Raw genomic sequence first — 72089 nt, 5'->3', positions numbered from 1 at the left:
AATCCCTTCGTTAACCTGAACCCAACAGACCCTAACCCTCTAGGGCTACCTGGTATTTGATATAACATTAACCGACCTGGCTTAAAGTGATAATCACAAATTTAAAAATCAAACTACCCTCTCCCATATTTTCATTTATTCAAAATAAGTAGGAAGGGGGGGGGGGTATTAGGGAACTTAGTGTAATTATTTCGATTTTTTTTTAATTTGAAGTTTCTATATAATTAAGATATGTTTATTACGCACATGGTATTGATATGACAAATTAGATATTTGTCCGTCCGTGTCGTTCAATATATTTTTAAAAAGACTTCATAAATAATTTTTTTCACACTTAGTTTATGTCCAAAAAAGTTGGTCTAATCATAGATTTAATAACCAACTTTGTACAATCTATATATTATAATTCAATTTTCATTTTGATATTTGTAATAGTGATGTCTAGGACGATTGAGTAAATGTACTCTCAACATCAAACACCTTCTCTCATTTTTTATGTGATAATATGGGGAAATGAAGGAACACAAAGTTTTAAGTAGCAACACTACTCTATAGTTAAAACTGTCCGCTAGTCCGTAACGAAATGGGAGAAGGGATTTTCTCAGCTGCAATTAAAGATAGATAGTTAAATTGTTGTTGAGAAGTTTCCCAATATTTATGACCATCCATTAGGTCATTTACTTGGTCCACCGGTCTGTACGTATAAAGTTACATGTAAAAGGTCTTGTGATACCCCTTCTCCCCTCTCAAAAACATTACATTTGCTCTTTTAATCATATTGTGCTTCGCTACTTAAATATAGATGTTGTCATCCTTGTTTTTTATATTTGATAGTAGAAGGGTGCTTTTAATAGTTTTTGGGATGCACACCAGGGATATACAGATAAGGGTTCATTTAAAAGAGCTCCTACATGATAAAGTTCAATACTATTCCATTTTTCTACATTTATCGGAATTTTTTATTTAACTCGTAGCAAAAAGTCCCACAAAACGACCTTAAACTTAACTTACTAACTGAATATGTATGTTTATATACAAAAACATTTATTATGCACTTACTTTTAACGTAACGAGCCTGACATAGCAGCGTTATGAAGCATTTTAGTTTTAGTAAAGACTCGAACTAATAACCTACTCAACGAATTTAACTGAGAGGGACGAATGTTCGATGGTCTCCATACCTTTTCCTAGATCCTAAGGTCCAGGGGCAACATTTGATATTTTGACGTATTTTAGGTATCATGCAGCGCTAAGTGTTATTCACGGATGGAGGGGTACGACAATGGATTATAAATTTATATTCCCCAAATACTAAGATGTATATTTAGGTTTAGTTGCTTGTAATTTTTGAGGGGGTTGGGGGTTGTAGATTAATTTTCTGATTGTTTTCTATTTATATAGAGGTTATTGTATGCATAGATAGGTAGAAATATAAAAATTGTAAATTGAAGCAAAGCTACAATATGACTAAACTAAATGTCAAAAAGTAAGTTATTAATATTATCTGCTTAAAATTGACCTAACTAAATATTATCTTGATATTGATGCGATATTGTTGTCTTTGTTTATTAATAGATCGAATTTTTGGGTTAGAAATTAAAATTGAATAAGTTAGTTAGATGAAAATAAAGGGTTATACAAAATAAATTTAGATAGATAGATTTTGTGATGAATTTTAGGCATCATGCCGGGCTAAATATTTAATATCACATAAAGGTGTTTTTAAAAAACTAGATTGATCAAATTCTCCAATAAAACTGGGCCAGAATAAAGACATTAAATGATACCTGCAAATAGCCCAAAATTGGATGATCAGTCCATTTTATTGCCATTAAAATTGCAATTCACTAGTCTATTAGGCCTTAGCTATCAGATGCTGCGTGTGTAAATGTCGCCCCCCCCCCCCCCACCTATATATAAAATCTCAAGTAAAATTTATCCAATGAACTAATATTCTTCGGAGCGGTAATACCCTATCCCCCCTCCCCCAACCAAAAAAACTCGCCAACAACCATAAGCTTCCCTGTGATGAATCATAACCAAACTTACCAGTGCAGCGGTTAGCAAGATCTTTTATATACAGACATAAACAAACTGACTGACATCCAACTTCTTTTGCGTAACAACATATTTTGATAAATTTTTCTCAACACCCCAAAAAAGAGCTCCTTACTATTATTATAAATTCTTTACTTAAAAAATTCAAGGGTTGTCCATTTATTGTCTCAAAAGAGGGGAGGAAACTAAGGGAAGTGGTAATAGGTGTTTCTAAAATACGATCAAAATATTATTAATTTAAAATAGCAATAGTTTTAGTGTCACAAATAAACATATATATTTAATAACTTTTGAAATACCTGTCAAAAGTTGATTTTTGTCTTCAAAGATGGGGTTTGTTTGTTAATGCTAATTCATTTTTTTATATAAATCTACTTTTGAACATAAAAAATATAATTCCTGTTTTGTATAAGCACTTATAGTAATACATAAAAAGGTAATATTTACATTTTTCTGGAAGTAAAATTTATATTCTTCTATCAAAATTGATTTCATTATGAGGGTTAGACATGATCATACATACTGCTACCAGGGAGGGGGGGGGGGGGGGGGAGGACATTGGTTGAAAATAATATTGGTCCCCCAAAAAAATCCTTGTTCGTTGACTTTAAAGCTTTCTGGTCTTTTATTAAATATTGATTGGGCGGTACAAAATAGCAATTTAGAAACTTTGCCAACAATAAATTTAATCTAAGAAGGGAAAGTTATATTTTTCGTAATTAGGAATGCAATTTATCGTCCATTGTCTCTCCCTTATGATACCTGTAAACTTGTAAGTAATATAGGTCACGCCATCAATTTTTCAAACAGTTTCAAATTATTTAATATAATTCAGAACAAAATGAATTATTTAACGTTTACTAAATTTCAATTTATTATAAAACAAGGATGACTACATCCATAAGTAGCGAAGCACAAAAAATCGTCGATGGGAATACGTACAGGTAGATTTAAAAGGTTTTTACTAAAATCAAGAATAGATTTATTGGATAAAATAAACATGAAACCTTGTTATTTTTTTGCATGATGACGATGGTCAAAGTAAATTATATTAAAGATGCTCATAACATTAACAATGGGAAAAATTATTTTGATACTGATATCCCATAAAAGTTTGAAAATTGCATCAAAATAAACAAAGATATGGGGAAATATGTAAAACATATAAAAATAGCCAAAAACCTGATAAAAGGCAGTCTGGCCGTCATGGTTGTCTTATTAAAACGACAAAAAATTTAATTTTTAAATTCTTAACTTAAAAAATTGGGAAAATCGGACCATATACACTGAAGATATGGAAAAAGGTGTTAAATATATAAAAATAGCCTAAAACCTGCCAAAAAGGCAGTCTGGCCGTCATGATTGTTTTCTTTAAAAGACGGGAAATTTAATTTTGATATCTATAACTGAAAAAATTTTGAAAATCGGACCATAAACACTGAAGATATGGAGAAAAATGTGAAAAATATAAAAATAGCCTAAAACCTGCTAAAAAGGCAGTCTGGCCTTCATGGTTGTTCCTTTAAACGACGGGAAATTTAATTTTGATATCTATAACTGAAAAAATTTTGAAAATCGGACCATAAACACTGAAGATATGGAGAAAAATGTGAAAAATATAAAAATACCCTAAAACCGGCTAAAAATCGGTCCGAACGCCAATGATGTTTTATAGTCAATTGTGCTCCTTAATGATGGGAATGTTGTCAAAAAATTTCAGCATTCTATCTTATATAGGAGCTGAGTAAATCCCATTTCCCCCATAGCGTTACGGACTGACTGACGGACTGACTGACGGACTGACTGACGGACTGACTGACGGACTGACTGACGGACGGACAAAGTGAATTATAGAGTAGCTTCGCTACTAAAAAGGGGACTTAGATGCGCAGCTAATTCCAACCCACAATGAATATAAATCATACTTTGTCTGTTTCTCTTTCATTGTAATTGGAAAAAAATGATTTTCTTAGCTAATATCAAAGTTAGATGGCTAAAATGATTTATAAAGATTCTTTTATTTTTATGAGATAAATTCTCCATTGTTTTTGTATAGATGTATTTGACTAAAAGAAACCTGCTCTATAACTTACCTTGTATTATATATGTCCTTGTCTAGGTATTTTAATGTTATAATTCTAAAAAATGTTTTGTCGGCTGATAATTGATATTTGCTCCTGAAATTTAATGATATAATTACCCTGTCATCTACAAATTATTTTGTTTTTATATGTTTTCAAGATATGCGCTTTCTTTTATTGATGTTTTCATCCTTGTTTTTAGTTTGAAAAAGAAGCTATTTTTTTACTTTGTTTAAACAAAGAAAGAAGGGCAAACATACAAATATCATATGTTATTCAAAATATGATTTGCTTATTTCATTGCTATTAATGCAGTTATCCTTGTTATTTAATGTAAAATCTTTGGTCTTGACCATGTTTAATGTTAACACTTTTTAGTACAGATAAAAGTAGCTTTGATTAAAACAAGCAAAAAATCATGTATTCCTGTATAACATCCAATACATTGTTCAATTTTAGCAAACCTGCTACAACACAAACATTTATTTCAAGTGATTTTTTACATTATTTAGATTGTTTAAATGTAATCATTGTAATTAAATTTTTATAGCACAAAATTCTTTGATAATTTGGTTCTTCTTTTTCTAATATTTTCAATTAAGTTCATATAGTTTTAGATTAGAGTAAAACACTAGAGGGGAAAAAGGGTTAAATAACTGTATATCCCCATGTTGCCTTGTGCAACCTTTCTATTGGGTCATTGAAAATACCAAATGGTGTCGCTTATATTAACGTACAGCTAAGTAGCAGAAAATAATTTAGAAGCAGACGAAAGAAGTCTTTGAAAAAGGAGAACACATTTTCTCGTAATCATTCGAATCCGGTGGATAGGAACCGGTTCTCATCCATACGAAAAAACTATGTCTAGCATCGTATTATATCCAGCTTTCTACGAATATAGAAATGTACAATCATAAGATTAAAACCAGTTTTTTTGGCCGGTGCCTTCGGCACCTCGGGGCTAAAAAAACTAGTTGTAATCTTATAATTGTACATTCTATATCCGCGGAAAGCCATTTATAATACGATACGAGAAATAACTATTCTCGTATTCATCCGGTGGATAGGAACCGGTTCTCATACATGTTTTCTACGAATATAGAAATGTACAATCATAAGATTAAAACTAGTTTTTTTAGCCCGTGCCTTCGGCACCTCGGGGCTTAAAAAACCGGTTTTAATCTTATAATTATACATTCTATATCCGCGGAAAGCGGTTTATAATACGACGAAAGAAATAACTATTATTATTTTCTAAACAAAGGTTACGTGTTATCTGATTAGAAAAAATTGTTATTGCGACGTTAATTTTTTACTTGCCGTTTTGTATGAACTAAATTAAAACCATCAACAATTTTAATCTGAAGAAAATATTTAAATCTTGAATAAAACTAGATTTTAACTATTTTCATGGCCAGGCACTGTGTGATTCTTTGACATTGAATTTAAATTTTTAAATAAAATTAGTTTTCATGAAATCTTGCGCCTTTTAAATTCCATAGAACGACAGTAAATAATATTTGAACTTTTCTAAAATTCAGAAGAAAGCGCCTAGAAATGATTTGTTATTATTTTCTAGTGTCACAGCAATTGGACAAACTACTGTTTGAGAGGTCTTGTAGATTATAAAAATTTTTGAAAATTTTTATCTGACATCAGAACGTCTAAAATCAACTGCTTTAATTACCACTTGAGTTTTAATTTGATAGAAGCTTTTTAACATTCCCAAACACAATCATAAAAGGATGAAATACTATTTTATTTTCATATTGAGGACAAAATTACAAGCGAAAGAAAATTTAGAAGGGCACCCTTAACATAGGAATTGGAGATGCATGCCTTCCAGTTTTTCATTCCTCTTTTGAATTTAAGTGCACGCCACTGGTTATCAGTATGAAAATGTAATTCATATAAATGAGGGGGCAAGTAAACCATTTCTGCATTCTTTCTAATTATAATATGTTTTTAAACTTGAAAATATATTTTACGGCCAATACCAAGTTTTGTCAGTTTCCTGTAAAGTGGAGACAGTCTAAAAATAAAAGCCTCCTTAAATCAGGGATCTTAAGGGATAAAACAATGAACGAAAGATTGAATTACATCCCCAACGAGAAATTTCGCAAAATTCACCCATATATGCAGATTAAAATTATTGGATGAAAAGTTTGGACTCTTCTAGTTTGTGACCAACAATAAGATACCATCGTTTTAAATTTTGGGTACCAAGTAATTTAAATCAAATTTCCTATAACCTAACACAATTTACATCAATTCAAATAATTTAAATCAGCACTTCATATCTGTGTAATTTTTGTTGTTTTTAAACTATTTTTTCATGTTAAAATCTACACTTATATAGAATTAGGAAAAGGACACTAATGTCCTCCAGCAAAAACCTGTCAATAATCTTTTAGATGGAAAAGAATAGTAAAATATAATTCAGAACTATCTGCTTTTTAACTTGGTCGTGCATTTGTGTGTCTTGGGGAAAGGTTTTGAGTGTGTTCAACTCTTAACCATGGACGGTTAGTTAGTCAGAATGGAGGATGATATACATAACAGCATGTCGACAGTATAGAGTAGCTGCACTTTATAAAAGGGGTTCATGCTTCCTATCCAAGGCAATGCTCTAAGTTTGTTGAAAACACGAAGTTTTAAAGCAAGTTTGGAAACTTTAAACAGAGTTAGATGTAGTCATAAAATAAGAATAATAGGTAGGAGGAAAATCTTTTCAAATTCAAATATTACAAAGAACCAATTTTACTCAACTAATGTATCACATTTTATTAGAGAGTTCTGAAACAAAAGATACATATTTTCATTTTCTCAGATAGAGAAAGCAAGAGACGAATAGTTTTAAGATTCAATAAGTAGTTTTTTTACCAAAATTTATACATAATATTTTATTCAGTTTTACGATTATCATAATTTAAAAAAAAGTATCTTTAATTTCTATTATGTCGATGTAAGCCACTATTCCAGTTTCGTCTCTCTTGAAAGTGGAACGGTAGATTACAAAAATCATATCGACCATGATGATATTATTATCAAAAGAGGGGAAAATGGAATCAAACATTACATTTTTTAGAGGGTCAAAATCGTAATAATAGATTATACGTATTTCTGCTTTTATAAAAATGGTTTAAACCACCTAAACTATTATAATTTTAAAACGATCATTCTAGCCCTGAAATAATTCTTATTGGACGTCCAAATCTTTTTACCGCTATATAAAGTTATATGATTTTTTTCTGTGTGTCTTGCAAGATCTCGTAAACTGCTGAGAAGTGTATATTTTAGGTAATGGATACCTAATATATTACGGGTATAGCCATCAGGGTTAAATTCCTCTCCATCCTTTATAAGAATCAAAGAATTTGATCTGGGGAGGGGGAGGGGGGGGGGGCGGGGGGTCCCACCACCTACCTCTTTGAGTAAATCAGATACTAGAAGCTAGCAGATGGAGGCGTTTCCACTAGAGTTAGATTAAAGTAAGGAAAAAAGGAATGGAGCTTAAATTTAAATACAAAAACGTAGATTTGACTTCGAACGAACGTAATACTATGTTTAATTCAGAGCAAAAACTTTACGTTGGAATGTATTTTTCATATTAACAGCAAGGGAAGATGGAAAAAAATACTCTAAAATTTTTATCATTATTAAAATTGTGTTTCTATGCTTTACCATATAACATAGAAACTCTTTAATTTCAATGTGACTACTTTAAAAAAAGTTTTTATGGCTGGCACAATCTATCTGACATTTACGGCGACAATAATATTACAAACCTTGTTTTATTAAGTACATACGCCTACAGATAATCAACCCTTGATTGAAAAGCAAATGTTAAAAATTGTAATGAAATGCTACTGTTTGTGGGCTGTTGCATTCCTCCTAGCTACTTGTTATTATAGTCATAATTACCATTTTTATAACATGATTTGGACGAAGCTAACTTTTTTTTTAACTTCTTGGTTATTTTTTCCCTCTTCCCAACTAATTGATAACTCCATATACCAATATTTGATATTGGGGCAAAATTTGAATTAAATAAAAACTTACATCTAAACCATTTGGTTAAGCATCACATCCGCAAAAAGTCTAACTTTTTAAAAAAGTGTATTTTATTAATATCAAGGAGGGAAAGGATATTGGACCGTAGATTAAACAGGTACAAAAATAAATAAAAACACGTTTATTTTATTTATTTATTGGCTTCAAACTTTTATCTTGATTAGTTTCTTTAAGCTAGCAGTGTCTCTAAAATTTTCCACTAATAATTACACATCAATTTATCGTTAATTCTCTTATCCCTTAATATCCCTGTATAATATGAAAATTTTGCTTCACGTAATTGATGCGGATGTAATAGCACACCAAACCATTACTGCATAGTTAACCATCTTTTTTTTGTGTAGTGTTTATGCAATAATGATAATACTATTTGTTTTTAATAGCTGCTTTTCTTTTAATTGCAGCTTTTCTATAATTAGAGTACGCCCCACTAACTCTATGCTTCGGTTTATGTCCGACTGTCTCAATACTCAGCTGTGGTAGAACCAGTAGAGAGGTATATTATTCTTTGATGTGGTCTTCAGCTATAGTCTGACAGACCTATATATTTATTTCAAATGTTTCTTTACTGTTTTCATTTCTCATATAAATTGTAGTTATTTTGGTTATTGCTAGGTTACTTAGGGTAACAAACATTTTAGTTTTCAATGAATACTTTTGTTACTACTTGACTCGGTTAGTAAGTGATTATTAAACGGCCAGATACCGGACAAAAAATATGATAAAAAGTGATTTCCAAAGTCATACAATATAAAGGTCGGGGATAAAGGGATTTTTGGGCAAGTTGGAATTGTCTTATCGACTTCAAACCTGGCATTAAAAAAACCGTAAAGTTTGGTTAATAAATAGGAAATATATAAAAATTGTTGTCCATTAATTACCAGAAGGAAATATGTTGATATGGTAAAACAAAACTTATAAAGAAGGCGTCTTAACTTTTTTGCTTTTTATTTAGAATAGCTAGTCGGTGTTTTTGGTAAGTAATAGATGTAAAATGTTCAATAGAATTCAAATATGCAATCGTTTTTTTTTGTAGACCTCCTATTTTTGAAGTAATTTAAGTTTAAAAAAAATAATTAAGTCGGTTTTAAGGTACTAAAACGCAACATGAACAAAATAAAAGAAGAAAATTGCCAGTATGAACAAAAATAGTAAGATCTTTAATTTGACACCTTACTTTTTAAATTTTGTTGAGTAATTATTGAAAAAATCTATTTTTTAACCTCGGTTTAATCAAAACTTTGAACTAAAATATTTTCTCACACAGGCATAAAAAATATTTGTTAATATATGACTTTAGAATGAGAAAAATATTACGAATCCATTCTAAAAACAATTGCATATCTAAATTCTATGGACCATTTTACATCTATTACTTACTAAAAACACCGACTAGCTATTTTAAATAAAAAAGCAAAAAAGTTAAGACACCTTTTTTCTAGGACGAAAAAACAATAAAATTTGGAAGTAAGGTAACGGGACACATTCAAATGACAACATCTATAATACAAAGTAGAACGATGTCTGTCTGTTTGTCTGTCTGTTTGTTTGTAGTGAAGAATCTCGCTAACTGCTGAACCGATCGGGTTCTCCTTTATAGGGTAGCTTCTCATAGGTCCCGGGAAGGTTTACAACTATTTTTGAAAATTTGTTTTTCTTTTTAAAACTAAAATTAAAATAGTGGGGTCGATTACCCCCAACCCTCAAAAAAAAATTCTCCCCCCCCCCTAACATTTTTTAAAAAAATTTTCCTTTAAATCTAAAATACGAAAAATTGGTTTGATCGAACCTCTTAGGGCAAAGCCCATAGAGGCTAGGGGCGAAGCCGTTATTATACAATAAAGTATCATTAAATTGAGCACTATTAACCTACCCACTTAATTTTTATAAATTGAAAAAAGAGGCAGTGGGAGGTTCCTTGTGATTAATTCCTTTGGAAAGGCCCTAACCCGTCGGGGCTACCAAGCACCAAATACCTATCCTAACCTGACCTAATGTAATAAACAAAGAAATGTAAAACTACCCACTCTCCCTTAATTTCCAAATTAATTTTAAAATAAGGGTACGTGGGATGTGAGTTATCAGTGCATTAGAAAGTGTGAAAACGCCTGATAGGTTACTGTTCCGCTTATCTTTGATAAAAACCTATACCAACCCATCTCATTCAATTGTTGCTTCTTGTGTACTTTATCTCTTTCATTCAAATATTTAAATTATATTCATGGGGTTTTTGTTTCAACTCGATTTCATATTTCAAAGTAGCGCAGCAGTTCTATATCATAGGGAATGAAATCATTTTTTATATACTGTCAACTGTCATAGTTTTCAACTTGGTTTAATTATTATCTAAAGAGAAAACAAACAATTAAAATCTAAAAGTTAATTACTGAACTTTATGATTTTATTCAAATGTTGCGTAATTGACAAATTTGTCCTTGTTTTTTTTATATAAAATATGAACTACAAATGGGCAAATCTGTTGATGAATAATTTTAGTAGCTCCATCAAGTTATTTATCACGAAAGCTGTCAATAACTGCTATGGTGCCAGTTACAGTTTACTTCGGCTCTAACGTCTTTTGATATTGCTGCGAGTACTAAGTGGCACACGACTTGGTAGAAATTAAACCATTTCTTGAATATTCACAAAAGTCATGTAGAATGAAAAACCTTGATATATACCTAAAGAAAGAAAGTTGGCTCAAAATAATCGAAATAAGAAAAGAAACATACAATTAGATACATTTAGCTTCTAACTCCTTTTACACTTAAAAAATATTTATTACAGTTAGACTAAATCATCCTTATTTGATCTAAATATTCCTGAAATCATAAAAAATGCTTAAATACGGACAACAAATAAAATGCCTTAAAAGTGAGCTATAGATCATAAAATAATATAAAAATGTCCTCATTCCACGTTTACAAAAAAGATTTTTACAACGTCTAACTTAACCCGTTCTGTAAATTGATTACTAAAAATGGAGACACTTTTTTAGTTTGCGTTGCTACTGTATAATAAGTCATATGAAAGTTATTGATTGTCATACGCTCGGGTTGGATTTGCAAGTTTAAATTAAACGATAATTTCCCCCAAAGAACCTTGTAGAGCAGTAACCTCCATGCCACTTATTCTGATTTTGTTCTTCTTCAGATATTGGGTGTTGATGGGGGGAGTTTTGCTTTTGTCTGTAAATTACTTTAGGTTAGGTTAGGTTAGATTGGGTACTGGGTAGGTCTGCATGGTTAGTCTAGCACTAACCTCTACTTGTTTATGTATTTAGGACGACTGGTCGATAGCATTTTGACGCATTCTATAGCCTCTCAATTTAATCACATTTCATTCATTTTTTCTAATCATGGATGTTGTCATCCTTGTTATATTAAAGTAAAGATACCCCTATATTTTAAGGCACTAAAAATCTATGGCTTTGGAATGCTGAAAAAGTAGTAAATTCCTAACTATCTATCTCTCTACTTGTGGAGTTTCTTTGTTGTAACCAAAACTGCAAATAGATTATACCGTGCTTTTAGTTTTGTAAATTTATTTTGCAATTTTAGATTTTTAAAACTTATTATTTTTTTTATAAATCAATTTACTAGTCGTTTTTATAATACTATTTATCATTTTGTTCATATAAATATTAGCTGTTTTGAAAAATAAACCAACTACTTTTTTCTCTCTAAAAATCTAACCATTTACCCTTTTCCCTTAGGCCTATATCTGAAGCCATGAATGGATGTATACAAAAAAGCTGAAAAAAATATTTCATTAAAATTAAATGGAATACAATTTGTTGTATGTTTTACTTTTTATTGACAAAAACAAGGACGATCCATATCATATTCACGTAAAATATGGGGTTTCAAAGGGTTTGAAGGCGGATTATAATATACTTTTCAACATTTTGAGAGGATACAATATGCAGTTTTAAGGTTTGAGAGGGGGCAAACACCTATTTACCCCCCTTGGTTTACCATAGTTTTTTTTAAAAGAGTTTATTAGTTACTTATTCACAAAAGGGAATGTAGAAATGTAAAACAAAATACAATCTCTGAAAGTACACTACTTGTAGAGTATCTCTGCAAAGATTAATCTTAAATTTATTTTAACCCTCCCTAACTATTTTGAGTAATAGGGAAAGGGTAAAGCACAGACCCAAATTACTGGCCTTTTTAGAAATTCAATAAAACTAAAAAATCTCAAAAAATTTCCCGGAAAAATAGGTAGCTATAAAGAATGATTTACATTTATGGGTTAAAAAAATCAAAATTTAGAATCTTTATGAGTATTTTGATCACATAAAGATATTTAATTTTATGAGAGAAATGATATAAAATAAAGATTTTTCTTTTAGATACACTTCGCTCCCTTTTTCAATATTATATCTACCGAAAAATCTATGAAAAAATTCAATACGTTGGGAAATATGTTAGATGAACAATGAAAGGGTTGAATATTTCTAATGCTTATCCTTATGTAAAAGTAACATGATGTGTGTCTGTCTGTAGCTTAAGATCTTGCAAACCGCTGACTGATATGGTTCTCCTTTACAGTGAAGCTTATCATACGCCTAGAAAAGTTTATAATACATTGAGGGTGGGTATTCTTGTCCTTCCAAGACAAATAACCTCATGGAAACCTCCATCCCTCACATATTTTTTCTTTTAAAAACAAAATCAAAATTAAAGGGACGGAATGACGGATGGACAGACAGACTAAGTGAATTATAAAGTAGCTTCGATTCTTCGTCGCATTATGGAAAACTTTTTGCGGATACTTAAATTATAAGATTTAATACAGTTTTGTGATTTCTATTTTAATATTCGTGAAACATTGTCTGTATTACGATGCTATACATGATTTTTCAGTATATCTGAGAACCGGTTCAAATCCAGAAATCTTTTATCAGAATAACGTGACTTTCTTTTTCTTTTTAATAACATTCATAAAATTAAAAACTAGAAATTAAGGTCAGTTTTGTAGAGCCCCATTTCCACTAATTTGATAACTCTACCTTTCAAGTATTGTGCCTTAATGGTAGCAAAAAATACATAGTTTAAGTAGCTCGGTCTAGTAGCTGAGTAATTTGGGCAAAAAATCCTTTTTGCTCGTTTTTTTTTAATATAGAACACAAGAACTGCCTCCTTATAGAGTAAAGGTACCAACACTTTGATTGCTTGAACATTTTCTTAATGTCATACTGAGCTATTTAAGAGATACGCCTACTGTATTTATGGGCAAATGCATTTATTGTAATCTTGATATTAATGTCACCTTTTTGACATAGCAGCTGTAGAAACTGTTTCAAATACCTATATAATAACCAGGGTTATTCTATGAGTCTTGCAGGCAGTTGACACGCTGCTGCCGAAACCTGGCAATGACACGATTTGGACCTAGACCCCAATTTTCCGACTAATTCGAAGTACTGCGAATTGTAAGTTTAAAGTGTAAAGTGTGGGTCAGCATCGGATTGCCGATTTACAACCAACAGCTGAAGTATAAAGTTAGGCGGCCGGCTTCGGTTTCTTTAGAACAACAAGAGATAGAATTTAGGCAAAAATAATGGACCTGGAATTAATGATTCTGGTGGTTTACGGCGCCTTGGATAATTTATGTAATGCCTCCACGTACCCTTACCACTTGCGGCCCATTCTATAATGGTGTTTTTACGTAGCAACGAAATTTAAATTATGATTATTTGGCGTTTGATTTTCTACATTTTTTTAAAAAAATTTCTCTTTATGATTAAATGCTTATTACTTAAACTTGCTTAGTTTTCCTTTGCTATAACGCAATCTTAAACCACATCGTATTAACACTTTATAACTTTTATTACAATAATTAAGGCCTGAGCTATGCTAATTATAACACATTTCACGAACAAGCTATACTTTTAAATAGGCGTGTACACCAGAATTCGTAAGGGAGGTGCGTGCAGTGCACCGAAAAAATTGATACCCCCTAAATTGTTCAATAATAATCCAAAACAAAACATCTATAAGAAGTGAAGCACAAAAAAATCACGAGTAGACATACGGACATGTTACAAATGAAACAACAGACCAACGAGTCACATAAATTATATACAGGATGGCAAAAAAGCTTTTAGAAATTTCTGTCGTCAATCAGGAATAGCAACAGAAATAAATTCTTTTCACCGTAAACGTAATGATCTGACGGACATTTCTATATATAGAGTATCATTTTATAAACTTTTTGGAGATGCGATCCTCAATTTTCAAATTCTTTGAACGTACATATGAGACTTTTACAGAAATGCTTCGCATCCACAACTATCTATCTATGCTTGATATAAAGTCAACACTTTAAAGATCATATTATGAACCTTTGATTGACACGTGCCCTGCAATTAACTAGTAGCACTCAGGGGCAAGACACAATTACTTTAGCTAGGCCCAAGGCATTATTTGTATCAATTTTTGCATTCATAGGCCTATCTTTACCTATATGACACCATATATGGGTAACGCTAGCCTATTCATGGTAATCTGTATGTGATTTGCTAATAGTATATGTTTATTAAAGATATTATGTTTATAGTTAATGTAATCATATAAACAACCAGTTCAAATATGTATGCCTACAACCATGCCTGATTTACGTCACATATTAACACACAGATATTTAATTGCACAGACAAACACTAAAATCCTGGTCCAGAGCTAATGTTATAGCATGTACCTCTTGAATTTATTCAGTTATTTATTAACTCTCCTACCATCAACTTCTCTTTCTGGCTTTAAAAGGTAATGACTTAGTTGTTTGGCATGCATTGTAGTTTAAATTTAGGCCCCTTAGTACTTAGCATGAATTGAGCTCAGGCCTTATGTTAGAACTCTAACACTTAGCACAATTCACTGCTTGGGACTTAGGGCACATTTCTGTCCTACTCTACTTATAATTTTAACACTTATCCTGTAAATATTTTCATACTTAACTTATGCACTTGTAATATAAATACACTTTATAAAAACATTTTCCTTCCTTAATACTTAATATACTTATATAATTCTGATCGAATATCAAAACCAACCATTTATTCTTAGGTTAAAGCAACATAATACTTCGCGTGGGTCTTTTGTTGAGCTTCCACCAGCTCAACCAAATTCGTATTATACTTGTGGGAATAGAGGGTTAAGCATTCTAAACAAACGAACCGACGATGAGAATGTCTATGTGTATTGCATTAAAATTAGGTTTTAGTAGTACTCATAGAAGAGCGGTCTCCATACCTAAATTTGGACAAACGCCCCATTCGCACACACATTTTCTTAATATGCTCTGTGTTACATCAAAAGTGTTTTGCCTTCAATATTTGTCAGGGGAAGTGTTTAGATCTCGCACGCCCCTTGTTTTAAATCTAGGCATCTACCACCAGTGCAGTGTATATGATAATGTTTGTTTTGCCCACAACTTCTTCAAAACTTGATTTATTGCCAAGTTTTTAGAAACTTTTTTATGTGCTTTATCTGTTTAATTTTAGACATTTAGCATAATTTCTGTTTTTATAAATACAAGGAAAATTTCATGCATTTGAAGTAAAGCATAAATAAATAAATGATTTATAGAAAAATAATTATTAAAAGAAGAATTTATTGACGGAGGGAGGGGACATTGTACTCTAAATCACTCAAGTACACAACGTAAGATAACGTGGCGAATCAACTATTATAGAAAGTAGTAAAGTTTTTTTTGTTTAGTAACCATTGAATCCTTTTAGTTCTCCATTTTAAGGAAATCTTAGTCCCGAAATGGTTCTAGACTACGTTTATACCTCTTCCCTTCCATTTGAATAAAGTAACCCTAAATGCCAGGGATGCATCCGATAGTGTACATTAATTATGTAGAAAAAACGTCTTAATGATAAGATTATTCAATTAACCGTTTATAGCGTTTTTAGGCTTATAAAAACCATGTTTTACCCTATTTATTGTTTAACATTTGAATTGTATAAAAACAAAACAAGGAATGTTTTTAATAGGTAGCGTAGCTTTACTAACTTTACTCACAAAATAAAATGAAAAAAAATTATATAGAATACGTAGATATATTGACAGGGAAAAATTTAGGCTGCTAATATGGACCTCATTTATGGTCAGATCGTTCATTCATTGGTAGGGGAGGGGATAAGGGGTGGATGTGTTGCATCGTTATTTAAGCCAATTGCGAGTATTACTTTATTAAAGTACATAAAAATCTGGTGCAACATTCTATTATATCGATTAACGAAAAACGGTAAACTTTACTACATTTCACAGAAATTGTGTGTATTTTTGCACTGGTCTATACAGGATCTACGAGTGCTTAGAAATCAATGTACTTTGTAAACAAGAAAGATCTTTTTACTTTACATACAGTCATATCCTAGTTATAGAGTAGCTGCGATACACAAAAAAGTGGCTGGTTGCCCTTAACCAAGCAGATAAACATCAAAGTCGTAAAAATAAACATTTTTATACATTTAACTGTTGAATCTTTATATTTAACAGTTGATTTTCATGTTATTCAGGAGTATCGTTAAATGTTATTCAACAAGATTAAAAAATAGAAAAGGAGCGTAGAAGCTTTTTTGATTAAAAAACTGTTCGTCAATACAAAATATTCATCATTGAGACAAAATATTTTGTTTTTATGCATGTTATTATAATTGTAAACAAATTATTAGGACCAGCACGAAAATTGATAGCAGTTCTACAGTTACTAAGTAACAATTGTATATTTAAAGCTCGAGGACGTTTCAAGTTGTACCTACTGTTGCTAAATCAGATATGTAAAAATAATAACAAATGTAGGGTAAATGCCTTTACCCATAGACAGACGCCTAGTTAGGACTGAGGACAATATTAAATTTCAATTGTTTATGTCGAAATTATATCCACATTTGCCATTTTTCCAATTACATCCTTGACTACTATTTATGAGGCTCTTATCACATTTTATAAAAGTGATCATAGCTGACATTTTATCAACAAAACATTACTACCTTACTTATATAATAAAAATATTACCTTATGTTAATAAATTAACAGCCCAAAAATTATTCATAGAGTAGCCTGGAATCAGATAAAGTATTTTTTACTACTGCAAAAAGCAACCAACTTATTTAGCCCTAGGTTAATTTACCAATGGTACAAGAATAACACAATGTCATTTTAGCGTAGCCTATATAAATGTCCTTTAATCAAAGCGAATCAGTTTGTTCAAAAAGATCTCGCTAACTGCTTTGCATATTGCTTTTTTTTATCAAAGCTTTATATCAAAAATAAAATACGATTATTAAATTGCTGATTAAGGAATCTTATTTGACATTATTTACATATACAATATATATATGGATCTAATTTTTCATTATAATAGACTCTTCTAAATGACAAACATACAAACATTCCCAATTAAAGAAATGTTTTTTTTTAAACTACTTGTAAAAATTGTATAGTTTTGCTCTGATTTTGATTAGCTCATTATCTGATATTATCTTTGGTTGTGTATCATTACTTCCTCATTTTGAAATAATCGCAGATATATATTCTTGCAAAAATACACTAAAGTAAAAATATAATGATATGATAAAAGTAAGGGGAAAGGAACAAAATGTTTTGTGGTAATGATAATTTGCAGTTTTGTTGATTTAAATTTTAATAAAGCCTGTGGAGATGATTGCACAACTTTATTTCGCCCACTTGGACTGCCCTGACCTTATTGGTTACTCAAAAATAAGAAACGAGACTTTTCAGTAATTATAATTGGATTTTAAGTACATCTGTAGGTCTTACCGATCAACTAACCAACGATATAGCTCACTTAGTGAACCACAGCACACACGAAAATCACTGTTTAATCTTCTTGAGTCTGAAATTTATAATCCTTCAGGAAATTAATTAAACAAGGAGACAACATTCATGAATTCGCAGTTACATTGATCTTATTGTTGTTTTATAAACTAATCTTCTATATGTAATTAGTAACAAGATGTCTATCTGTCTATAACTTAGGTCTCCGTTCTCGCTGGACCAATATTGTTCTCCTTCACAGTAAAGGTTTTTATATGCTGAAAAAGGTTTAAAACTATTTTACAAGATGGTACCTTCTCCCTTCTAATAGATATCAACCTTAAAAAATTCCCACTTAACAAATATTTTTATACATAAAAGTAACACAATGACTATTTGTGAATAAGTATGTAGATAATAATACATCGGCATAAACATAGGAAGTTTTTTTTTTTTTCGGCCTTTTTAATAGATAAATGGCTTTTATAACAGAATGTCAATGATATGGTTGAAAAATCAACTTTTGAAAAATGCAATAAATTTACAAAAAAACTTTAAATATGATATTGGATAGATTTAGAATCGACGGAAAATTATATTGTAAAGAAGTTTCTAACGTTGACGCAAAAAAAATTAACAAATTGTCAACTCAACAAACAATTAGTGTTTTTGTTTTACTCTTTTCTTCCTCCTTCTATTTCTATTTGTATGTTTTCACAATGAAAAGATTTATACAATATTAAATGTTGTAAAGTTACTTTTTAAATAAATAGCGGCAATGACCTTAGAAAACCCTAGGGATACATGACGAAAGGGGGTGTGGTGTATGACGACTGTCCCCTTTTTATCTTGGTTCTTTAAAATAAAAATAAAAAGGTTGTTATTTTTTGCTAGTCCAATTTCTCTTGGGAGGGTGAAGGTAGGCTCCTTCAAAATAGTTATAGCTTTTCCTTGACCCATAAGAATCTGTACTGTAAGATAAAACGAATGTTTACTAATATGCTAGATTAAAATCTTTACAGTATACCTTCTATTTATATATTCCTGACACAACAATTGTAAAATTAGCGATCGAACTCTTTCGGAGAATTCTCGTGCTCCGACAGAGAATATATAAGTCCGTCGGAGGTTTCTAGAAATGTTTACGGTGAATGAAATAACAGCATGTTAAGTGGTTTTAGAAGACTTTAATATAATGTGACATTTCATATTTAGTCCTCGTTAGAAAGCAGTCTAACGGAGGTAAATACAATATGGTTTCTCCGTCGTCGGAGTAAAACATATTTGCTCTTGAACTTGACTCCGTTCAATGCCTAGAGTATGAATGAATGGGTGGATGGGAGGGAGAAGATTAATATTTTGGAGAGGGTAGAGTTTAGTTTTTGTGTGTGTTGTGTATGTGGGTTTAAAACCAGACAAGCAATGCAGTTAAACCAATAATACCAGGTTGGTAACAGGCACCTGCTGGCTGGTTGTCTGTTAATTTACCTGGATTTTTGAAAATTTAAAAAAAAGTTAACATTTCTTTTTTTCACTGCCAAAGAACAAAAATATTTTATCACTTATATAAAATCTAAACTTTTAAGTGATAATTACACGACTTATTAATCTAATCATTTAATTTATAATTTTAATTTTACCTAATAATATTTTCGTAGTTAATCTTTACATAAAAAAACAAGAATGGCAACATTCATAAAAGCGAACTATGTCGATCGGTAGAACAAACGGACGTGAACACTAAGTGTCAAAAGCAGAATATTTATCCAAAAGTATAAACCTAATTGTAAATAAACTTGTTGCAAAATTGTGAAATTATAGGATTCTCTTTAAGGACACAATTATATGCTAGGACTTGATCATAGAGATGCTTCGCTCAAGCTATTGTATCTAGCTGTACTAGGTAATTTGTTCAAATTATGGAGAAGCTTCGCTTTTTTTAAATATCACCAAAACATCTATAATGTGCTAACAAATACAACAAAGCTTCTTATTTTGAAAATTAATTTCAATGCCAATAAATTACAAGTGGGACTTCTTTGTCCCCTAACTCTTTTCATTTTAAAGAAATTAAGATTTTTTTAGTTCTTTAATGTTTTATTGAAATGTGGCCCTTTTGAATTAAAAGGTTGCTAAAAAAGAAAAAGGGGCCAGAAGGATTAAAGTTAAAAAGTAAATTATTCAAAAATTAATTATTGTATTAGGCGAGTGAAAAGCAACAATTAGTCTAAGGAAACTAATTATCATAATTACATTGTTTTATACAATTATCAATTTATTAAAAACAACAAAATTTTCATTAAGAACCAGGACCATTATTTGTCATATATTTAAAACAACTTTTCAAATAATCTATTTTGAATTTCAAAGGTTAGAACGGTGTAGCTACTCTAAAACGGAATAAACTTAAATGTCCATTAGTTACTCCGTATTTTTAGTAGCGAAGCTACTCTATAATTCACAATGTCCGTCCGTCTGTCCGTCTGTCCGTCCGTCCGTCTTTCCGTCTGTCCGTCTGTCCGTCCGTCCGTAATTAATGAATTGGGGGAAACGTGATTTTCTCGGCTCCTATAAAAGTTAGAGAGCTGAAATTTTTTGACAACATTTCCATCATTAAGGACCACAATTAACTATAAAATATCAATGGCGTCGGACTGCTTTTTAGCAGGTTTTAGGCTATTTTTTATATTTTCCAAATTTTCCCCATATCTTTGGTGTTTATGGTCCGATTTCCAAAATTTTTTCAGTTAAAGATATCAAAATTAAATTTCCCGTCATTTGAAGAAAACAACAATGACAGTCAGACTGCCTTTTTGCAGGTTTTTGGCTATTTTTATATTTTTCACATTTTTCCTCATATCTTTGGTGTTTATGGTCCGAATTTCGAATTTTTTTCAGTTAAAGATATCAAAATTTAATTTCCTGTCGTTTGAAGAAAACAACAATGACTGTCAGACTGCCTTTTTGCAGGTTTTTGGCTATTTTTGTATATATCACATTTTTACCCATATCTTTGGTGTTTATAGTCCAATTTTCAAAAAATTTTCAGTTAAAGATATTAGCATTAAATTTTTGGTGTTTTAAGAAAAGAAACAATGGCGGCCAAACTGCCTTTTAGCAGGTTTTTGGCTATTTTTATATGTTTGACATATTTCCCCATATCTTTGGTATTTTTGGTCCAATTTTAAAACTTTTTTGCATTAACAGTTTCAAATTTTTTTCCTCCATCGTTATGTGCATCTAGTATTTAACCGTCTTCATCATACAAAATAAAACAAGGTTTTGTGTTTATTTTCTCCAATAAATCTATTCTTGATTTTAATAAATACACTTTAAATCTACTTCTACGTATTCCCATCCACAATTTTTTGTGCTTCGCTACTTATGCATGTTGTCATCCTTGTTTTATATTTAAATAAATGCATTGGAATTTTTATGTGAACATGTTATTATTCTTTCTAATTAACATGTTGATAGTATTAATAAACAACAAAAATACCTAAAACATTTATTTATTACAAATTTAACTGTGTACCTCTTTTTTCCACATCGCCCCTAGCCTCTAGATCATTAGCCCAAAATACTTTAAACTTTTCTCTAGACCTTTGAAAAGCTTTATCAAACCAAATTGGTTGAGCGGTTTTCGAGATCATTCGGTAAAAACACATATAAAGATTTGTATAAAGATTTAGAAGACTTTTTTTCTATCCATTTATTTTCCCTTAAAAAGAATAATAAAACAACCATGACTTGTCTGTTATATGAATTCTTTAATCTTAGACTCTTGGTAGATAGAATTTAAATATTGTGGTATTTTGACTTTTAAAAAGTGTTTAATGCTTTTATCTTTAATTTCTTGTTAAGTGAATCTACTTTGTCGCATTTTAGCCTTTTTTTAAATGTTTCAAATTTTAACTTCGTGTATTTGAGCAATTTCTCAAATTTGTATTGATATTTGTTATAAAAAATAATGAAAAGTCAACATTCCAAATTTTCAAGATTTGTGAGAAAAAAAATATTTTTTGTTAAAATTAAATTGGTCTTTTGATTATTACTCTTCAAATTGTCTTGGAAAAGGAAAAAATAAATTAAATTTGAATATGTAGATTAAAAATCGATCATGTAAGAATTTTATCTTTGCCTCTCTGCATATAAGTGAATAAACAATATAATGTTGAACGATACTTTAGTTTTAGTAAAATGTTAAATTTCACAGCGGAATATAATAAGGAAAAAAAGTAATTTACCAACCTTTTTGAAAAACAGACAGATGAAGGGGAGAATTCATTTACGAAATAGATTCATATTGGGCATTAAAATGCTTTAAAGAAATTTTAGACATCTATTTTCAATAGCAACCAAGCAAATTAAAATCCTAAAAAAGAATTTAAAACTATATTTATTATAAAAGATAGACCGACTTAGGAAATAAGTTTTGAATTGCTAAATCTTGAGGATTATCTTGCAAGAAAATTTTAAACTTATCATTTAATAAAAACTGAGAAAATGTTGTGACATCCAAAACAAAAATAAAAGACAGACTCTTAAGATTGTAGAGTTTCTACACCAGCTACTAATAAAACAAACTTTAACCTTGGTCCAATTTACTTTATTAATTTACTATGTAAAATATTTGTTTTAATTAATGATTAGGTAAACTGAAAGCAAGGTCATAATCAGAGCAAACATCAAGAACTATCATGTTAGTAAGTAGCGCAGCATCAACAAAATTGCTTTATTTTCTTCTACATTTATTAGTATTGATGTTTGAAGAATAAAATACGCCATGTTAAAAAAGAAATTAATGGACTAAAATTAAGGGAAATTAAAAGTATTTTTTAAGTATATGTGGATTTTCTGTTATCTATTAATGTAGCGGAATTATTTGGACTTTGTATCAGACGTTTCAGATTCTAAAGTAACTGCGCTACTTATAGAAGAGGTTCAACACCATAAAATGAAAGTTAAATATAGAAATTTACCCTTATTTTCTTGTAAACAGTAAACCGTGGAGACTTTAACCTTTTGACTCTTGCCCCTCTGGGCTATCATGATTTATATTAACCTAACCTAAAACGGGATTTCATGGTAATAAATAAAGAAATATGGTAGCGTGGTTGTTTTATAAATGAAATAAAAATTCTGATTTTTTTCCTATTAATAATTCTTAGCTAATTAAGAATTTTTGTTGAGTTTTTAATTATGCATAGATTGTGTATTTTCATTATGTATTTTTTTTGTATTTTAAGAACGTATATTTTATGTATATTAATATAAAATTGTGTTTAACATGTTGTATTAATAATTTCATGTTGGATCAAAATGAATGTTTTTATAACACATCTATTTAGTTTATACTTTTTATTTTGAAGATTGTGAAAACTTGAAAAAAAATTAGTTGTATGATTAATTTTGAAATAAAACTGCAGTATGTATAATATAAAAATGGCTTCACCTCTAGCATCTTGAAGTTTAGTCTATTAGGTATATGGGGGTTTCCCTATCCTCACATTAACAGTTTTCTTTTGATTTTTTTTTTGGTGGTGGGAATTTCTCATAGGGCAATTTCTCTAAGGATTACAACCTGCAGTACCATTAAATAGTTTAAAACCAGCCTTTTGAAAAATATTTTGCAACAGAAACGACGAAATTTTACCCTTTTGTACAAAAGGTTTTATTTATTTTGCTGATATAAGTTAATACATAGAAAATTAATATTCCTTATTATTCGTCCAATTTTTAAATTTTCAGATATATTTTCATTGAAATGATAAGAAATGATAAAAGGTCGAAACCAAGGAGTTGGATAGTAATTATCTAATAATGTAAAATTCAGGTAAAAATTCAATATTATAAAAAAACAATGAATACAGAATAAATGGATATTGTGGGAGATTCCCATATATTCTGATAAAATGTTTTTCCTAGCTGACTAATATAACGATAGCACCTTCCCATTCACCTTATAACTTTTCACCTGACCATGGATGAACGTATTGACAAATATCTGAGGACTATATTAGCAATTAAATTGACTACAAATATTCCCCTTTCACAATATCCATATTTTCTATATCATTTAATTGCAAGTTTGAACGTCATATTTTAAATTATGGGGATCCCTTCACGATAAAGATAATACTTTAAAGCATAGCAAATCTATAATCATTGCAAGACAGTCCTTTCAATGGAAGAAATTTTTGGAATTTTTTTTTAAATTAATTTTTTTCGAGTTGTCCTACAATCTTGATTTTTAGCAATGACTAGGACTATAAGACAGAAAGATATTTTATAACAATATTTATCAATATGCTTAAGAATATAATATAAATTTATATCTTGTATCGTTTGTCCTCTTATCCTACATGTTGAGTTTAGCATTTATGGATGTTTGTCATACTTGTTAAAAAAAAATGAATTTTATGCTACTTTGAAGAAGACCATTCAAGTTTTTACAATATTCATGATATTATTAAGCTATTAACGAAATCAATCAAATAATATTGAATACTGTAGCCAAATTATATAGATTATCAATAATTTTAACTTTTGGTAACTTAGACTTAAATATAGCATTTGATATATGCAAACAATTACATTTCTATTCATGTTTTAATTGAAATATAGTACATCATTTTCTATTATACTGCTAGTAATAATTTTCAGTTCCAAAGCCACAATTTTTAATAGAATTTTAGAAGCGGCGCTGCTTTATACATAATTAGGGTCAGTCCGACAAAGTCATTTAAATTCAAATAAAAAGAAAAAGTTGTCAAAAATTTATTTGTTTGATGTTTGCTGCGCTTTCCATAGATAAAAAAAGGAAGAATATAAATTTCTTAAAATGGAAAAACACATCTAACATCCTGTTACTTTTAAACAAGGATTGTTATAATTGATAATAAATATTTGTAAGACTATTATTGTTCTTGTTTCATAAATATAAAATGAAAAGATTGAAAAGTTAATAATATGAGCTAAAAGGTTTAAATGATTAATCATTTAATAAGCTCAACCATTAATTAATAGGCAACAACCCATATAGGACAATAACCTCATAACCCAACCCCCCCCCCCCTTTAAGTTCTCTGGCCCTACCCTTTTATTTTCATTAAAAGTATAGATAATGGGGGTCTTTTTCAGCAATAGTGGTAGTGCGAATGGGGCGCTTGTCCAAAATCTGGTATATGGAGATCGCTCTTCTATGAGTACTACTTAAATCCTACTTTTGCTGTAATATACATAGACATTCTCAAAGTCGGCTTGTCAGTGAAGAATGCTTTTCCTTTTATTCCCACAAGTATAATACGAATTTGGTTGAACCCATGGCAGTCCAACAAATACCCACGCACGGTATTATATTGCTTTAAATTAAGAATAAATGGCTGGTTATGATGTCCGATCTATATCATATAAGTATATCAAGTACATAAGAAGGAAGATGGTTTTATAAAGTGTATTTATATTACAAGTGAATCAATTAAGTATGAAAGATACAGGATAGGAGATAGTAAACATAAGTAGTGTAGGACAGGAGATTGCCCCAAGTCCAAAGCATCTAATTGTGCATAGTGTTAGGCCTCTAACATAAGACCTAGGCACAATTCATGCTAAGTACTAAGGAACCTAAATTTAAACTACCATGCATGCTAAATTAACTAAGATCATTACCTTTAAGCCAGGAGAGAAGAAAGAACTTAATAGTTCAAGAGTTAGTAAATAACTGACTGATTTTATAAGGTGCAAGCTATAAAGACAACTTATTACCCGGATTTAATTCTTGTCTGTTCAATAAAGTGTCTGTGTGTTAAGCTTGTGACGTAAATGTAGCAGGGGCTTTAGGTATACTTAGTTTTACATAATTGTTACATGGTTATGTTATCAATAGATACAAAGTTCACTATAAACATATAACATTAGTTAATCACATATAGATTACCATAGATAGGCTAGTATTACCCATATATGGATGTATATTGGTAATAATAGGCCTGAAAAGCATAAAAGTGCATTAAAATTGCCTAAGGGTTGACCATTTTAGCTGTTTCTTGTGCCCTGAAGCATGAGAGATAATTACTCTAAACTGTCAATCAAAAGTGGACTAATATCTCATATAGTACCAATTTATAGAGGGTATAAATAATGTGATCTAAATGCGAAGCATTTCTTTAAAAGACTTGTCTGTACGTTCAAAGTATTTTGAAATTTAGATGTCGCATCTCCAATAGTTATATGTTAAACAGTTTGATTTGATTGATATTAATTTTAGATTAGTTTATGTTGCCCTGCAGTTTTACAATACCTTGTAAAAACCTTGTAAAAAACGCATATTATAATCAATTGAATAAACATTCTTTGTTTTTTTTTCAGGTGGGGAAGGGAATTTGTGGTCCACTAATAGTTGAAGGGATTATACCAATTAAACTAATTATTATAAATGAATAGAATAGAGAGAACTTTCAATAAAAATATTTTAACATTTTTTTTGTAGAGTTTTCATGTTTTGCTAAGAAATTTTTAATTATATCTTGTTCCAGTTTTTAGAATAGAAAATATATTCTTATATGTTGTTTGTGTCTTTGGTCCTCCCCCCCCCCCTCAACTGAATAATACTAATTAATTGTTTTATTCAATTTATCGTGGGTTAACGTGGATTCTTAGAAAATATGAAAGATTTTGTACTATTACTCATTTTATTTTCAAAACTGAAATGAATTTAAGAGCAAACACCCCAACATCGTCAGATGTAAGATAATAAAATTGTTTTAGTGAGAAAGAGAGAGCTACCCAACTGCCTTCTCTGCGAGTGACTAATAATGTCTTTCCAATGCCACCAGCTAACAAAATAGTCAACTTTGTACCTCAGAGTCACAACAAAAAATATAAGGTATTTGAAATTTATCTACATATTTATAATAGAGACAGTCGATCTAAAGACATACTCTCTAAATCAACCAATAGGATAACAACGGAGGTAAATTCAAGACATGTCATTGTTTGAAATTGTGTACAGATTTTAGTAAGAAAAGACAAATTTTTTTCAATTTCAAATTAGTTATGAATAGTTAATTTCCTTAGAATAAAGTTAGATAGACCGTCTAGATATATTATGTATGTTATCCACATATATGCCCTACTATCCCTACTTTCTATCTATTCTCAGTAGCATATCGACTATAAATTGATACATGGTTGCACGTACACCAATACATTAGCTTTGGTAACATCCGTATTACAATCAACCTGTAATTCCTTTTAATTTGCCTGGAAGTCCTAACTGTGCCTAGAAATTAGTTTTGCTTATTCAAGGACCAGGCATCTACTCTAGTTATGTTTATTGCCTGACATATCAGTAGTAAATGCTATTGTATCTACTTATTGTTTCTAGTATCTTGTGCTAACCTAATCATCTATATATCTATCTATCTAGGTGTACCTATATATATAACTAGGTGATACCTATCTATCTATCTAGGTAACAACTATCAATTCATCTAGGTGATAACTATCTATCTATGATGACTGGTATCTACATCTTGTTGCTGGTAACCTGTGCTAACCTAATCAGCTGCCATCATTTCAAATCAGACCAGGTAAACATAAGAATTTTTATTATTATTTCTATTATAAAAATAACTTCAACTACGCTTCTAGAAGTTTTATAAAATGTCAAAATTAGTTCAACCTCCTTCAATAACAGCAAGTCGAAAAAAATGTGTGCAATTAATTCATATCTGACTTTCAATAAGGATCAGATAAAAGAATAAATGCTCTTTCATACCAAAAAATGTATCACTTCTAACCAATGATATGGTCGGAATGTCCAATTGTCGGATTGGTGATCTAGGCTTTCTATATTACTATATTACTTCTTTTAAAATAAATGTTACTCTAGGAACACATGGCTACATTTCGAAATTTCAGCCAAAACCCTGGACTCATGGTGTCTTTCATGCAGGTGGGTATCTATCTATCTATCTGTATGTCTATTTATCTATCTATCTAACTATCTATCTATCTATCTATTTATCTATATATCTATATATCTATCTATTTATCCATCTATTTATGTATCTAGCTGTCTATCTATCTATCTATCTATCTATCTATCTATATATCTATCTATCTATCTATTTATCTATCTATCTATCTATCTATCTATCTATCTATCTATCTATCTATCTATCTATCTATCTATCTATCTATCTATCTATCTATCTATCTATCTATCTATCTATCTATCTATCTATCTATCTATCTATCTATCTATCTATCTATCTTTCTATCTATCTATCTATCTATTTATCTATCTATCTATCTATATATTTATCTATCTATCTATCTATCTATCTATCTATCTATCTATCTATCTATCTATCTATCTATCTATCTATCTATCTATCTATCTATCTATCTATCTATCTATCTATCTATCTATCTATCTATCTATCTATCTATCTATCTATCTATCTATCTATCTATCTATCTATCTATCTATCTATCTATCTATCTATCTATCTATATATCTATCTATCTATCTATCTATCTATCTATCTATCTATCTATATATCTATCTATCTATCTATCTATCTATCTATCTATCTATCTATCTATCTATCTATCTATCTATCTATCTATCTATCTATCTATCTATCTATCTATCTATCTATCTATCTATCTATCTATCTATCTATCTATCTATCTATCTATCTATCTATCTATCTATCTATCTATCTATCTATCTATCTATCTATCTATCTATCTATCTATCTATCTATCTATCTATCTATCTATCTATCTATCTATCTATCTATCTATCTATCTATCTATCTATCTATCTATCTATCTATCTATCTATCTATCTATCTATCTATCTATCTATCTATCTATCTATCTATCTATCTATCTATCTATCTATCTATCTATCTATCTATCTATCTATCTATCTATCTATCTATCTATCTATCTATATATCTATCAATCTATCTATCTATCTATCTATCTATCTATCTATCTATCTATCTATTTATCTATCTATCTATCTATCTATCTATCTATCTATCTATTTATCTATCTATCTATCTATCTATCTATCTATCTATCTATCTATCTATCTATCTATCTATCTATCTATCTATCTATCTATCTATCTATTTATCTATCTATCTATCTATCTATCTATCTATCTATTTATCTATCTATCTATTTATCTATCTATCTATCTATCTATCTATCTATCTATCTATCTATTTATCTATCTATCTATCTATCTATCTATCTATCTATCTATCTATCTATTTATCTATCTATCTATCTATCTATCTATCTATCTATCTATCTATCTATCTATCTATCTATCTATCTATCTATCTATCTATCTATCTATCTATCTATCCGTGAATGGTTTTGGTTTCATAATGAACCTAGATTACTCTATTTGGCCTCTTTTGCATCTATATCCATGTAAAGGAAATCCTATGGGAGGAAAACTTATGAATATAGATTTTACAAAATGTACACCAAGTTATAATGGTTGTCTTCTAATACAGCAACAGTTATGTTATAAAGAAGCTGTGCTACTTATGTTCACATAGATCAATATTTTAAAGTTAGTATGTTTTTCAACCTATTTTTAAAAAAATTACACTATTCTAAGACATGAAGATATATTTTGATTTTAGCAATCATTTTCAATTCACTTTGTCTCTTGTAGAAGTGAATTATCAATATTAGCTTGGTCGCTAATACATAGATCAACAAAAATATATAGCATACCAGAGTATAAAAAATGTAGCCTTACTACAATCCAAAAAGTGAGGGATTTGATAGTCAGTTTGTCCATTTAGCTTAAGTTCTCGTTAACTTCTTGACAAATTGAGCATTGTTTATCAGGAAATTAGAGTCCCTAAAAATAGTTACGATGCCGCTAGTGACTCTATTATATAGACTAGCCTTTCAGTCCATGCAAAGGAATACACGTACGCGCATACCTTACTTGCAGATTCACTGTGCTACTATTTTTTAGTTCTTTTTTAACAAACTCTCAAGCTAACTTTATCCTAAACTCAGTTTATGTTTTGCAGACTAAGATAGTGGAGAGTTTTATTGGAAAATTCTAAAAACTATTTTTTGTCTGGGCTTATTTCGAACTTTATAGATTTTAAATATTCCTCAAAAGTAGCTTTAATTAAAACTAAAAAATACGCTGCATAACTTCGAAAGTTGAAGCTTATAAAAAAGATTTATGTTTTGAAAGTCTGAACATAAATCCGATGTTCATTTGTTATACAGTGCATTTTTTATTTCAAAGTTAGTATTTTTTTCAACTTATACTTTTAAAAATGCACTATTTTAAAACATAATGATAAATTTCGATTTTGGGAATCATTTTCAATTTATTTTGTCTCTTGTAGAAGTGAATCAAGCAATATATGTAAGCTTGGTAGTTTAGATTATAAAGTGCATGCTGGTCAATATAGACTACGTATGCTACGTTTATTGCAAAGGATCCTAATTATTTTAAAAGATTCTCAAAAAAAAATCTTACGTAATCATCAATTTTACTAAACCAATTAATTTACTAAATTTGAGAAGTTAAAGTAGGAGGATTAATTAGTAATTCTATTCTAAATAAAAATATATTAGAAATTATTACATCATCAAGTTAAAGTTTTCAAGTATTCTTATCCTTATCAGCAAAGATACTTCAAAATTAAAGTATGGACGTTTGTGAATATCTGTAATAGAAGCGTGCACAGAGGGGGGTGCACGCAGCAATAATACAGCTGGAGGGGTGTGCACAGAGGGGGGTGCACGCAGCAATAATACAGCTGGAGGGGTGTGCACAGAGGGGAGTGCACGCAGCAATAATACAGCTGGAGGGGTGTGCACAGAGGGGGGTGCACGTAGCAGTAATACAGCTGGAGGGGTGTGCACAGAGGGGAGTGCACGCAGCAATAATACAGCTGGAGGGGTGTGCACAGAGGGGGGTGCACGCAGCAGTAATACAGCTGGAGGGGTGTGCACAGAGGGGGGTGCACGCAGCAGTAATACAGCTGGAGGGGTGTGCACAGAGGGGGGTGCACGCAGCAATAATACAGCTGGAGGGGTGTGCACAGAGGGGGGTGCACGCAGCAGTAATACAGCTGGAGGGGTGTAATTTTATTTCACGAGGTTCAATACATCCCCTTAGATATCCATCTCCCTACATAATTAGCATGTTGAAAACATTCGCATTGGATTGCCATAAAAGACACTTGTGATGGTCTTGCCCGTCAATCCAGGAAAAAAAAGGAGATCCAGATGTCTCCTTTTTTGACCAAACATTCGCCTTGGATTAGTAGATTTGTTAATTTTTTTATTTTACAACCAACTTTGAATGTTTTAGGGGGGTGGGGGTGTATACCCTTGTCAAAAGCTTTTATGCAATTTTAAGGGGTTAGATTTCTATGGGTGTGTATCAGTCCCCTTAATTTTTTTTTTATACCCTGTTTCTGCAAGCCTTTGTCTGCAATATAAAGTTAGTTATACCAAGCTTATTTGCAAAAAGTGAATTTATCTTACACGTTAATTTTTCTTTCAATCTTTCTATATATTTACTTATCTATAACTTTAATCTATCTCACAATTTCCTCCTGTATATCTACATATATAATATATCTATCTATCTATCTGTATATTTAGAGAGTTGTATCTGGAGAATTTTTCCTTGGATTCCATGCCTGGGATAAAATTAACAGGAATTATATTTTAATATTAATTCTTAGAAAAGAATCTACGTTCGTTTCATTCTTCAATTTATTACATTTTAATAAGATTTCAAACAAAAATTCATTACCTTCTATATTAAAGTTTTTGATATAGTATGTTACTAAATGTCTTAGCAAATAGCTAAAAATTGAGAAACATTTGGAAGGTTTTGGTATCCTCCCCCGAAATAGTTATAAACCTTCCCAGGACCTATAAAAATCTACCCTGTAAAGAAGAACCCGATCGGTTTAGAGGTTAGCGAGATTTTTTGATACATACTGGCTACATACCCCTTTTCTAGGATTTGCAATGTTTTATTAAAATTGAAATTAAAATATGTATTTGTTACAGAAAATATGGAACTTCAAACATATCATATGTAGGCAGGGGTTTCTTCATAACTTTAAAATTAAAAACAAAAAGCAGCCGCAGCCGCCAAAATGATCAATACAGTTGCAGCTATGACGCTAACACTACTGATCCAACCGAATATTTAATTAAGCTGCAGAGGAGCTGTACTAAAAAAAGAGTCCTATAACAAACGTAGAAGTAACAAACGTCAGAGTTGACAGTTAACCTAACCTAGCCTATTTTAAACCATCTTACATGTTTTATAAAGTGGGGGGGCTTATTTGTATATTCGTATCTTAAACTAAGCTAATCTGTATAGAAATGATTGATTAACTTAATATTTTAGACACTCTGGTGTTTTTCTACTTCGACGTTTGTCACTCCTGCGTTTGTCCTAGTACCAAAATGAGCGGTTGTTTCTAGTCCATATTTTACATGTTAAACGCCCTCCTACAGTCAACAAATCCTTTGATTACACAACCTTTGTCTTTTACTACTAATTGAGCAATTTTTATATGGCGAATTGCATTACAGTTAGATTTAGTTGTCTGATGCCCACTTTTAGCATTTTTAACGTTGACAATGTTTCGGCTAAATCCATCATCTTTTCTAAATCTAATTTTTAGATTACCTTACCTTTTTTAATGTATATATGTATGACGAGCTTTTCTAATAATATATTTTTTTCTTTCTTTTTATCTCTTTGAAATGGTAATTGAGATGCTTAAATCTTCTTTGTGGTGATCAATAATAGGATCTAATATTTTGCCGTTTCAAATATTTCTTAATTTATTATCTAAGGATGAACATCTTAAATCTTAGAGAATTATGCCTAGGAAAATCTTCCATTAATTGGTAAACTCAATGGAATGACTTGTTAAAGATGTGATATAAGTTGCTGGATTCATTTATGTATGTTCATTAAGATCTTGAAAACCACCCCACTAAAGTATATACATCTTTCTATAATTATTAAATACATAAATAGAGTCTTAATAGAGTAAGCCATTTGTATCTAAGAATTTCTATTGGAAAAAAAGACACTTTTGTAAGATTATAAAACCTTAAGGCCTGATAAGTGTCACCAGATTAAAATAGACGTCCATACAGAACAGTTGAATACATTGATTTAGTACGTTAATTATTTCAAAATCAACATGTTTCATATTTTCGTACTGAACTTTTAATAAAGAATATAAAGTTGCTACGCTTCATTATTATTCAATACACACGACGTTTACAGTAGCTAGAGTAATTCTAATTTGATTTACTGTGTTGAAGTCACACTGTTACATCTTTTACAGACATTTCTGGATTAAATATTCATCACCAAAGTATTTTATGTAAAGAGTCTACAAAGCTAGATTCATAGATTATTTACCAGAAGGTTATAATATTATAATTATTATTGCAGTACCTACCTAACGTAGCTAACGAAAACGAGGATGACAACATCCGTAAAAAAAACCTCTTATTTTTTAACTCTTGCCTGCAATATTCTTAAAAACATCAAGTACTTTTTTCTCTAAGGGTGATACTCCAATAGGTTAATATGGTATAAAAGGACAAAAAATATAATTTTTTAATTGTATCTAAAAACATAGTACCTGAAAAAATCTAATTTATTGTCACTCCCAAAAAAGTCTAAAACATGCCCAGGTTCTTCAACATTAGCCTCTAGTGGTATAGCCATTTACGAGATTTAAGCTAACAAACATATGAATATCTTTATCCCAAGACTAAAGTAATATTGTCTTTTCAGCTCAGATACCCAAATTTTAAGTTTTTGTTGGCTTCTGTGCCTTTTTGTTATTAATAGAACGTTTTATTTCACAACCTTTGTTTGCAAAAAAAATTTCTAGACGTATATATATGTGCTTTACGTGCATTTACAAAATGAATGTAAAAATTCTGCAAAAATAATATACATTTTTAATAATTTTATGAATGTATGATAACATAGAATTTTGGATGAGGCACACAAAAGTACGAACATGTTTTAAAGTGCATCTGCTCTATGACTAAGGTACGTTCAAAAGTTTAAAAGTGTGAACAATAGATATAAATTCGCCAGAGCAAACAATCTTTTTCCTAAAATAAATTCTCAGCCATTTAACCCTTAACGGTTGGAGGGATAGGGGGGGGCGTTGAACGCCCCCCCCTATCCGGTTTTTTCTATCTCATTTTCTGTGTGTGAAAGATAAAGAGCCCAAACTGCTTGACTTTTTAAGTGTGGTTAAAACACATAACTGAGAGTTGGAATTTTTTGAATATCTCCATCCTGGCGGGCACAGGATGCCAGCAAACCTGGCAGGGTCATCCAGGTAAAGAGCAAAACTATTTTTTTGACTTCAACAAAGCATTTTATCTTACCAAAATATTAAAATATCCTCTAGTAGTACATCCTCATATTAAATACAGGTGTTCAAGTCAATTTCAGGTTCCAGGTATGATCCTGCAGTTCCTGATCCTTCAGGTCTCCAGAAATCTTTAAAAGGCTCATGTGACCGCAATTTTTGACTTAGAATCTTCAAATTTTAAACTTAAGCTTTTCTGATATGTCTACATAATGTATTAAAATTTCATAAAGATCCGCCGCCGTTTTCCCGCCGACCGCTGACTGCGGCGGCTGGCAGCTGCCAAGTACAGCTGCGGTCGCTGAAATTTATATTTGATATTTCAAATATAAAATTTACATAAAGATAAACATTTTCTGCAAAAAAATTTTTATTCTAGCTTCAAAAATAAAAAATTTTTTTTTTAAATTTTTAAGTAAAAGAGGACCTAAAAACAAAGGTTGTTAAATAAAAGGGTGAAGGAAGCGAAAATTGACTTTGACTTACCTAAGGTCGGAAATTCATCATAACACAGGGGACTTGCACAAAATTTTTTAGCCCTCTAGCTCTAATAGGAACTGAGATAATATGGGGGGTGCGTTGAACGCCCCCCCCCCCCCCCCGACTGATTAAGGTGTGGCAAGGGGCCCGACTGTAAGTGGTTAAGTCTAAAGTCTACAAAAAATCAAAATGATATAGCATAATAATCTAAAGATTAATAAGAGTATTTTGAATGGCTCTGCAGCTGTGCGTCAGACACATGTAAGCCTTAGGGAACCTTGTAGAATTTTGAAAATGAGTGGGAAGTCAAATCATACCCAAATATGGCATCCCTTCATTCAAAAAGTTCCAAAGCATCTAAAGGGTTTTAATTTAAGGCTTAGTGTTCAAAGATGTTAATTTTGGTCATGTGATGTTAATGTCAAGCTTTTTAAAAATATGTTTAACAATAATATCTATAGCCTTGACCACTTAAATATTAAATACTATGAATACTACGACATAAAACACTTATGAATGTCAACAAAATGCTTCCAAGTCTAACAGTGGAGCCTACAGTCTCTACACAGTCAAAATAATCCAAATTAAAAAGTTTTAGTCTATGAGGAAAACTGAATAAAATTAGTTCGAGTAGAATTTGATAGATGGAGCTACAGACACAAAAGACTTTCTAAATCATATCACAGGTAACTAAGTTACAAGCGTGGCAACTCATCAAGATTTATACATATGTAGAATCTTGATGAACTAGTTCTATGACGGTGTAGCTTCAATGTTAAGTTCTCCCCTTTCTGTTCTTTTTCATTCTTCTTCTTAATTCTGTTCTCATTTCCGCTTTATTCTTTTCTGTCTTCGTTTTCTTCTTTTTTTCTTTTATTTTTTTTTCTCTACTCCTTGATTTTAGTAAAGAAGACAATCTGTAAAAAATAATTGATGTCTCGAAAACAAGAAATATCTAAGTCTATTATACTATTTTATGATTTGACACTTTTTCATTAACTTTTAATCAATCTTTCGGGTATAGTCCCTTTCTTGACATCGCCTCTTAAGGGGCGTTTCGTCGTATTTTCTCCTATTTCTAGACCCTGCGGGAGCTCTAACCCTTCGGGGCAAATTTTCTAACCCTTCAGATGCGATGTCACGAAAGGGACTTTACCCAATCTAACTTTATTTGTTAGGTTCTGGATACCTGGCGCCTTATGGGTGGAGAGGCATGTTATAGGTAAGTTGTAGAACATCTACTCTATAACTATTATTTGTATTTACTTATGGATGGAGAGGTATGTTATAGGTAAGTTGTAGAACATCTACTCTATAACTATTATTTGTATTTACTTATGGGTGGAGAAGTATGTTATAGGTAAGTTGTAGAACATCTACTCTATAACTATTATTTGTATTTACTTATGGGTGGAGAAGTATGTTATAGGTAAGTTGTAGAACATCTACTCTATAACTATTATTTGTATTTACTTATGGGTGGAGAAGTATGTTATAGGTAAGTTGTAGAACAGCTACTCTATAACTATTATTTGTATTTACTTATGGGTGGAGAAGTATGTTATAGGTAAGTTGTAGAACATCTACTCTATAACTATTATTTGTATTTACTTATGGGTGGAGAAGTATGTTATAGGTAAGTTGTAGAACATCTACTCTATAACTATTATTTGTATTTACTTATGGGTGGAGAAGTATGTTATAGGTAAGTTGTAGAACAGCTACTCTATAACTATTATTTGTATTTACTTATGGGTGGAGAAGTATGTTATAGGTAAGTTGTAGAACATCTACTCTATAACTATTATTTGTATTTACTTATGGGTGGAGAAGTATGTTATAGGTAAGTTGTAGAACATCTACTCTATAACTATTATTTGTATTTACTTATGGGTGGAGAGGTATGTTATAGGTAAGTTGTAGAACATCTACTCTATAACTATTATTTGTATTTACTTATGGATGGAAAGGTATGTTATAGGTAAGTTGTAGAACATCTACTCTATAGCTATTATTTGTATTTATTTATGGGAAAGGTTAGAGGCCCGTCAGTATCTTTGTATTTTTTATGATTCAGACAAAAAAAAACTTACTACTTTATGGAATAGAACAGAATTAGTGTTTTTATGGTATTACCTGTATTTTCCTATTTGTGTAATGAAAATAGTGTAACACAGACATAAATATCAGTTATAGGTAAAAGTATACAATTAAATATTCATTACATCAATAGTTGTACTACAGTACAAACATTACAAATATTCAGCAAAGCTTTTCTACACTTAGGGTTTGTCCGTTGATTGAGACATGTAACAATTGTCCTTTCGATTTCAAATAAATAATGATTCCTGTAACAGGTAGGTACACTTTAAAAAAGCGTCGCAACTCTATAACCTTTACAATACAATCTTCCGGCCTATTCATCTGATTTTTAAAATTTCCCAGGAAATAAGGCACACTGTTTTAAGCAAATCATCTCTTAATTAAGTCCTTAAAATTGTAAGTATAAGTATAAAATTGTAAATTTACACACAATTTTGTTTATACTTCTACATTTTTAGCCTGCTTATAAATTCTAACACTCTACAATTGTTTTGTCTTACCAACTAATTTGAAACTATGCTTTTATGGATGATATCATCCTTGTTATTATTCATCTCTCGGGACGTAGAGTGTTGAACATGAAGTGTACACACCTATAAGGTGTAAATCTTCAACTATTGGGGAATAAATTACTTTTTTTCTCCCCAAATTTTGTGCTCCTTTTAAAATATCTATACAAAAAATGTGAAACCCCTCTTTTTACCCCCTTAAAATAAAAAGCTTGGACGTCCCTGAATAGTTTGAAAGATTTGTTTTATATATCTTTGCTTTTCAGGAAGAAAATCAAAAAATACCCTTGGACACTTTTAATACATAAACACAAAATGGAAAAAAGAAAATAATACTTATCTTTTAATGGAATAAATCTGATAATTAATATAGGCGCTAATTAAAAATCCATTCATTAGTCCCGTCATTTATTTACATAAAACAACAAAGAAAATTATTCTGTAATTAGAAGAATAATGTATTCATGAATGAACAAATAATAGTAAATCTTAAATACAATTTAGTGATTGTTAGAACTAAATAAAGCTTTTGATAAATTTAATTAGATTGTAGTTTCAATGTGAAAAAAATTACGTTTAATAATAGAGCGTATCAGTACGTCCAGTAATCTAAGTGTTCTTAAAAAATCTTTTTTTCTCTAACTTTATTACTGTTCGGTTTTCATTAAAAAAAAAATTATTCTATCTAGCTGTGCTGCATATTGACATAATTTTTTTTTTTACTTTTGTTTCGACTTTTATGTCTATTCAGTTCTTATTTTCAGGAATGAGTATTATGAAAATAGTCTAAAACCTGAGGTGAATTCTCAAAAAACGGTATTATCCTCTTAGAAATTTTTTTTTCAATATTGAAAATCAATTTGAGTAACCTCCCCCCTCCCCCCCCCCGACAGCGAACTATGAACTTTGGCCGCAGCGCTCGGCTCCCTAGCCTGCCTAGCCGCAGCGCTCGGCCCCCTTGCCTGCCTAGCCGCAGCGCTCGGCTCCCTAGCCTAAAACCTAACCTAACCTAAAATAGTTGTTCGTCGGTAGTCGCGGGGGGGGGGGGGTTCAAAATTGAAAAAAAATTTTAAAAAATTTCTAAGAGGATAACGCCCAAAAAACATTTTGGTTCACTGCCTCACTTAAAATAGTGAGGTAAAATTATCCCTCAACCGTTATTAACCGTTTTAAAGATCGCTACAAACAGAGAAAATTTTCTTACAACATTATATTATAGGATACTTGTCTATAACACTCATGTAAAGTAGTTATAGGTATTATTGGGTAAATTACGTATATGAGTATTATACAGCAAATATTATATGTTATCATGTACAATTCTGAACCCTAGCAAAATAAAAGCCAAAAAAACACGAATCATATCAGTACCAGGTTTAGATCTTTAGCTATATAAATTTTTATTTTCCTTATAAAACTCGAGCCCTGATTGTAAGTTGAAATCATTGTTAATTTTAAATTTTATACCTAAATTTTTTAAAATTGTAATATCAAACTAAATTTTCTTAGAATGAACTCTTTTGTATTATAATCTATTAGAATCTACGACTGTCCTGTTCTCCTAAAACTGTCTTTTTTCTCTTTATGTGAAAAGTGCAGAATGAATTAAAACCAAAGTTTGTCCATCTGCCGTCACCCTCTGATGTCTGAGACTAAGGAAATTGTTGTTTTGCATGTTATAAAATATTAGCCACCGTCACGGATATCAGTTCCCATAAAAAGCGGCTAAAATATGCAAAAAAATTTAGCAAATTATGCAACCGAAAAAAATTGCTATGGATTATTTGCTTTCAGGGGGCTTGATTTTTAAAACTGACTGGCTTTAAAAACGGCTCAGTCGCTTGCGGAGCCATGCATTTTATTTGGTCATTATAAGTTAAACTAGTCTTATGTCTACTTTTTATTATAATGTATAAACAACATACTTTGGCAGTCTATAGTCTACAGGATAAACAAATAGAAAATAACAAGAATAATATAATCCTTGATAGTCCAGCAATTTTCTAGCGGCTACGCCATTAGAGGTCTATAGAGATCAACCGTCCACTTTTAATTTTAGTTAAAACAAAAAACAGAATAGTTATTTCTCGCATCGTATTATAAACAGCTTTCCGCGGATATCAAATGTACAATTATAAGATTAAAACCATTTTTTTTAGCTCCGAGATGCAGTAGGCACAGACAATATTTTTGTAAGAATTGTGAAGACTTGTATTCAAATTACGCAAATAATTTTTTGACATTTTTTATATTGTTTTCAGCTGAACTCAAACTTTTGAAAAATGTGTTTTAAAAAATCTTTTTTTTTAGGGAAAGAGTACTACAATAGAAGATTTAACTTTACAAGGTGAAATTGTTTTTAAATATTTGAAGATTTAAAAATTATGTTTATTTTCCCTTTAAACGGATGTTATAAGCATTTTAATAATTGAAACAGCTTGACTTCACCAAAGCATTTGATAGAAGCAACAATGTTTTATATTATATCACAATGTACAGTTTTGGGGGGGGGGGTCATATTGATCCCCCCTCTATCTCGGCTTCTGTTACAGATAAAGATGTAAAATTTTTTTCTGGTGGTTCATGTGTATTTTTAGAGAAAATTACTTTTTCTAATCATAGCGGTCAGGCCGCTCCTTAGCCGCTTTTTAGCGGCCAGCCGCTAAATTTTAAAACAGCTGTAGAGTGGCCAATTTTGCAGCTAGGATGACCAAATTTTAGGACGAACTTTTTTTTTCCATAACAAAAAAATTACTTTTTCTGATCATCGCCGAAAAACACGGAAACCGCCATTTTCGGTAAAACGGCGGTTGGCGGCGCCACTTAATATCTTTATCTGTTTATTGTTGCTCAAGGATTTACCAAAAAAAATTATAGGTCTCTAGCTGTAATAGAAGCCACGATATTCATGATATATGTGTGTGGTAAAAGCCGGACAAAAATCGGTCATAAAGTCGGTCAGGGTGCGGTCAAACGGTCATAACACCACTTTTCTCATAAGGTCATTGATATCTCAGTATTCACCAAAAAAATTTTAAGTTTTTACCTTATACACAAAAGTCATAATGTAGAAATTAAGATTTATTTAGAATTTTTTTTAAATTTTGGTGCTACCCAACCGACTTTGACCGGACACCACGACCGACACAGACCAGATATCCTAATAAAATCAACTCTTGCCGACGCATAATTACTAAACTTAAAAAGTCATGAAGTAACAGCTATCCATCTTATCTACGAAAAAAATGACATTGAAAAAACTAGAGGGGGGGGTCAATATGACCCCCCCCCCCCCCGATCTGTAAGGGTTAAATTTGAGCTTTTTTATACAAAGGTAATTATATAGTTTTAAAACATAGATACCCTTTACAATATTTTTAAATTGTACAGAATTATTTATATCCAACAATATTATTTTTGTAGGTCCAAAAACTCAAGTGTGATAGATATTTGGGTGGAGCCCAAATGCTTCCTTAGAAACCATGGCATATCTAGAATATACAGGTTGGTATTTTTACTCTTTAAATTAAAACATTTTATAAATAAATACAAAGGTTTATTGAAATGAAATTCTTTCAGAAAATATGTAAGGATCTAAAGGGAAAAGACGATGGATGATAAATTGATGTACATCATCAGTGATAATTTACAAAATTACCTCTTCTCTACATTACAATTAGTATTTGAGATGTACGGGCACTCAATGAACCAACTAATTAAAATTTAAGATCAGTTGCCAAAGTTGTTTAGCCAACGAATAAGAAAATTTTATTACAAAACTTTGGGAACTAGTGTAATAAATAGCCCAATGTCCCTTCCCTGCCTGGAAAATTAATAATACATCATCGTTGAAATATAAAAAAAAATGGATTTACTGCAGTTCACGGTAAAATATTGCTGGTAACGAATATTGCCAAAAATCTATGAATTTTAAAGGCTGCTAGCTGCCAAACGGCTGAACGTACAGATCATGCCCGCACACTGTTTAAAGCGGCATAAGGAAGCCTACAAATAATCTGGAATAGCCATAAATCAATAATGCATAATTATCTCGCAGTGCAGAGAAATACGCGAAAAAGGCCTATTTTACGCGTTTTTCTTCAGTGAAGCTTTCCCTGTGCATCATTGGATCTTGGCTATTTCAGTTTATTTGTAGGCCTTCTTATATCGCTTAAAATGGTGTGCGGGTATGATCTGTACGTTCAGCCGTTTGGCAGCTAGCAGCCTTTAAAATTCATAGATTTTTGGCAATATTCGTTACCAGCAATATTTTACCGTAAACTGCAGTAGATCCAAAAAAAATATGTTTAGGGTAACCCGTTCATTACGGATGCATGTATACAATCTGAGATGGCTGGCTAAACTTTCTTTTCCAACTAACCAGTACCAAAGCAGAGAGCTTAAACAGGAAAACAAAGATATAACTTTTTTACAAACAGATTTTAAAAATACATTGCGGCATTGTTAGTGCATATTGCGCTTCAAGTAGAAAAATCCTCATTCATATAACTTTATTTTTGAGTAACTATTTGCTAATAAACTCTTTTTAAAAGCGAAGATTTGCTATAATTAGGCTCGGTCCGTCCGTATGTCCGGCCGTTGCGTTTAGATCTTTTCGTCAATTTAGACATTTTAGAATTGTCCTATTGATTTCAAACTTTGCAGGATGATTCCACTAACACTTATATTCTTCTTATTCAGTTCTGATACTCTACAAGTGTTAACGTTCGTTTGTCAAACCTTTTCAGAGCTTCGCTTTTATGAATGTTGTCATCCTTGTTTGAATAAATAATATATATTTTTTGTATCTAGTTAGGAAATTTTGTGACACATATACCTGGAATCCATTGTGCTTGGATACATCCAAGGTCATACAATTCTAACAATTATATAGATAGACTTACAAACAATAGACACGATTCTACATATAACAAAGATAGATGGACTAATAGATAGAAAGATAGATATACATCAATATTGTAATAAAAATTTTTGCCACCTACCCCCATTTTATCATATAAGTTCAGGTTAGTGATATCCTTCAGGTCAAACTGACATTCAAGACCTCCTGTTCATAGACGTCCAAGGGGGGGGAGGTAAAGTGGCGATTACCCCCCCCCCCCACATTTAAATTTACCCCCAACCATTTAGGAAGGGATAATTACCCCCCCCCCTTCCCAAAATCGAGTTCCCCCCCCCCCAAAAAAAAAAGCTTGGACGTCTATGCTCCTGTTACTTTTTTAAAGGATAGAAAGGACATATAGCTCAAAAAAAGTCCATACTAAAAAAGGAAACAAGTATGCAAATTCAGGGATCTTAAGGGATAGGAATATAGAGATAAAATAATGTACACCTCGCTATATAGATAGATAGTATAATAGATAGTATAATTAATGTATGAATTGTAAGAATATAGATGCAGACATGCATACAACCTCTCTACTACTTAGAAACATAGATAGATAGTATAATTAATGTATGAATTGTAAGAATAGAGGTGCAGACATGCATACAACCTCCCTACTACTTAGAAACATAGATAGATAGTATAATTAATGTATGAATTGTAAGAATAGAGGTGCAGACATGCATACAACCTCCCTACTACTTAGAAACATAGATAGATAGTATAATTAATGTATGAATTGTAAGAATAGAGGTGCAGACATGCATACAACCTCCCTACTACTTAGAAACATAGATAGATAGTATAATTAATGTATGAATTGTAAGAATAGAGGTGCAGACATGCATACAACCTCCCTACTACTTAGAAACATAGATAGATAGTATAATTAATGTATGAATTGTAAGAATAGTGGTGCAGACATGCATACAACCTCCCTACTACTTAGAAACATAGATAGATAGTATAATTAATGTATGAATTGTAAGAATAGAGGTGCAGACATGCATACAACCTCCCTACTACTTAGAAACATAGATAGATAGTATAATTAATGTATGAATTGTAAGAATAGAGGTGCAGACATGCATACAACCTCCCTACTACTTAGAAACATAGATAGATAGTATAATTAATGTATGAATTGTAAGAATAGAGGTGCAGACATGCATACAACCTCCCTACTACTCAAGTTTGACAAAGATCTGGTGACTGGGAAGAAATTGTTTAGCCCGGAGGGATACCATTCTTGGGATGAACTTAATGACCAATATCAAGGTATATTAATTTTTATCTATGTACCTGTCTATTTGTCTTCCATATATCTATCCATTTTTAAGAATTGTCCTTTAATTCATCTATATATCTATCAATACATCTAAATATTAAATCAGTTTATTAAGCTGTTTGTATTCATTTATCTTTATAATAATACACCTATCTATTAATCTAGGTAAAAATCTAATAATTCATCTATCTGTCTTTTTGATAATTCTTTACAATTCTATGAAATGGTCAATAATAAATTGTCGAATCCTGTATCAATTAAATATTATTTCTATCTGTCTACTTTTAGAATGTATTTAAATCTATCTATCATTATTCTATGACTTATCTATGAAAGATTTATATATCTATCTATCTAAATATCTAAATGTTGCATATTATCTATCTATCTAGTGATGAATATCGCCTATCTACGAGGTTGGAACAGAGCCCTGCTAGACTTAACGCCTGGATTAAAGATACCTATCTTTATAACTATTCATCTAATTATTGTGTATTTTCTATCTATCTATTGATGAATATCGCGTATCTGCGAGGTTGGAACAGAGACCTGCAGGATTTCACGCCTGGATTAAAGATATCTCTATATCTATCTATCTATCTAGTGATGAATATCGCGTATCTACGAGGTTGGAACAGAGCCCTGCTGGATTTCACGCCTGGATTGCATTGCAAGGTAATTATTTAGTAACTTTTACAAGGCCATTTATTGGACACACAGCCAAATTGTTTTCAGATTAACTAACAGTAATTTACCCTCCAATGTAAATTTTAGAAGTGAAAAAGTTTCAAAACACCAACTAACCCCGAAAAAAAAACTTAGGCGTCTTTATTCTGATTTGAGTGTTTAGTTTATATATATTATTTTGAGAAAGGCAATTCAATCAAAAGTTCAGTTGTCTTAAATGATGGTAAAAGTGGTAATGAAAAAATCCCTCCAATCAATAGGGAATAATCGATACAACAAATTTTTATATCATAAGAAAATATGCGATTTTTAAAGGTTTTCTTAATTGGGGTTCTTAAATTGGAAAAAGGGAGGGGGTTGAATACTTCACACACCGATGATTTGATTTATCAAAATATTGGTCAATAGAGAAAAATAAACCCAAAATCAAATTATTATTGGATTGCAGTTTTCGGTATAAAACTGTGTAATAACATGAATGATCAGTGTTAAAGGGAAAGGGCAATGGGTAAGGATAAATTTTCTTTCCCTAATTTTGATATTAAAACCCTATTTAAATTAACTAGAAAATATTGGTGGGAATAAAAAGTTGAAGATTAAGTTAACTGTCATTATTCTGTCTCTTTCTATTGATAGATTTTTGTATGAATGAACAAAAAATGAATGTAAATAATGATGTCATTGATTTAATTACATAAATTCATTTTATAGGAAAGCAAACAAATTTACTATTACTATATAAAACAAGGATGACAACATTCAAAAGTATTAAAACTAATTCAACATTTTGCATTTAAAAAATTTGGAAACAGATTTTCAGAGCGAACTACTAATTTTTGTCAATTGTAATATTTACTGGACTGTCATTGTGTATTGGCCTATAATTCTTCCGGAACTTTTTTGTCTATCAACATCTGTTGGTTTGTGTTGGTTGTCTAATTGTCTGATTTGTTGTGTTTTTTGCTTTGATGTATGTTGTGATACTTTTTTTGTTGTAGAAATCGTTGGAAAAGGTGGCCTTTGAATACAAATCACTGCCAGGAATCAAATCAGTCTTCAGAGACGAATACAAGGTAAGACATCAGTGGCGTGCACAGCGTTTGAGCAGAGGTGTGTTTGAAACCATTAGAAGGTTCGTCAGCTGCTCAAATTGTAATAAGTGTCCGCTCGTTGTTCCTCACATAGACTAGATATTTTTAATACGAAATTATTACACATCTGGTCGAACTATGTTATTAATCTATTATTCTTCGGTTACCCTTGACCACGTCATACCTAATGCATTTAGAAATCGCTGCTATGAAAGGCACGTGAAGAAACTATTAAGAGTAGGCAGAATAGTACCATATACTGTATGGACATCTAGACAAAGATTGGTTGCCAATAGAAAGTCATATTTTGTATTGTTAGCCCATGCTAAATTTATTTTCGCACTTTTAATTTTGTTCTTTCCAAGACTAAAACATTTTTGCGCCAAAAATAGAAATTTTACTATTACACAAGTTTGGTTTTGTAAATGTTCCAAAGTAATTAGGAAAACAAGGACACAAATATTGGGAAAAAACGTAATAGAAGTTTGTAATGTAATAGTAAAGTTATGTTTTATCCTGTGCAAAATTGCGCGCCTCTTTTTTTCACGTACAGTTATGGCCTTAGCATCTTTTAATGTTAAAAAAATAAGTCCTATGAATGACACTATTTTAAGCTAGGGGTGCTAACTCGCCGCTGTTACATAGATATTATCTACTAGCGAATACGCCCATAGCATTTAGGGGCTAGAAAAATTGCATAAAACCATCACACAATCTTAAATCTGAAAATGAAATATACTATCCATCATAGGATCTAAATTGGTTCGGTAGTTATTCAGATCTTAAGCTTCATACAAAAAAACCTTACTTTTTTAGTAATAGGATATGTTCCTTCTGTAACATGTAAACCTTTGAATACTTCAAGTTTTCAAGATAACTCGTTATGAAAAGAACACACTAAAGGAAAGACCTACAACCTAATAGAATAGCTGTACTAGAAATGTGAATAGTTAGTTATATTATAGTTAAAATGCTTAGTCGGCACAGTAAGTAAAGAAAATCTAATAATTAAGATCAGTGTTGAAAAGGGGATGTTTCTACAAAAACGTTAAATTATTTTTGCTAATATTAATTTGAAAACATCCATTAATTTAAGACAAATTCTAAACAAAGATGAATATGTTTATAAATAGCGCAGCAAACCAGAAAACAAAATCAAAGATACAGTTTTATCATCAAATTTATAAATTAGAAAAATTTAGAGAAAATAGAATAGGTTTATAAAGCGAACGTTATATAAGATAATTATAATTTTAATTGTATGATTCTCATGTGTTATTACATCACTTCTTGACCGGTATTGTAAACATATTACCTGAATCGCAAAATATAATACTATAAAAGTTGTCTAAATTAATGTAAAGTAATTGTTTTTTTAAAGTGTACTTTAATGACGAAAATAACATAAAGAACCTTAAAATTGTTTCTTCAATAAAATCAAAGATTATTTTACTTTGGTCGAAAAATTTTATTGCGGGTTTACATGGACACCTATATTTAAAAAGAAGTTAAGAAAAAGAATCTTTGGCAAAAGCTAATTATCAGAACACAAAGCAGAACTATGCTTCCACAAAACAAATTATTTTTTTATAAGTAGCTAATTTATCTTGAAAATTATCTAATACAGTGAAAATGAACACTATTTGCAGATTAATTTAGAATTTAAAAAAGTAAAATTAAACAAACAGACAAATGTCTAAGTAAAATGTAATAATTTACTTTTATTTTTGCTTTCTGTAATATAAAGTAGAATGATGTGTGTCCGTCTGTCCATCCGTCCGTCCGTCTGTCCATCCGTCTGCCCGTCTGTCTCTTCAGATCTCGGTAACCACTGAACCGATTGGATTCTACTCTTTAGGGAATATACCTACTGGTCCTGTGTTGATTTTCGGCTATTTTCTTGAGGGATGGGACCCCCCAAAACCCCCAAAAACAAAAAAATCTCACCCCTCTTAATTTTTTTTATTTGTTTATACCACAAATAACGTAGTAATCAAAAATGGGAAATCTACCATTTGGAATTGGTTTAGTTTTTTAGTTGTCATTAAATTTTTTCTTTTTACTTTACATGTCACCACAAAACATTTTAGCTTAAATTATAAAACACATACCATAAGAAGATCTAACGTCAAAGAGTAAATTAAACTCCACCCCCTCTACCCTTCACAAGAAGATATATTTATTGCTCCCTTAACCACGCCCACTTTCCATACCCGTGCCGTAATATCTAATTACTACTAGCGTGACCACTCGGTAATCATGGCATGTATGTAATGTATGCCCGTATTTACGAAGCTAGTAAAAAAGGCTGACTCAGATTATGACGTCAAAAAAATTAACCAATGAGAGGCCACTATAAATTTTACAATTGGTCAATTACAGTGTATACTGGCCTCTCATTGGTTAATTTCATTTTGACGTCATAATTTGAGTCAGCCACTTTGGGTATAGTCCCTTTCGTAACATCGCATTATATGGGGCGATTCTTCGTATTTTTCACAGTAGCTTTTCTCCTATTTCTAGCCCCTGCGGGGGGCTCTAACCCTGCGGGGCCAATTACTTAACCCTGTGGGGCAATCACCTAACCCAATTTAACCTAACATAACCCAATATAACCTAACCTAACCTAAAATAACCAATAAAAAAGGCATTTTAAAAATACGACTAATCGCCCCTTATGGAGCGATGTTACGAAAGGGACTATTCCCGCCACTTTTACTAGCTTCGTATTTACAAGAATGACTTTGTCTTTTAAGTAAAAATGTGTGATTTTATTAATTAAAAAGTTTGTATATAATTTATTATATTATCTCCATATTAACTAATTCACTATTCATATAACGCTTCCAGAATTAAGATATTTTTAAAAGCGAAGCTTTTCTATAATTAGGGTCGGTCCGTCCGTCCGTCCGTAGGTCCGTCCGAAATAGATAGCTTTTATTCGTTAATTTAGGCATGTTAGAATTGTTCTATCGATTTCAAACTTTGCATGATGATTCCTGTAGTAGTTAGGTACGATTTAGAAAGAGTAGCAACTCTATAATCATTACCAGAATGTCCGTATGTCCATTTTAAACATAACATTTTTTTTACTTTTTTAACAACAAATTTTCATGTGATATAATCATCCGATTGATCTGATTTTTTTGTGTATTAATTCCTTGGACAACAAAGTATAATATTATAAGCGAAGCAACTCTATAATCAAGTCCTAAAATATAAGTATGTCCATAAACATTATCCTATATCAAGCAGTTTTTCAACAAATTTACTTACAATTTTGGTTCGACTCTTATACATTTTTATTTTGATTATTCAGAACTGACACTATACAAATGTTAATGACCGTTTGTCCTACCGTTTCAGTGCTTCGCTTTTATGGATGTTGTCATCCTTGTTGTTATAGATTCTAAATGAGTAATGTTGAATATTAAATACGTTGTAACTCTTTATTTTTAATGTTTTCTTACTTTCTGATTTGCAGAGCTTTGTTTTTTTTTTTTATAAATTTTAAAAGACAGGTTTACTTATATGGTGTATAGATATAAAAATAGTCATCCCTACTCGTTTTTTTATTTGATTTTTTATTTCAGAACTGCCGCCTAACCTACAGAATCTTGGTCAAGTTCAACCCTCTGCATATGACTCCAGCTTCAATACACTACTATAATGATTGGTCTAGTCTCAACTATATGTATGGGGTTGTTAATATTTCTTATCATGAGGTATACTTATATAGATAGATATACCTATATATAGATACATAATATTAGTCTCAACTATATGTATGGAGTTGTTAATATTTCTTATCATGAGGTATAATTATATAGATAGATATACCTATGTATATATAGATACTATTAGTCTCAACATTATGTATGGAGTTGTCAATATTTCTTATCATGATGTATAATTAATAAATTATATAGATAGATATACCTATATATAGATAGATACTATTAGTCTCAACTATATGTATTGAGTTGTTAATATTTCTTATCATGTGGTATGATTATATAGATAGATATACCGATATCTAGATATATATTATTAGTCTCAACTATATGTATGGAGTTGTCAATATTTCTTATCATGAGGTATAATTAATAAATTATATAGATAGATATACCTATATATAGATAGATACTATTAGTCTCAACTATATGTATGGAGTTGTTAATATTTCTTATCATGAGGTATAATTATATAGATAGATATACCTATATATAGATATATATTATTAGTCTCAACATTATGTATGGAGTTGTCAATATTTCTTATCATGAGGTATAATTAATAAATTATATAGATAGATATACCTATATATAGATAGATACTATTAGTCTCAACTATATGTATGGAGTTGTTAATATTTCTTATCATGAGGTATAATTATATAGATAGATATACCTATATATAGATATATATTATTAGTCTCAACATTATGTATGGAGTTGTCAATATTTCTTATCATGAGGTATAATTAATAAATTATATAGATAGATATACCTATATATAGATAGATACTATTAGTCTCAACTATATGTATGGAGTTGTTAATATTTCTTATCATGAGGTATAATTATATAGATAGATATACCTATATATAGATATATATTATTAGTCTCAACATTATGTATGGAGTTGTCAATATTTCTTATCATGAGGTATAATTAATAAATTATATAGATAGATATACCTATATATAGATAGATACTATTAGTCTCAACTATATGTATTGAGTTGTTAATATTTCTTATCATGTGGTATGATTATATAGATAGATATACCGATATCTAGATAGATAATTTTAGTCTCAACATTATGTATGGAGTTGTCAATATTTCTTATCATGAGGTATAATTAATAAATTATATAGATAGATATACCTATATATAGATTGATACTATTAGTCTCAACTATATGTATGGAGTTGTCAATATTTCTTATCATGGGGTATGATTATATAGATAGATATACCTATATATAGATAGATCCTATTAGTCTCAACTATATGTATGGAGTTGTTAATATTTCTTATCATGAGGTATACTTAATTTATATAGATAGATATACCTATATCTAGATATATACTATTAGTCTCAACTATATGTATAAGGGTTGTTAATATTTCTTTTCATGAGATATGATTATATAATAGATATATACATATATATACCTATACAGTATACATATAGATATATCCTTTTATATAAAATAGTAAGTTTCGTTGTCTGTATCTTAAGATTTTGATAATAACGGAACCGATTGAGTTTTTCATTTTATGGGAATTTACAAAAATGCAATGATGTTTTTTAGCTTTTTATTTTATTTCCCGTCTCTTAGAGAATATAGATACTATAGGCAGCCGATAGTATATATATAAAGATTGATAGATAACTATAAAGACAGCTAGACTTATAATTATATTGATTGATAGATAGATGGACAAATAGACAGAAAGACGAATAGAAAGGCAGAAATAAATATTTTTCTGTAAAGAAATAAAACATTCTTTAGGATGAGAAGTTAGTTGCTCATTTGGAATTTGAGCCTGGACTTTATAATAACCATCAAATGAAGGTAAAAATTAATTCTTTTTTTTCCTACCATAACTTCTTGTTTTAGGGGTTGCCTTCTTTTAAAGCAGGAAGTAAAAAAATATTTTCTAACTATGAAAAATTGGGTTCATTTTTTGTTTCCCTGTAATATAGTAACCTTTATCTGTAAGTACTTTTAACAAAAAAGATGAGTTATTTTAGTGTTAAGGTTCACTTACAAAAAGGACACCTGCCACAATTCAGTCTGTTTTCAACTATTCATCTTTATGTCTAACTACTATACAATAAACAAATCTAAAACAATACTATACTTGATCAATCTATAATACAAAGTAGAACGATGTCTGTCTGTTTGTCTGTGTGTCTGTTTGTTTGTAGCGAAGGATCTCGCTAACCGCTGAACCGATCGGGTTCTCCTTTACAGGGTAGCTTCTCATAGGTCCCGGGAAGGTTTTTAACTATTTTCTTGGGGGGTGGGACACTCTCAACCCCCCAAAAAAATGAAAAATACCCCCCCTCAAAAAAAAATTCTTTTTAAAATTAAAATAATGGGGTCGAATAACCCCCCCCAAAATTTTTTTTTCTTTTTCTTTTAAATCTTAAATACGAAAAATTAGTTTGATCAAACCTCTTGGGGCAAAGTCCCTAGAGGCTAGGGGCGTAGCCGCTAGTCTATAATACAAAGTAGAACGATGTCTGTCTGTTTGTCTGTGTGTCTGTTTGTTTGTAGCGAAGGATCTCGCTAACCGCTGAACCTATCGGGTTCTCCTTTACAGGGTAGCTTCTCATAGGTCCCGGGAAGGTTTATAACTATTTTCTTGGGGGGTGGGACACCCCGAACCTCCCCCAAAAATAAAAATAACCCCCCAAAAAAAATATCTTTCTTTTTAAAACTAAAATTAAAATAGTGGGGTCGACTACCCCCCCCCATTAAAAAAAAATTTCCCCCCCCCCCCCAAGAGAACAATTTTTTTTTAGATATATTTTTTAAAAATCCAAATTACGAAAAATTGGTTTGAAAAAACCTCTTGGGGCAAAGCCCCTAGAGGCTAGAGGCGAAGCCGCTAGTATAATATAATGTTCTATCCACATTCTAATCTATCTCTCTATCTAACTTTATCTATTGTCTATCTACTATATGTATATTTTTATAAAATTTTTCTTTGCTTTGTTTATCAGCTATCTTTAATCATATACAATTAAATCTTCTATCTATCTGTATGTTTTCTGGTCCTATCTAACTAACTGTCTATCTATTTGTCCATAAATTCTGTTGCTATCTATCTGTATATCTCTTCTGTTGCTATCTACCTATCTGTAAACCTGTGAAGTTAAAACCTGTTGTTTGCTTTTGTTTCTTCTCTTTATAGATTTTCGTTAATTATGTTCTACACACCCGGCACATCAAGACATAGGCGTGCACATAAATATAGAAGGGGGGGGGGGGGAATTTAATTATGTTCTATACAACCGCCACATCCAGACATAGTCGTGCACATGAATATAGAAGGGGGGGGGGGGATTTAATTATGTTCTATACAACCGCCACATCCAGACATAGTCGTGCACATGAATACAGGAGGGGGGGAGAGTTAATTATGTTCTACACACCCTGCACACCCAGACATAGGCGTGCACATGAATACAGGGGGGGGAGATTTAATTATGTTCTACACACCCTGCACACCCAGACATAGGCGTGCACATAAATACAGGGGGGGGAGAGGGAGTAAATTTTGTTCTACTTACCCGGCACTACCAGACATAGGCGTGCACATGAATAGAGGGGGGGGGGGAATTAATTATGTTCTACACACTCTGGACACCCAGATATAGACGTGCACATGAATAGAGGGGGGAGGAATTAATTATGTTCTACACACTCTGGACACCCAGATATAGACGTGCACATGAATAGCGGGGAAATGAGGGAGTTGATTATGTTCTACACACCCAGACATAGGCGTGCACATGAATAGAGGGGGAGAGTTAATTAAGTTCTATACACCTTGCACACCCAGACATAGGCATGCACATGAATACAGGGGGGAGAGAGTTAATTATGTTCTACAAACCCGGCACACACAGATAGAGGCGTGCACATGAATAGCGGGGAAGTGAGGGAGTTAATTATGTTCTACACACCCTGCACACCCAGACATAGGCGTGCACATGAATAGGAAGGGGGAGGGAGTTAATTATGTTTTACACACCCGGCATACCCAGAAATAGGCATGCACATGAATAGGAAGGGGGAGGGAGTTAATTATGTTCTTCACACCCAGCACATCCAGACATAGGCGTGCACATGAATAGGAAGGGGGAGGGAGTTAATTATGTTCTACACACCCTGCACACCCAGATATAGGCGTGCACATGAATAGGAAGGGGGAGTGAGTTAATTATGTTTTACACACCCGGCATACCCAGAAATAGGCATGCATATGGATAGGAAGGGGGAGGGAGTTAATTATGTTCTACACACCCTGCACACCCAGACATAGGCGTGCACATGAATACAGGGGGGGGAGATGATTGTGTTTATCTTAAAAACTTGCCAAAATATTTAAATGTTGAAATAACGCATAGGTTTAAAAGGTTTTACGCTTTTTTTGATCTCTCTACCTCTCTACTTTTCGAGAACAGAGCTCCTATATGTAACGGGAAGCATATGTTTTTACTCTTAGACCGACTTATATATTCGAAAGACCAGATGTGCCCTCTTATTTATTTCCTCTTTGAAACCTCTAATTTATTATATAGACCTGGAAACAAAGTTGAAAGATCTGAAAATAAGTTTGGTTTTAGTTTGAAAACCTTGTTATGTAAACTTGTTTTTGATCATTTATATACCCACATAATAAATACAGAAATTCTAGATGGTCAATTCCTTAATTGGACCACAATTTGATCCCATTTTAGTACAAAAAGGAAATTATTCTATATATTAATTCTATTATTTTTAAATCAAAGTAGATGGATTTCTTAGGATAACGCTTTGCTAATGGAAATTAAATCGTCAAAATTATACGTGACTAAATATTAACAATCCTAAAAAAACAAAACTCTTCTTTAGGATAAATTGTGTCTGATTGACTATCTAGAGTAATAGATTTATTAACTTCATAAATATATTAATAGTGTGCCATTATTTCCCAATATGCTTGCGCGATAATCCGTAAAATTGTTAGCAAGCTTCCATTCATACTCGCTTATTAAGCCTTACTGTTCGTAATGTTGACCAAACGCATATTATAATTAAACGCATATTTAAAAATAGTTTGAACTAATAAGCGCATTTGACTGGAAGCTTGCTCACATTTAGATCTTATTAGATTTTATTAGATTTTCTCACTCTCTTTCACCTTTAAAGGCTCAAACCTACTGGCAAATTATTCTGACATCAATTGGCGATTTTTGGACACAAAAATAAGTTTTGAACAGTATGATATAAAATCATTGGTTTTGGTTTGCTGCTTTTAAGATTTCAGTGTAAAATTATGACACACCTACGTTTACATATAATTAATTATGTACAAATAAAGGTTGATATAAGTTGTGGTTGTGTAGTTACTAGTTCTTTAGTTGAAAATTATGTGTCTACATTAGTCAAGGGATAAATGGATAGGTTTTAACAAGAAATAATTTTGGCTTATTATCAAGGATATAGAAAAGGACGATTACCAAAATTACACAGAAATATTCTAACATTTACGATCTGAAGTGGATTCTTACAAAAAATTTGCGCCACTAATCGCTTAGTGGTGCAAAATTGTTTTCGTGAAAAATCCTCCAAAATCACATAAAAAATCTACAAAAATTAAATAAAATCTTATGTTAACCCTTCTATGATTTTGTTTAATTTTTGTAGATTTTTAATGTGATTTTAGTGGTTTTTTTCACGAAAACAATTTTGCCCCACTAAGCGATTAGTGGGGCAAATTTTTTTAAGAATCCACCTCTGAACTATCCGTTATGGGCGGGCTAAAATATTGATGGAAAAATAGAAAAGTTTCAGTTTTAAAACGAATCATAAATGTGATTACTCTATATCTATATTAGCGGTTGTGTCCCTAGAGGCTTTTAGGGGCACTGGAATGGTAAAGGAGGGGGGGGGGGAGTAATTTTTTTCAAGGATCGATCTACTGATAGGATTGTGGTTTCCTCCCCCAAAATAGTTATTCACTTTCCCAGGACCCTTTAGGCTACAATGTAAAGGAGATCCAAATCGGTTCATCTATTATAGAAATCTTTCCGATACACACAGATAGACGTCCTATTACTTTTATATATGAATAGTTTGTATAGAATGATTACAAGGAAACTTGATAATTCTAAGTAATTATAATAATTGTCTAAGACTACAACTTTATTTCAAAGAAACATATAACAAAAACAATTCGTACATATGTACTAATGTAGAATATATCTTATTACTAAATGTCCGTCATTACGTATTCGAACATTCTATCCACAAGAAAGTGTACGTGGGTAACACAATTTTCACGGCTACAATTGTAGATAGAACTTTTTTTATGAGTTTCTACTTGTTGTATTCTTCTTGTCTAAATTGGATTGGCGGTGCTTTTCCTCAAAATGTCTGAACCCATAGAACTCAACACCCCTTCCATAATTTTGAAACATATAAAAAAATAAGGGGCTGGTATTCTTGTCCAGTGCCAATCCTCTCTCTGATGCCATAAACTTGCGGGACTACCCAGTGCCCAATATAACCTAATCTAAACTGACCTAAAGTGAATAAACAAAAATATGAAAATCTACTCCCCCTCCCTCCCCTTCTTTTCAATTCGCCCCAAGAGGTTTGATCAAACCAATTTTTCGTATTTTAGATTTAAAAGAAAATTTAAAAAAGAATTTGGGGGGGGGGGGATTTTTTTTATATATAGACAGACAGACATCGTTCTACTTTGAATTATAGATAATAAATTACATGTGCAGATTTCCTTGCCTAATATGCATGAAATCTTTAACCTTCATCGTCTATCAATCCATAAGAGCTTCTATGAAGGGAATAGTTGTCTCATTTCGATTTCCATCGTATAAAAGCATTATTGACATTAATTTATTAAATTAATAACATTTGATTAATTTAGAACAAGCATACAATGCTATGGATAATAAATGTATTTTAGACTTCATAAAAGTGTTTAATTTCAACAAGATAAACTAATTTCATAGATTTACATTTAGATTATTATTAACATTGATTTATCATAAAACTTTCCCGTTTTGCTTTATTATGCGGTCAACACAACAGACTACTGTTCGAGTAATAGTGGAAATACTTGTTATTATTAAATTTAATTTACTTTTTCTTCAGGCCATTCGTAGTGAATATTTGAAGTTGAAGGGAGTTCTTTTTGCCTGGGTTGAGGGGGTTCATCCACACCCAAAGACAAGAATGATTCTCAAGTAAGATGGATGGATAGGTAGATAGCAAGATAATTAATTAGATCGATAGATAGATAAGATAGATAGATTCTACCTAGACTGACATACAGACGGATAGATAACATATCATACATAACAACTTACATTTTTGTTATCATACTTTAACGTATAGATGGTCGTTTGGAAAGACGGACATACCATAGTTTTATAGAATCAGAATCATTTTCATCTTTTACATAGAAACATTACTAGCTTATTTGTTTAGAATGGGTATTGGAACTAACTTACGGAACTATACAGGATGGAATCTTCTAAATACTAAGTATTTTGTTCAGGTACATATTCTAAAATAAAATCTTCTTTGAATCTAATTGTTTTTTTTCTGTTTAAACCTCTTTGGTTTTGCATCTAAATGGTATAAGAAAAGTAGATTTTCCGAGCTGTTTTAAAAGACTCCTGAAATTTTTTAATATATAAGTATCTATTTCTTGGTACCAGTATGTAATTCTTTCTTCTATACCTGACTAAAATTTATTTTTACAACTGAGCTTCGCTACTTATAGATGTTTTCATCCCTGTTCAGGTATTGTATATTGATCATAACCGAAACGAAGCAACCTTGGAGCTACCACAGGATAAATATTCTGAGGACAAAATTAATCAAATATATGAGGTAATAATTATTTGTATTTGACCCAAGTTTAATGGTTCATGAGCCTGTTTAACAGCTATCAGAAATGAGCTTAACGAAACCTATTTTAATATAGCAACGTTTTTTTAATCGTCAAGCCACTAAACCGATTTAGTTCTGAATTTTGGGGAAGCTTCTTATGATTAATTTTATATTAAAATCTTAGTATAGTTTTAGGCTATTTTTTTGTTCCTAACTTGAAAATGGAAACTTGGTGCTGTGCTTCTATTGACTACATAAGTCTTATTTTGACATGATAACAACATTTTTTAATATTTAATTTTAATTTTAATAAACAATTAACAATATTTAGACCGATACAAAAGATTATTTCAATCATTAACTCTAATAAAACCATATTTAATTAGGCCTACAGAAATATACCAGAAGTTAGAACTGTAACTTCAAAACCTTTCAAGGTACGTATCTAATGATTAGTTTAATAATAGATAGTTAAGGATTACAACATCCATAAAGCGATAATTAAAAAGAAAATTAAACAAAATTGTATGTAAATATGTTTTTAATGGATATATGGACTTTCTGGAATCATTATACCAAGTTTGAAATAAGACAATGCTAACATGTCCAAATTTACGATAAGAGGTACCCGTCACAGATTAATTAAACCCCGAATTTATGATTAACAAAATTAACCTCAACGAATTTTAAATATCAATAATTAGGTTTAGACTGTTACTTTATACCAGTCAATAAAATACGTCTTGGTATGTCCCAATATTTGCCTGTCTAATTGTGCGTCCAACTGTTATTTTTACTATAAAACTCATTATCAAAGTACCACCTACATATGTACATTATGCTCCTTGTTCTGACTTTAATTTTCTGTTCAGCGAAACGGAGTCAAGATATCTGGACATTCTCGTGGGATTTCAGCATTAAGGAACTGTTAAGCTAAACATTTAATTATATTTTGGTGTGAAAATGTGCTGCCAGACGCTTTTCCTATTTAAAGAATTAGATTGTTTATTTTAGACGATTATGGGGTACAATTTTAGCGTTTGAATGTGTCAAACAAAATTTCATCTTAACGTATTATTTCCTGAAAAATTTTCACATTGAGATATTTATCTTAGAAAATTGACCAGGATAGTTTCATTACACAGTTGTTATGGAATACTTTACAGTACACAAAAAATCAAGCCCTTTAAAAATTTTCTTATGCCTATTAAAATTACTTTGTTTTTTTCTAACTATTTTAAAACCTGTTTGGCTTAATCTTACGTCATAGAAGAACTATTTGGGGAGAAGTGGACTATTCCTTAGAAAAGGTAATATTGTAGATTGTTCATCTAAAAGATATATATTTCACCACAATTTTACCCAAATATTGATTACAAAATCAATTGCTAGTTTGTCAGAAGTTTGTCTTTTTATATTGAAAGATAACAAAAATGATTTAACAAGACAAAAAAATATCATTTGTTAATTTCTTGAGATGATCCATAATTCGATTAGAATACATATTTTATCTTAAGAAAAACTATTTAGCTGACTAGATAATTGCCCCTGTACTATTTTACTGGATGTCGGTGTTCCAAGTGATACTGTTTTAAATACCAACTTAGAAAATAATACAGTTTTAACTTATCTATCTAAATATCGAATATTTTTTAGGAGAACTCTTTGGAGGAACTACAGAATGAAACTCGAAATTTGGCAAGATTTGCTCCTCTTTATCATAAAAATAAAAATAGGACTGACCAAAAATACTGGGACACTGAGTGTGACTTTCATTAGACTGGTTCACTTTGCAATCAGTCAGATTTCAAAAGTAAATAAAAATAATAGTGTTTATTTTTCCTGGAAAGAAATATATTTTGCCTACAAAATAAAAAAAAAACGAAAAAAAAAGTTTTCGGCCTCTATATGTTTTTGTAAATTTATTTCTTAAAACTTATGCTTTTTAGAACATGATGTTTTGGCTTTTAAAATTTTTTTTATTTGCTTTAATTTCTATATTGTTTAACAAACTATTATTCTAAATTTGATAAATAGCTAGCTGGTTAAAACCTTAGCTCATTCCTAAACCTTGAAGAAACTTAAAAACATCTTACTATTTTTATTATCGTTTCCTTCGACCAACCTTAAAAAACTATTCTAGACATATTTCTTCGTCGCGGTTTAGATTCAGATCCAGTTTATGTTGTTTGCAAATTCTAAGTCGTTAATATTTAAATTTAAATTTAAATTTTAATATTTATGATTAGTCTTTTTAAAACAAAAGCTATTTCTGCCTTTCTATGTATGATATGTATATTGTATATAATATACATAAAACTGTCTTCCAATATTAAAGTATTATACAGTAAAAGTAAAAATCTTAAAGTTTTACTCCTATGTATTTACCTTAATTACCCTTGTAAAAAACTATCTTTTAAGGTACGTTTAAAAAGAAGTAGAAATTAAAATTTTATATCATTTAAGATCTAGATTAGTTTGCATCTAAGCAATAATTTGAAAATGACCTTTCAAACATAGTTATTCATTTTATCTTTTTAGACCTTAGCAAAGATTTGACGGTTGAAAATATAATAAACATAATTATTCACAAAAGCATGCAAAAAAGATAAAAAATTTGTATAAAATTTTAAAGTTAGGCATCATTCAATTGATTTTGAGAAAAAAATTTTAAGTTCATTTTCAGTTACCTCTTACCACGAAGTTCACCTTCGTCGAAAAACCCCATAATAATTTTGAAGACATTGCTTTTCGAAGTAAACTTTTAACATCTGTCTATAAATTTGTGGAAAGTCAATTTCTGTTTTCATTTCAAACTTCAAGCTGTGTTTCTTATGCATAAAACCAACTTTGTTTAGACCAAAGAATTTTTACAAATTAATGTATGTACATGAAATTATTTTAACAAAGTAAATAATTTATTTTATTTTGTTAAAAAATGTGTTGTTTTAAAATTAATGCATGTTGCTTATGTACTTTTGGGATTTTAGTGCACATCTAAACACGGATATTAACATCTATAAGTAGTGAAACATTAAAATAAAACAAATTCTCATTTAGATATTAGGAAAAGCTAAATTGACAGACGAACAAGAAAAGTTATAAAGTGGATGTTCATTGTAAAGAAGAATCTTTAAACAAAGTATAGAAACCTATCGTAATTATCAGCCAAAAAATCTTTTTTCTTCATTAAATTCAGATTTCCTGTCAAGTGTCATGGACAGACAGACGGACAGACAGATATTTGAAGTATCTTCATTTCTAACGAACCTATGTACATTTAACATTAAAAAGGGTATTTTATTGTTATTATACAAAAATAAATTTGATTAAATGTTTGATTTGTTTTCATGAAAATAAATGTACTTGTTTTTTATGTTTAAATTTTATTTATAAATTGTATTTTGCTCAATAATTTGTGATTTATATTCTATAAATAATTAAAACATTTTCGTGAACACTTTTTTACAAGTTTAAAAGTAACATTTTATGAAAGACTTCGGCACCTCGGGGCTAAAAAAACCAGTTCTAATCTCATAATTGTACTTTCTATATCCGCGGAAGACCGTTTATAATACGATGCGAGAAATAACTATAATCTATGCTTTGGTTTTAAATATAACTCTTCTACCAAACGTTAGTCTAAACACTTTTTGATTAAGATTAAGTATTAATTGGGTTGTACAAAATAACATTATTCCAACCTTACCACTAATAATTTTAATTTTTAGATAGGGATTATTTTTGTTTATCATTATAAATGGGAAGATTAATATGCACCATATCTTAAAATTACGGGTTCAAATTTTGTAAAAAAAATTCTTAATTGTATATCTTAAAGGATATATTGACAAAGGAAAATTTATCGTCAGTTTAGGTTGCCAATATTGACCTCTTTTATTGGTCAGAATCGTTAATCCAGTAGGAGGGGAGTGGTTGGGTTAAAGGAAGTAGTTGGGGGATATCGTTATTTTAACCAGCTTCGAGTATTTGACTTTTTTAGTGTACATAAAAATCTAGTGCAACATCCAAGTAATATTATATAGATTTCTGTCTTCGAAGGGGGATGATAAATCACCCCTTTACTTACCTCCCCTCCCTTGGTCGTTCCTGTTAAAAAATAATTTGCTATTTTGTCATATTTGTTTTCAAAATACAAGTCCCCAGTGCATCAATTATTTAATTTCTTACCCAATGAATTGGACAAAAATGTCTTAATGGATTTTTTTAGAATAATGAGCTATACTTGATGCTTAGAAGCGAAGATACTCTATATTTAGATGTTGTTTGTCCATTCGATTAGAGATAATCTAGAATTAAATCAGATATATGTATATTGAAAAATCCATTTTTATGACTTTTTAAAACAACCTACAAAAACTGCTTTATTTTTAACAGAAATGTCTTTAATAATTTAACAATTATGGATATAACTGTCCTTGTTTTTTTTACAAAAAAAATCCGATGGTATGTTTTTGTTCTCAATGCAAAACTATTATATGACTCTTTGTGTGTCTGTCTGTACATTAATCATGAGAATTGTTCGATAATTGGTGTTTATTTGCTAATAATGAATGTTGATATCCTTGCTCGTTTTTAAAAATGTACTTGTAAAATATCTTCAATTGTTATTTCAAATTGTTTTTCTTTTTTAAAATAAAGATTCTGATCTACTATATTTATTTCTTTACTAATCCTTATCTAAAAGTAACATGATGTGTATGTGTCTGTGTGTGAGTGTGTAGCGAGGGATCTTGCTAAATGCTGAACTGATATGGTTCTACTTTACAATAAACTTCTTATATCTAGAGATGGTTTATAACTATTGTACCTTTATTTAGGGAGGGTACCTTCACCCGCTCAAGAAAATTCGTCTGAGGAAAAGAATATTCCCCCTCCCAATTCTTTTTCTTTTCTTTTGAAGATTAAAATTGAAAAAGTGTGGGGGGTGCTCGATTGCCTCCCCCTTCATGTGCCCCTAAAAGGGACGTAAAGCTATATAGTAGCTACGATCTAAATATTGTTACTAAAACCAACGATACAACAGAAAACATTGTATTCTTTTGAGTCACAATTTAAATAAAAATTCGTTTTGTTTTGCGGCAGAACAAAAATGGTATTATGTACAATTATAAACGTCATAAACTGTAATGACGAACGGTTATTAAGAACAGGGAAACAGCGCTCTACAACCATTTTGAAATGGTATTGAGCCTAGAGAATATTAATGTTAGGCATATATAAATAAGTAAACAACAAAATAAATGGATCAAGTGCAGATAATAACAAAATGTTGCCGGGGTCAATTGTTAAATTTATCAAAATTTTATTGGCTTGCTATGCCTAGCCTCTAAAAAATAGCCTAAAACCAAGATATGTCTAGAAGAACTATTAACTAAACAGCAGACATCAATCAGTCCAGTGTGTTTTAAAGCATCATTCATATAAACTTATTGACAGGATAAGCTTTAGTGATTAAAATTAGGTTTTCTTTTGCTAGTTAAATCTATGTAAAATTAGCTGTTTGGTCCCTAGCAGTCTGTAAAGTTCTTAGTTCTTAGTTATTTTTGTTGTTGAATGGTTCGAATCGTTTAATTGTGAAGTGTACTAGATCCAAATAACAAATTCAAACAAACAAGTCAACATTCCATTCTGACATAAAATTTAATTATTTTACTTTAAAGTTTCCGTTCAAATAGGGATAAAGGAATAGTTATTTATCGCATCGTATAATAGACAGCTTTCCCAAAACTATAAAAATCTACCAACGATAAATTAAAAGCTTCCCGAAAATGTAACCTTATTGGTACAGCTGTTATCTTATAAAAGCGGTTATTTTAAAGAATTCTTAGGAAAAAATTTAAATATTACTTTATAATGTTCCCTTTATTCTCTGATAAAATTGATGTTGTATGGAATAGTAATGGTCCAGCTAAATAATTATTCTGCATGCCACTGCTTACAATCATACAAAAAAATCTTTAAATTTGTATATTCTACATATTTTAAATGGAATTTTAAAGGCTTCCCTTATGAATAAAAATATTTAAATTCTTTGATTTTCATTAATTGACAATGAATTATTACTTTCCATTAATTTCAAATTACAGACCTCTCTATAGATTAAAGGAGCGCAGCTATTTTTATATTGATGTTTTTATAGTACGGTCAGTTGTACGTCTATCCGCAGTGTCCACACAACTTAAACTTTCACATTATCTAGACAGTCTAGACTCTACAGTATCTAGACATTCTAGACTCTACAGTATCCAGACAGTTTAGACTCTACTACAGTATCTTCACAGTTCAGACTCAACAGTATATATTCGCAGTCTAGACTCTACAGTATATGGGCAGTCTAGGATCTACAGTATATACAAAGTCTAGACTCTACAGTATATAGGCAGTTTAGACTCTACTACAGTATATATGAAGTCTTCAGTCTAGACTCTACAGTATATACAAAGTCTAGACTCTACAGTATATACCCAGTCTAGACTCTACAGCATATAGGAATTCTAGACTCTACAGTATATACCCAGTCTAGACTTTACAGTATCTACACAATCTAGACTCTATAGCATCTACACATTCTAGACTCTGAGTCTATAGTATATACACAGTCTAAACTCTACAGTATCTACACAATCTAGACTCTACAGTATCTGCGCAGTATAAGCTCTGTATTCTACAAAGTCAAAATATAACACACTTTTAGCATGTTATTGTTGCGCTACTTATGGACTGACTTGTCTTTGTTAAACTATCATCAATACATTTTTATCTGAATTCAGTTAGATTAGGCAGTTGGTAAAATAAGTGTACATTTAACACTAGCATTAGGAGATAAAAAGCAAATATCTAAAAGAAAATGTTATATTTATTTTTTATATTAAACTTTTTTAATAGCTATTTACACTTTCGTATAGTATGTCTTGTTGAAATCCCTAAGATTCTATAAAAAAACATTTATGTACATCGCTTTTAAACAGTTTTGTAAAAATACCTATAGAAAATACAAGGGGCGCAGTTTTAACTTTAATGATATAAATCATGATATCAGATTATTTTTACACAAATTCGTAAAGTTTTCAATAATGAATAATCAAAAACAATCAAATAATAATATTGTGCATTTATTTAGTTTAAAAACTTCATGTATTATTATACATAATTATTTATTCTATTTTCAAACTACCCCCTCCAATATGAGACTATATGAAGCTTCAATAAAAAGGAGAGCAACATATCTACAGCGGATAGCGAGATCTTTCGGAATAATATACACATACGGACACACATCCTGATACAGACTCTAGAATTTATAGAGAATTTATGCTCCAAATATCTTTCGAAAAACTGGTTAAAATGGTTAAAAAAACTATAACATTTAAATTTTAGAAATTACTTCAGAAAATCTTAATGATTTGTAATTAAGGGTTGAATAGCAAGTTTTAACAAGAATGACACTTTTCATTAGAAGCCAAGAAAAAAAAAGGTTCTAAGACAGACAACCAGGGAGGGAGAAGATAATGGGATGCAAATTTGACTGATCACTTTGGCATGTACAGCAATTCACCAGGGGTGTGAAACCAATAGGGGGTGAATAAAGGGTAAAGTAGGCCTTCTCAATTTCAAATTTAGGGAAGGTGTTGACACCCCATTTCAACCCACTACACTCCCCAACCGCAAGCCACTTACTGACCTCCGAAGTTTTTATATTCATTGACTCAAAAACTTTTTTGCTAGATTAGGATTAACACATGCTGCATAAATGTGTAGCATCAAATAGAAATGGATGGACAGACATAGACACAGCTATATGAAAAGCTGCACTAAAAAACAATATTTCTAAGGCGAGAGAAAGATTAGTAGAAATAACTAATTACTTATTTTATTCAACTGAGGGCACGATGGAATTTTCTAACTGCCCTATAAATGAATTAACATTCAGATAATTTCTTGAAAAAAAAAGTAGGAAGATAATTCGATGTCTAGTGTTTATACGATGAAGGCAATAAATTGTTAAGACTTCAACCGTTTCTTGTTAGTAAAGAATCAATCTATAATACAAAGTAGCTTGATGTCTGTCCGTCTGTCCGTCTGTCTGTCCGTCTGTCTGTCTGTCCCTTAAGATCTCGGTAACCACTGAACCGATCGGATTCTACTCTTCAGGGAATATATCTACTGGTCCTGTGGTGGTTTTAGGCTATTTTCTTGGGGGGTGGGACACCCCCAACCCCCCCAAAAATAAAAAAAAATCCAACCCCCAAAATTTTTTTTTACATTTTTTGTAAAATCTTAGTAACTTGTGATCAAACTGGGCTCTACCCTTCTGGGAATATACCTACTGGTCCTCTGGTGGTTTTAAGCTATTTTCTTGGGGGGTGGGACACCCCAACCCCCCCAAAAATAAAAAAATCCCCACTTCCAAAATTTTTTTTTTTTTTAATTTTTTTAAAACAAAAACCAGTAATTTGGGTGGGGGAACCCCACTGCAACATGGGGCGAAGCCCCCATGAATCCCCGCCCCCCCCCAAAAAAAAATCAAAATATTTTTTTTTTAATTTTAATTTTTGTGTATGCAAACAACCAAGGTCTAATTTTTACGAATTGAAATTTTGTTTATACGGCAAACAACCTGGGTTTAATTTGTACAAATTAAAAATTTTGTGCATAAAGCGCACAACCTGGGTTTAATTTTACCACAGAGTAATTAAACAAAGAATAAATTTTTGAATATTTCTATTAAGGAGGGTTGACTTCCCAAAACTATATAGGGCGAAGCCTCTAGATGCTAGGGGCGAAGCCGCTAGTCTTATATATAGTGCTAAGGTCAACCAAAAGGTATGATATATTTTTTTTAAAACGGATTTTAAACATTTAAAACTTAATGGGGTTTTTATTAGCTATTGTAAAAAATATCAGTTTTGTAGAAACCCACTAAAGTATTATTATTCACAGTAGCTCCAAGCTAAAAGCCAACATTCCAGAAATAAAAACCAGTGCTCAGCAGCCGCAAACAAGCCGCTAAATCACTGCTTTTCAGCTGTTTAAATATATTACACAATGAATGCATTGTCACTAATGATATACTTGATAATAGATAGCAAGACGCATATCGTTTAAGTGTTTTTTTTTAAATAGTATTATTACAATTTTAAACCAAACCTAACTTGTCTAACGGATATCTTAGCTATAAAATTGGTTTTTAAAGTCCTTTTATATTTAATAGCCATATCTTAAAGTAAGATTTTCATAGTAAAAATCTTTTTCTTTATGATTGTGAATAGTATGTAATGGGTTATGTCATTTAGGGTTACTTGAACTTTTAAATGTAATTTTTATATCCATTATATATGTACAAACCAGAGGCGTGCAGAAGGGGGGTGTAAAGGGTTATTCCACCCAAGCAATATCTAAGAGGGTGGATACAATGTTCACTATTCTAAACCTCCAAGGGGGGTTTCAGGGTAAAAAGGCACACCCTCCTTAAATTTAATAGGGGTGTCAAAGAAAAATTTATCGGTTTGCTATTCTCCTATTTTAGGAAGCTTATCCTAGGCTAAGAATTATATTGGGTTGACAATAAATTAAGTTTCCAAAAAGATTTTAAAAAAAGCTCCTGATATATTTTTATACATTAGTAGTGTTTTATACTTAACATACACTTCATCTTTATTTCTAAAAGATAATATTGATGTTACTGTATAAGAAACATCCTTTTTAGAGAGTTCATACAATATTAAAAGTCCTTTTTATTTATTTGTATAAACTGTCCTTAGAAACGCAAACAAAAATAAAGGGCTTACCCTTTAATACGAGCCAAGTCCTTTTTGACTTAAACTAAAAGTTTTCCATGGCCTTTTCAATTTTGAAATAGTAAGGATCTTAAGTAATAAGACCATGGGTAATAGATTAAGTTACATTGTGCGATCCAAATTACGATCAACAGAATTATCGGCGAAAAAGTTTAGACACTTATCAATTTACATCTTAATAAATATTTTAAAATATAAATTCTTAAAGTTTTTCAATCGGCGAATTAGAGAACATGATAATATTTTTATTTTTATTTAAATTTGCTAAATTGTATGTTACAATTCGTCCCTTTTATAGAAATTTTAAGCCTTTTGAACAAAGACGGAGATGTGTTTTATGATAAGCATAATTTTACCATCAAGCATTACAATTTTAGGCAAGCTGACAACTTTATTAGCTACTAAATATAGGAGTTAAAAGTAATAAAAATAATGTAGATTTTCAATACAGTTAATATAAACAATAAGAACAATTGTTTCTTTTTATTACTAGCAAAAGTGCTTCGCTTGTAAGAATTTTTCTTTATTAAGTAATTGTAAGACGAGAGTTTGGTTGTGCATGTGTTGCACTGCCTTGCAATAGCATACAAACTGTTTTGAGGATTATTTATGTTTATCATATTCGAGAAATTAGGTCAAATATAGAATTTTATTCAAGGTATTTCACGACCACTCGGTTGGTTGAATATATTTACAGAGTAGCTTTGCTTTTACAGGAGCACAACTATGCAATAATGGTTCTAGTTCGTCTGTGCCAACATAAAAGCGAACATCAATAAATCAGACAAAAAAGACAAATAAACTAAATGTGTTACGTTTCAGCACTACTCCTGAACATAAATACACAAAAGTCCCAGATTACCATATCATACTGTAAATTTGTAACTCTAACATTTATACAAAAATGAGAAAGCGGAAAAGGAAACGCTGATAAGATCTTTATATGTTTCACCCAATATCAAATGTATAAAAACCCACAAAACAAACTCATCTACAAATTTAAACAACCGACAACATAAATGATAAAATGAAGGAAAAAAATTAAATTAAATTAAAAATTGTAAAGAAGCAATGAGAGTTGTTTTTCCTTTAAAGAGCCCCCCCCCCCCTTTTTTTTGGAACAAATATAACTCCTGCAGGGCCTCTATACCTGTGTGCGCAAAAAACCTACGTAACCTTACCTAGCCTGTTCTAAAGTAAAACATAGACACCCGAAAAACAATCTCCAATTTAAAAAGATAGATTTTTTACGCAAAAAATGGTTTTAATGACATAATTTATCAATAAATAAAAAAATATGGATTTATTTTAGCATTAACCCTTTACTGTCGGGCCCCTTGCCGCACCTTAATCAGTCGGGAGGGGGGGGGGGGCGTTCAACGCCCCCCCTCCTATTATCTCAGTTCCTATTAGAGCTAGAGGGCTAAATTTTTTTGTTCAAGTCCCCTGTTTGATAATGAATTTCCGACCTCCTATATGTCTAAGTCAATTTTCGCTTCCTTCACCCTTTTATTTAACAACCTTTGTTTTTAGGTCTTTTTTTACTTAAAAATTTCAAACGGCTGTAATTTTCTTATTTTTGAAGCTAGAAGAACAATTTTTTAAAGAAAATGTTTATATTTATGTAAATTTTACATTATAAATATCAAAATATAAATTTCAGCGGCCGCAGCTGTACTTGGCAGCTGCCAGCCGCCGCAGTTGGCGGTCGGCGGGAAAACGGCGGCGGATCTTTATGAAATTTTAATACGTTATGTAGACATGTAAGAAAAGCTTAAGTTTAAAATTTGAAGTCTCTAAGTCAAAAATTGCGACCACAGGAGCCTTTTAAAGATTTCTGGAGACCTAGAGAATCAGGACCTGCAGGACCATACCTGGAACCTGAAAGTGACTTGAACAACTGTATTTCATATAAGGATGTACTACTAGAGGATATTTTAGTATTTTAGTATGATAAAATGCTTTGTTTTAGTCAAAAAAAAAATACAGTATGACCCTCGAAAAAGTACTTTTAAGGGTATATACTATACAGTCCTTATTTCTTAATGTATCACAAAAAATAGCATATGTCCTTGTTCTCTGTACATTTCCACACAAACATATATAAAAAAATTTATTTTACCTCTATTAACACCGGAGATTTTTAGAGCTAAAGTTTTGAAAAAGTGACTGAGAAAAATAATTTTTTTTTGTTTCCCACTATTTTTGGATGGTTACATTATGTCTTTCTGGTAACTGAAGAATGATAAACAAAGAAAAACATGGTAACTAATTATTTCTTTTTATTCCACCAAAAAATATAAAGTTTTAAAGGCAAAAAATACTACTGAATGAATTGATTATTTGCAAATGTCAGGCTATTTACTTACCCTTATTTAAGAAAAGGATTAATTATGACAGTTGCTCCGCCCTCTTTTTTGACATCTCAATCACTTAATAAGGGGTTAATTAAGCTTTTTAGACTAAAAAATCATTATAATGTAATTTTATTTTCCTTATAACTTTTTTGTTATTAGAGTTATGATTATGAAACAAAAACAATATTCCTGCTATATTCATAAAAATTTATTTGGTTTTTTAATCTAAAACAATTTTGCCTCATAAGTAAGTTTTTCAAAATATCATTACACAAGAAAGACTCAAAAATAAGTGTAAAAAAAGACTTTTAACTTAAAACCTAAATTTTTGTTTCATTTTTGTATAAAGTTTCTGCTAGTAACAAAAATAATAGGATTTCTATCTTAATTTTGCCAAAAAAGTCAATTTATGTTAAAAGTTACTTTTTGCTCAGTCACTTTTTCAAAACTTTAGCTCTAAAAATCTTCAGTGTTAATGGAGGTAAAATAAATTTTTTTATATATGTTTGTGTGGAAATGTACAGAGAACAAGGACATATGCTATTTTTATGATACATTAAGAAATAAGGGCTGTATACCCTTAAAGATACTTTTTCGAGGGTCATACTGTATTTTTGCTTTTTACCTGGATGATCCTGCCAGGTATGCTGGCATCCTGTGCCCGCCAGGATGGAGATATTAAAAAATTCTAACTCACAGTTATGTGTCATACCCATACTTAAAAAGTCACGCAGTTTGGGCTCTTTGACACACAGAAAATGAGATAGAAAAAACCGGAAGGGGGGGCGTTCAACGCCACCCCCCCCCCCCCCCCCCCCGACCGTTAACGGTTAAAGATAAAAAGTTATAAGGTTTTTTGTCTGAAGCTTTAGTTTTTGATAACTTCATACCCAAATAAGTTCTCATTTTCAGGAAAGCTTCATATAGGTCTCAGGGTGGTTTTTGTTTAAATTCAAGACTTGGAATGGTTTTCACTATTTTTTGAATCGTCAATACTGAGTCTCTAGATGCTAGTGGCGCAATCACTTATTAAAGATAAAATAGTTGCTGCGCTTTTAACTGTGTCTATTAATTTAATTTTATTAATACATTCCCCTGTATTAGTACTGTCTAAAAGTAATTAAAAGAAAATGAAAAACAAGGATGGCAACATCCATAAGTATAAGTATAAATAGTATAAGCTAAAAAATTATGAATGCATATCGGAAAAAATTACTTTAAAGCAGTGTCATACAATAAACATCAATCTTGATAAAAATAGGGAAATCAGGAAACCTTAAAAATCACGCAACCTTAAAAATCAGTAAAATTTTAAAATCTAGAAATCGATCTAGCATCGCAATTTATAGACAAATCTAAATGTAACTTGATAAAGAAATGTAAAATATGAGCATATTCAATTTCCTGATAATTTCAGCCGCAAATCCTGAATAGGAGTCGAGAAAATCACAAAAACATAAAAATCTAGGAATCGATCTAGCACCCCAAACAACAGACAGATGGACAAAACAATGCATAGATTAGATGAGCATATGTTATAAGAATATTAACTAAAAATTTCAGCTGTCTATCTTTTATAGGAGCCGAGAAAATCACGTTTCCCCCTACTTTGTCTCAGACGGACAGACGGAGAGACGGACCGACGGACGGACATTTCGAATTTTAGAGTAGCTTCACTACTAAAAAACCGTAGTAATTATCAATCAAAATTCTTTCCCAATTAAAGCTTAATTATTATTGAAGAATCGTGGGGTAATAATCAGGAATAGGGGGATAGGACAATAGATATAACCTAACCTTTGGTCACCAAATTAAACTTTTAATGACAAAACATCAAAATTGATGGTTTGTCTTAGCGTTTGCCAGTCCTATCACAACAGTTAGTTACAATACCAATTTAGAATATAATATCACTGTACTATTGGAGTTTAAACCCAGAATGAATATTCATGTAATGAAAAGCTGTCATCTAGGAAGTGTTTAAACTGAACTACTTAATTTGGAATTTCTAATACAACTTTTTTATTACTTTAATGCTGTGAACCCTGAAAGAACGTATAGACCTGTGTATAATTAGGTCCATCAATAGAAATATATTCAACATTCAATACAATTAATCATCAAAAATAATTTAACAAGTGTTTTCTTAAAAGCATAATTTTTAAATATAACTTAGTAAAAAGTGTTTACAATGGAAACAAGAATGGTAACATTCATAAGTAGCGAAGCACATAGATTTAAAAGAATTCTAATAATCATAAAATGTCGAAGTTAATTAAGTTTAACTTCCAAAAGCCCAACATTTTAACTAAAACAATAACAAGTTTTAACTGTCTTCTAAAATAGAACATAAAAAAATGGCTGTACTTTAGAAACACCAATTATTTTAACTCTTTTAATATAAAAGAATGTAGGAATCAAATAGATAAACATATTTCAATTTTCAAAAAAAACTAAAACATAGTAAAACAAAGTAATAAAATGTGTGTCTATTTATCTTCTTGGTTTTTAGGAAAGAAGTGAAAATTATAAGCAGAAGTAGATAGCTTTAAAATTCATTAAAAAAACTGACAGCATCCATGAAAGCAAAGAACTGCAATAAATCAACTATAGATTAAAAACATTGATATTGAAACCTTTTGTACATACCTAGTTAATTACCTTGTTGTATAGGTTAAGTAATATCCAACAGACAGCCAACCCTTTGATTCCACGACCTTTGCCTGGAAGTCCT

General features: G+C 30.8%; 1 protein-coding gene and 1 long non-coding RNA gene across 2 annotated transcripts; both read left to right on the top strand.

The window, feature by feature from the left end:
* Window positions 1–23759: 23759 nt before the first annotated feature.
* On the top strand, window positions 23760–31950 carry LOC145320054 (uncharacterized). Its single transcript, XR_013880110.1, has 6 exons — window positions 23760–23846; window positions 26780–26897; window positions 27509–27603; window positions 27906–27968; window positions 31694–31788; window positions 31926–31950. It is a non-coding gene; the product is annotated as an uncharacterized LOC145320054 (long non-coding RNA).
* Window positions 31951–32112: 162 nt separating this feature from the next.
* On the top strand, window positions 32113–60671 carry LOC145319005 (uncharacterized). Its single transcript, XM_080160820.1, has 19 exons — window positions 32113–32142; window positions 35573–35633; window positions 36126–36169; window positions 39870–39906; window positions 40983–41063; window positions 41871–41967; window positions 42372–42427; window positions 43622–43743; window positions 44358–44428; window positions 45439–45513; window positions 49125–49256; window positions 51052–51114; window positions 56434–56525; window positions 56770–56839; window positions 57088–57177; window positions 57564–57614; window positions 58050–58099; window positions 58448–58487; window positions 58834–60671. Exons 6-19 carry the CDS (start codon window positions 41890–41892, stop codon window positions 58954–58956), a joined length of 1113 nt encoding a protein of 370 aa, XP_080016946.1. The 5' UTR covers window positions 32113–32142; window positions 35573–35633; window positions 36126–36169; window positions 39870–39906; window positions 40983–41063; window positions 41871–41889; the 3' UTR covers window positions 58957–60671.
* Window positions 60672–72089: the final 11418 nt, after the last annotated feature.

Source organism: Acartia tonsa, chromosome 5 (genome assembly GCF_053477335.1).
Source record: "Acartia tonsa isolate MP-2025a chromosome 5, ASM5347733v1, whole genome shotgun sequence".
Taxonomy (NCBI): Eukaryota; Metazoa; Arthropoda; class Copepoda; order Calanoida; family Acartiidae; genus Acartia; species Acartia tonsa.
The sequence above is the reverse complement of the archived record's forward strand: the minus strand, read 5'-3'. Positions and strand labels throughout refer to the sequence as shown.

Excerpts from the sequence above, each read along its gene's own strand:
- LOC145319005 (XM_080160820.1), top strand. The coding sequence starts at position 41,890 with ATGCATGTATACAATCTGAGATGGCTGGCTAAACTTTCTTTTCCAACT. Across the intron at positions 41,968-42,371 it reads AAAGCAGAGAGCTTAAACAG|TTAGGAAATTTTGTGACACA; the intron begins GAAAACAAAGAT and ends TTTTGTATCTAG. Across the intron at positions 49,257-51,051 it reads TTAATATTTCTTATCATGAG|GATGAGAAGTTAGTTGCTCA; the intron begins GTATACTTATAT and ends AACATTCTTTAG.